Source organism: Hydra vulgaris, chromosome 04 (assembly GCF_038396675.1).
Source record: "Hydra vulgaris chromosome 04, alternate assembly HydraT2T_AEP".
In the NCBI taxonomy this organism is placed as follows: Eukaryota; Metazoa; Cnidaria; class Hydrozoa; order Anthoathecata; family Hydridae; genus Hydra; species Hydra vulgaris.
Genome location: NC_088923.1, coordinates 7,432,982 through 7,505,070, shown reverse-complemented (window position 1 = coordinate 7,505,070; position 72,089 = coordinate 7,432,982). Strand labels below are relative to the sequence as shown.

General features: G+C 29.7%; 1 protein-coding gene and 1 pseudogene across 1 annotated transcript; both read right to left on the bottom strand.

Moving 5' to 3' along the window:
• Positions 1-26,029: 26,029 nt before the first annotated feature.
• Positions 26,030-26,140, bottom strand: LOC136079901 (U2 spliceosomal RNA; annotated as a pseudogene).
• Positions 26,141-35,898: 9,758 nt separating this feature from the next.
• LOC136079539 (uncharacterized) lies at positions 35,899-56,963 on the bottom strand. The gene is made up of 2 exons (XM_065795347.1): positions 56,816-56,963; positions 35,899-37,798 (listed from the first exon to the last, which is right to left on the bottom strand). Exons 1-2 carry the CDS (start codon positions 56,834-56,836, stop codon positions 36,407-36,409), a joined length of 1,413 nt encoding a protein of 470 aa, XP_065651419.1. The 5' UTR covers positions 56,837-56,963; the 3' UTR covers positions 35,899-36,406.
• Between the last annotated feature and the right edge of the window lie 15,126 nt (positions 56,964-72,089).

Genomic DNA, 72,089 nt, shown 5'->3' with positions numbered 1-72,089 from the left:
ACTTTTTCTTATTCCATTGTTTAAAAATCAAAAAGTATAGGGATTAAATACTCACAAAAATCTTCGTATGTAATGAGGGTCTTATTAATTTTGCTCATAAATCTGTTTCTTTAATCATTCTTTGCAAATTTTTTGGTTACTTTTTAGCTTTTGCTATTTTCTTAATTGCATGCAGTTGGCCCAAAAAACTATGTGTATATATATAAATATATATAAATATATATATATATATATATATATATATATATATATATATATATATATATATATATATATATATATATATATATATATATATATATATATATATATGTATATATATATATAAATATATATTGTAGTAGCCTCCATGGTCTCGAAAGGTTAATTAAGTAAAAAAAATTAATAAAAAGTATAAAATAAATGTGTGGGTTTTTTACAAAAGGGTGGGTGCTCAAAAAGAAATAAATACAGCAAGGTGGATTTCAAAATACTTAACTGTTTAATCAGCGGCGTAACTAGAAGGAGCACAACCCTGCACAGCGAGAGGCCCCTGAGCTCAAGGGGCCACGTGGAGATATACGAATCTTAATATATTTTATTTCTTTTTTAGCTATAAAGATATAGATTTTTAGATACAGCTAAAATTTTAACTAAAATTTCTTTTAAAATTTCTAAAAGAAAACAATAAACTAAAGATCTAAAGAACTTATTGATAATGAGTGAAGGTGAACTTATTGAATCAGCTAAATTATAACAATAGAATTGTTTTTAAATTGTTTTGGTTTAAGTTTTTAAAGGGGTTTAAAGTTACCCAAGCGATATAAAAAAAAAATTCAAATTAATAAATGCCATTATCAAAAATGATATCACAGAAACAACTTAAATAAATGATTTAGCCAACATTAAATACAGTTTTATGAATTGGATTTTTCAGATATAAACACATCAATATTGCTATTGATGACAATATATGTGACAGTTACTAATGCAACTACCACATGTAGTGAAAGAAATATCCTTCATCAATTAAAGTTAATTAAATTATATTTTTAATAATAGAAAAAGAAAAAACAAAACATTTGAGTTAGATATAGTAATTGCGGAATTTGAGAATAAGAAGGCTAGAAAAATTCTTAAGGTAGTTGAATAAATAAAAATTATTTAAGAATTTTATTCATTTTCTTTTCTATTTTTGATAACATTCAAAAAATTACTACGTCTGAAGATAATGTAGCAGTTATGAATTTAAAAATTCTTTCATGGTCATATGTATGTCTAGTGTAAAATTGATTATAAATTCGCATAATAAATGCATTTTATGCAACAATACAAACCCTAATCAAGAAAATTGTAACTGCTTTAATAAAAATCTCTGCCCGTTGTTCAACAAACAACATTGTATATCAAGCAACTGTAACCACTGCTAATCGTGATTCATCTCCTAATCAAAAATTATACCTACATTGGTATAAGTGAGACTCCTTTTAAATTAAGATACGCTAATCACGTTAATTCTTTTAACATATCTAAATACAAAAATTACTCTGAGCTCTAAAAGCAGGTATGGAATTAAAAGAAGTTTAGTTCCAGTAGTTAAGTGGAAAATTCTCAGGCGATGTAAAGCATCCAATCATCCAAATCTTGTAAATTATGTTTCACCGAAAAATATGAAATTCTTAATTATAAAAATACTAATCTACTGAATAAAAAAAGTGAGATTGATTCTAAGTGCAGACATAGAAACAGATTCTCAATTTGACACTGGCAATTAAAAAAGATGTTTTTTCCATATTATTGTTATTATTATAATTAATAATAATAATAGATGTCAGAACTCATTTCATTGTTTTTTTGAATTTTGTAACGGTTTTTTAATTGTATTTTTAAACGGTTTTTTCTTGATTTAAATATACTGCTGATGAGTGCCAAAAGTGGTATGAAATTTTAAGTACCGTAAAAAAGTTATTTTTTCTCACTAACCTTATATATATATATATATATATATATATATATATATATATATATATATATATATATATATATATATATATATATATATATATATATATTTGCCCTGCAAATCAGCATTTTTGGCTTCGAATTAAAACTCGAATCGCACCAGATCTTGATTCGCAAATCAAATTGAATCACAAATCGAATTTAAGGAAATCTAAATTTAAGCATTTTCTTTTTATAGTATATATTTCAAAAATAAAAGATCCTATTCTCCCATTCAATTTCCTTGCAACGGCTTGAAGTTATTCAAAGAAACTCAACATTTACATCGCACCCCACTCCAATTTAAGTATAAAAAAGAAATAAAACATCATTTCTTGATAAAATGAAAATTAAATAAAGCATTGTTACTTGATAAAAGAAAAAAGAAAAGGTTTAATATAAATTTTCTTGATTTTTTTGCGCGCAAATTAAAGTTTCTGCATTATTATTAGAAAAAGGATGACGTGAATTACTTGCAAAATGACAACCAATTGAGTTGACTCGTTCAGAAGAACAACTTGTTGCTTCTACAGCCTGCAAAAGAACAGGGAATATATATATATATATATATATATATATATATATATATATATATATATATATATATATATATATATATATATATATATATATATATATATATATATATATATATATATATATATATATATATATATATATATTTATATATATATATATATATATATATATTTAGAGGGCAATTATCACTGTTTATGGTTTGCGAACAAATGTAGATACCCATTTTTGAAACTATGCAATCCTCAATTAATTTTTTTTTGTGTAGAATTTTGCTGTTTTGGAGATTTTTTTTTCATTAACTTGATTAAACTCGAGCAGTCAAGTGCGCTACCACTGTGCTACGGCTCGAGCAGCCGTAGCGCAATGGTACAAACCGCAGTGATAACAAAGCACCGTGGTTCAAATCTCACTTCTGGTTTGCAACATCGGTAAGGAAGGAGGCGTGAACTTCCGATTAAATACTCATCCGCGGTGCGCTGTGATAAGACCGTAAGGACTTCTTGGGGCACCTAAAAAAAATTAAAAAAAAAAAAACACAGCATCAAGTAAGTTTTCAATATTGTTGATATTTATAGAATTAAAGCAAGGAGAAATTTCGCAAAGCTTAAAATCAACGGACATTTAAAAATAGACGGTTTTTCACAATTGAATACTCGTTTTTAGTGTTTATTACGGTTTTAAACCTAGGATCAAAATATGTTGAGATAAGTAGCGTAACATTTGCTAAATTAAAACATGCATGTAGTTGCGAAAGTAACTCCTCGCACTACTGTGATGGATTGATGACAGTGACAAAGTAGTGTTGTTGCATCCGATAATGATTTTAAAAATAGAATGCACTTTTTATTGAATATCTTTTATCGCCATCAATAAAGTTTGAGGAGGAGCTCTTGCGCATATACTACTTAAAATGCATTCCGTAAGAGTCGTTGTTATTGCCATACAACTTTCAAATGATCAATTCAGAAGTTTAAATGTACTGTTAAAACTGGATACAATATCAAATGGTGGACAGGATTCTCAAAGTCCTTGTTAAAGTTAATATTTCTTTAAACATTTTAGACCTAGAGAAGAACTGTTGAAAAAACATGCAATTTTGTGCACGAAACTAATAAGGTTTTTAATTTGCTGCTGAAAATTCAAAGCACTCTTGATGCGTTGTTGAAGAACATGTGCAGCACATGGCTGCCATGTAATTCATAAAGGACTAGCAGTGGCAGACATTGCGTTTGTTTTGTCTGTGGTTAAAAATTGAACGTTTTTTATTTCAATATTTGAACTTTCCAGTTGATTAATAATAACCTCTTTTACTTTTTGAGAAGTATGATCTACATTGATATCTTCAAGATTTACCACAGATAAGCAATGTGGTTTTAGCTTCCATTTAGTTAAAGTTATATAGTGTACCGTTAAAACTAAATAGTTGCTACTATTTGTAACTTTCCAATGATCAAAGGTGATATAACATTTACAACCTGATTTTCGCAAGTATTACTCTTTTAAATTCACTTTCCAACACTGTTTTTAACTCGTTTCGTTTTTAACTGTTTTTTACGTGAAAGCGTAGATGGATGGGGAAGTTTATAATTTTTATTAAAAAGAGTTGAAAACAATTTTATAAAATCTTTATCAGCCGAAGTCTTAAAAGAACGTCTATCAGCAACAACAAATTTCAATACAGTTTGATCAAATATTTTCCTTTTGCTCTATTGAGATAATCTTGTTAAGAAAATCTGACATAACGCTTTCCTAAGATTTAAAAAAAAAAATTGTTTCCGAAACATCTGGTTACAACAATTTACCTTTTTTTATTCAATCTGCTTCAGCTTGAGTATGAAGCGTCTTGTGCTTTCTTTCAAAGTGACTCCAGAGTTGTGATGATGTGCCAGACTTTTGTACACGTATTGTGGCTTTGCATGTTTTACATTAATAAAACTGATCTTTTACTTCAAAGTACAACTTAATGACTTCCGCCATTGCATAAATAAATAATATAGTAATTTTAAAAAGTTTGCGAAATCAATAATGAATTTAAAAACAAACGTTTTCTAAAATAATTGTCTTCCAAGTAATAAACGAACAAAAGATTCGTTTCTCTTTACACACAGTGCTATATATATAATCTTAATAAGTGGCCAAAATTACATATAACCAAGTGTAAATTTTTAGTTTAAAAATTTTTAAATCTATTTCCTGAAGTATTAGGGTTTCGATATAAAAATATTTTAAAAAATTACGTGCTTAAAAATGGTAAAAAACATATTACTGTTATTTTATCTCCTTAAATACGAAAATCATTTTTAAAACAAAAAAAATTAAAAAAAAATTGTTTTAAAACTTGAAAACAACTTTTATCGTAAATTTAAAAATATTTAAAATTTATCTTTACAAAAAGTTGTCTACAAAACATGTTCCACCTAGTTCTATCCTAATTTTTTGTACCAGCATCTCACTAATAGCATATAAAATTAATATGCAAAATTTTGGCTGCACATATTTACACTTTATTGAGTAATGTCTAAAAGTGTAACATGGATCTTAAAGTTTTTATAGCTAATTTGCATTTATTTTAAACCAACACCAAATACGTTCTCATTAAAGACATCTAGATTTTGTAATAGCGTATGTTGGGGAGTTGGTATTTTTTTTGAGCTAACTAGCGAATTAAAACTATTTGTTTCATATATAAGTTATACATTCTTTATCATATTAAATAAAAATCTTAAGCTAGAAATATAAAGTAAACAGAAGTAAAGCAAAAAAAAAAAATTGTAGGTGGTGTATAAACTTTAATGTGCCGGATTTAACTTCGGTTATGTACGTAATCCGATGGCGATCATTTTTTTCAGAGTATTCGGATTCTTTGGATTTTAGAATTTTTCAGAATTTTCAGAAATTTGGGATTTTATTCATAAGAGTTACAAGAAGCCTAAAATAAAGAAATTCGCAAAGCTTGATTAAATTTTAGTTCAAAAATTTCATGAGATAATGTGATAAGAAATCAGTTCAACCATCATCTAAATAGGTCTGACCCTATAGTATCTTTTATGAGCTTCAAAAATTACATGACAGAAACAAGTGAACATCTAACAGCTGATATTCTTGCTTTGCTTGTTACAAATTAATTGGTAGATATTTAGTTTTTGCCAGTTAAGTAATGTTTACTTTGATAATAAGTTTACATTCACAAAATATTTGATGAAGTAAGTATAGTTTTTCTTATAATATTGGAATGGAGGGTAAGAGTTAGAACTTTACCAAACAATTTGTGTTATTATTATTAATACTGAATTTTTCTTAAATCCTCTCAACTTGAGTTTATCTCATTTGGTTAAAAAGAACTTTTTAACCACTAGCCCGTTGAATTGGTATTTGGTTGGATTATTTTTTAAATAAAAATTTAGTTAAATTCAAAGCTTTAGTTAAAGTCATACTATATAGAACTCTCTTTATTTTAAAACAGGTGAAGCCATTGAACTCCTACGGTTAAATTCCCTGTCTAAATATAATAAAAAACTGCCTAATTTTTCTAGAAACATTATTCACAAAAACTTTGTTTATGTGGTCGCTTTAAGTTGTCATATTTTAGTCATTTTCCTGTTTATAACAAGTTTCCCGCCCGAGTGAGACATCTTTTATTTTTTTAATATTAAAAAAAATTTTTTTTTTCAGATTTGGAACTTCCTGAAATACTGAATAATTTTGAATTACCAATAATATCAAAATTAGCACTCCTTGATTTTAAAGTTTTTAAAGTAAAGATTTTAAAGAAAAAAAAAATTTATACCATATAAATTAATACCATATAAATACCATATATAGGTAGGGTACCTTTATATTTATAAGTTTATAGGTATAAATTAATTTTAATTAATTACCTTTATAGGTATAAATTAATACCAAATTAATTTTAATTAATTACCTTTATAGGTATAAATTAATACCAAATTAATACCATATAAAGGTAGGGTACCTTTATATGCTTCATCTAACTATTAAAATGCCGATTAAAGTGGTCAGATTTACTTTTTAACTTCAAAAATTCCTCGACCCAGAAAAATCCTAAAAACATGTTAAGTATAATTTTTTTTCATAAAAAAAATAATATTAGCCACATTTTAAGGTTTCTGAGGCACTGTGTGTCGTCAAACTTTTAAAAGAAAGTTTCTTAAATTTTTTTTTTTGGGTATTTAGGTGCTCCAAGAAGTCCTTACGGTCTTATCACATAGCACCGCGGAAGAGCATTTAATAGGAAGTTCACGCCTCCTTCCCAACTGATGTCGCAAAACTTGCCCAGTGGTGAAGTTTAAACCATGGAGCTTACGTTTCTGATGTAGATGCGCTACCACTGCGCCTCGGTTGCTCAATTATTATTTTAATTTAATATAATCTTTAATCTAATTTAATTTAATCAATAATTTTAATTTTAATTAATTTTAACGCTACATATTTATAGGACGAACCACTAAAAAACAAACAACCTTTAAGAGAAGCTGTTTACTTATAGCAACCTATTCTAGAAAAATTTCATAAAAAATAAAATTTTCGAAAGTTTATTAAAAAAATCTTGAATCGAATGTATATATATATATATATATATATATATATATATATATATATATATATATATATATATATATATATATATATATATATATATATATATATTTATATATATATATATATATATATATATATATATATATATATATATATATATATATATATATATACATATATACATATATATATACAAAAAACTAAAAATAAAATGGCTGACAGACCGTATTCCTTAAGGCACCAGAGATCTACAGTTATGATTCCATTGCGATGAAGCATTTGACTGACTATATTTTTAATTTAAGTTAATTGTCAAATTGGAAAAGTAAAAAGAAAAATAAAACACTCATTTGAAAATATTATTTCATCAAAGTACTTGAAAGAACAAGAAAGTCATTTAAAAAGAGATGTATTGCATCTTTTCAGCTCCTTGTGCTAACTTTAAACAGTTAACATTTGAAGATCTGGTGGTGGTAAAACAAATTGCTTTAATAGCCATTGCACTAAAAAAGCATCTCCTAGAGGCAAAAAAATGATTTGGTCAAGCTTATTGCAAACCTATTCCGATGATACAAAGTAGTTGTTTCATTTTTTGTTATGCAAATCATTTTGAGCCATAAAATCAAGTTGTGAAGTAGTTTTTTTTTTTTGGAACAATAAAAAATGGTTGATGTTCAGTATTTTATTTGAGAATTTTGTTCATTCACCAATCTTTCAATACCCAAATAGAAAAACAATCTTGAAAGCTTTTCTTTTAATGGAGCTTCCGTTGATTCTTGGTTCGCTAACCATCTTATTTGGCATAGTTTTAACAAAACCCAATAAAAAAATGACTTCAATACACATGTGATTACAGCTATTACCATGGTGGTTACTTAGAACAGGTAGCCAATCTTAAATTTGATCTCATTTCTGTAATAGATTGGGTCTTGCAGTGGTTTGGGAATTTTAACTCAAAAAAAGCTCAGTTATTTACTGCATACAACTATCGCAATACTGTTGACATTCCTATACTAATGACTGGCAACTCTTTTACTGAGTCTACTTTTTTTCGTCTTGGACTATCGTTCACCTCTGACCTCTTATTGAAACCATATATACGAACGATTGCATAAATAAGCATTCGCTAGGTTACTTCTCTTAATTTTGCTTGCCATTATTTTATTCCCGATTCCATTCTCTATCTCTAAAAATCTCTTATTCACCCCTGTGTTGAATATTATTATCTTATTTGGGCTGGTTTTTCGAATGATACTCTTTCTCTTTTAGACGAGGTCCGAAAAGCGCATTGTAAACGTAGTTTGATCCTCTCTGTCTGCCAAGCACTTCTCATCTATCTCTTATTCTATCTCTTTTCTACAAACACTATCGCGGTCAACAAAAACTCCTTCTCGCTATTTAGTTTAAAAATAGCTATTTTAATCTAATCTCATATTTAGGGAAAATGATACATGGAAATCGATGGGTAATTAATTAATTTTTTTTTCCTTACCGCTGTGCGACTGTGAATTGATGTGAAAGATAAAAAACGTCGGAAACTCGTAGAATATCATTTTAGCCTTATCATCAAGAATCGCCTCGCAATATGTGCGACTTTGTTTTTTATAACATACAATTTCAATAATATTAAAAAAAAGTTATTATTAATACAACATAAATTAAAGATTTAAAAAAATTCTAAAAGTTGTAATTATTTAAATAAAAAAAAAATATTGTTTAAAAGTTGTTTTGCAGTTCTATTGTTTATTCTATAAGTTTAATAAAAAAACTACAAATTAGCATTAATTTGTAGTTTTTTTATTTTTAATTGTGTCAACGAGTTGGACGCGTAACTTTTGTTCCGAAGCTGCCGCAGGCAATTAGGCTATTGGTTTTTCAACTTCTTTTTTACTTTAATTGCTTTTTAAGGTCTTATTAATTTTATTTTTATTTTTATTCGTAACTCGAATTTTGGATATTGCTTTGTTAAATTTGGCTACAGGTGATTTAGTTTTGGATTTAAGTTTAGTGCTGATGTTATACTTAGATTCATTGTTCATTTTAAACTGTTGTTTAACAAAATGTTAAAAAAAATCTAAATTACAATTATCAGACAGGTATATATATAACGTAATACTTTTTGGAACACAAACAAATACATCGTATTCGTTTGTGTTCCAAAGTATAAATGGCTGTCACTTTGAGGGAGTTTTAATATTTGATATTGTTGTAACTTAAAAATGACGAAAATTTTTTTGATGAATTCTGTTAAGTTTGATGAAATGAGGATGATAAAGTTATGTTATTCTTAAATTTGAAAACTGCCTGCCTGTAAAAGCTCTGCTACATTCTCCTTTGTTTTCTACAGCATTTTCCCTCGTCTCTACCGCATTCTCCCTTGTATAAAAATAACTAATAGTAAGGTTGTCACTTAATTTAGAGTTACTTTTGTTTTTAAATTATTACTTATTTTCATTCGGGTTATACTGTTTACTTTTTTTTATTTGTATGATGAAATATTTTGAAAAGTACGAATGTATCAGGAATAATTAGTTCTCTATGAATGAAGAGTCTTTCTTTAGATAAAGTAACGCAATATTACAAGGGTGGGTTTGATAGTTCAACTAGCCCAAAGATTTATAAACAAAAATTATCAGAAAGCAGTTCTCGTAATTTATCAAATGTAAATTCTTTATTTTTTACTTATGTTGATCTTTTAGAGTTATGAACAAGTATAGATGAAAAATGTTAAGAAGAAACTTAAAGCCATCGTCAACTATTTATTGCAGACCTCTGAGTTTTGAGCTTAAATTAAAAATGAAATGGCAAACTTGATTCCATTTATTGTTGTTTTTGAAGGGCGAAATAATCTATTACAAACCTTATCAAAATTACTGATTGATAAAAAGGTGCACACAGCCTTAACCAACCAATCTTGCATCTAAACAAAAATATACATAAACTTTTATGTCCCTGCACGACAAAAAATAATAGAATAAAGCTTTTTTTATCATCGTAGTTATCATCATCATCGTCATCATTTTCATTGTTCAAAATCATGGAATTTAATTCTATAAAAGCAAATTTAATCATTTTAAGTCGCCGAAAATAATCTTTTAAATTCGCCGCGTGGTTTTAAAAAATATTAATCTTTAATCTTTTTTCATATAAAAGTTTTTCTTTTTTCAATTTAATACACCCTGTTCAACAGCAATAATTTTGATCTATAAACTGCAATGATGGTTGATTCACCTTTCCAATTAAGTTAGTTGAAGAAAAAACCATGATAAGCATACCAAAACATTTAGTAACCATTGACGACAACCAAAACATTCAATTGATAATACTAGTGCTTTCATTTAGAATATCATTTACAAAAAGCAAAAAAAGTTGACATTGCTGATACAGTAGGTAGTGAATTAGATTCAGACGGATTGTGCAATTTGATTTTAGGATTTCAACTTCTGAAGCAATTTCAAAAAAGAAACTAATGAGAATGGATATATGCAGCATTTTTTCAACAAATTGGTACAATTAAGAATGTCTTGTAAAAATTTGAACGCTAACGGAGGGAGAAAAAAAAAATCATTTAGCAAAAAAATTTAATTATAAATATAGATTAATTTTTAAATTTTACACAAACAACTCGCAGTTTTTCAAAAGTTCTTCCAATCGCTTTCTTGCTTTTCAGCCCTCTTTTGCGCTTTCAGTTGACAAATTTAGTGATTCTATATAGCCTTTTTGTAAGGGTTTTTTTTTTATTTGTTCAAAGAAAAAAATTCCTATTTTCATTGTTGTTGTTGCATTTGATGATTTTAATTGCCGATTATCACTTTAATGATTATTTATCTATTTTTTGTATTTTTATTTTATAAATTCTTTATAATTTATTAAATGAATAAGAACTATTTGAGTTAGATTGAGACTTAAAAAAAAAACACTGTTAAATCGAATAAATGCTCAATAGGTGGCATATAATGGCAAATAAGTGGTGCATGCTACTTCTAATAATGATAAGTAAGATTTTTTTTAAATTTATTATAAAAGATTATGTACGCACCTCCTTCACTCGTTAAAAGCAGTTGCCTATTCAGCACAAATAGAAACAGAGGCGGATTAGGTTTAGCGCAAGGAGATTAAAAAAATATTGACCGACGCTTTTTAATAGACTACCCTGAATTAATAATAAATTTTGAAGCAGTCTTGGTTCTATAAAAACCAAATTTATTCTTTTAAAAATCACAACAAAGTGAAAGCAATCTTAACTTAAATATATAATATATATATTTTTTAATCAATTTTAGGTGCCCTAAAGTCTTCGTTTTTTCTCCCCACTGTATAAAATATACGCCTCTAATTCTTTATTGTCAATTTACAAACAAAATAAATTTTTAATTATTTTTAGCATAGTAAAGCTTTGTTAACAGTACATCTAATTAAAGGTCAAAGTAAGAATGTATTCGCACGCTAAATATAAATTGGTAATCGAATGAGTGATAAATCAATATAAAAGCTTAAAGCAACAAAATAAGCAACAAGAGCATTAAGTAGTTTTTTCAGGGTTTTTTCTTATGCATATTATGCATATAACCAAATTTTGAGCCATTATCAACATCTGTTAAATAATGTAAGGAAATTTTGAATTAACATAGATAAGATTAGTATATACCGGGATTCCGGCCGAATTTGTGACTTTTATGTTGTTCCGGTTCCGGCCGGAATTCCGGAACGACATAAAAGTCATGTCTTTTTAAGACATGTGACACAGCCTGTGTAAGTTAAATCAAAAAATCATTGTCATACAGAGCAATAAAGAGCTATAGATAAACCTTGGTAAAAAATACAAAATTCTTTACAAACATAATGTAATTTTATTTGCAGTAATCAATTATGTAAGGATTTTGAAAAGTTCAGGGACATTGTGGTGCAAAAAGAGATGCTATTCAGTTTTGGGTCACAAACTAGGTCTTTTTTCATCAAAAATGTTACCTGCCTCTGAGAATAGTCTCATTTTAAATGTTACTTAAATTTTGAATGAATAAAAAAGTTAATATGTCTAATATAGTAATGGAATAATAAATGGTAAAATAGAAAACAAAGAAAAAATTTTAAATATAAATATTACTTTGAATAAATGAAATTATATGAAATAAATAAAATCAACATATTACATTTAAATAATACAAGTATCAAATTAATGAAATGGGCTATGTATATATTATAGGTTATAAATATATATTACGTAGCCATGATGCTGAGGTGCAGGTCTTCACTTTCAATCTTGAAGGTAAAAAATGACATAATAATAACAATAAATCTCGTTTTTTTAACAATTCCGGCAAATCCGATTCCGGCCGGAATACAAAATTTTCAATTCCGTACATAATAAAATTTTGCTGAATTAGTGTAACCGTGGTTCAGTGGCTATAGCGATTGCTTTAGAAGCAAGAGATCCAAAAATTTTTATAAATTTTTTTTAAATTATTTTATTTTGAAGTTGAAACATAAATAAAAATTTATGAAAGATGTTTAGTTCGTTTACGTTTAGAGCATTTATTTCCTTGAGTAACGGCTTGGCACTTTCAAAATGTCTGAAATTAAGCGTGCAAAAGAATCAGCCCACTCATTTAAAATGTATTAGCACACTCGTTTAATACCTTTGACAAAAACTTTTTTGGTTAATTTTTGTTGAAAACTCTCTGCTGATTAATAATAGTCAATAAAAAATATAAGAAGAATAAATTGAAGTGGCGGAAATATCATTTGAAATACAGTTAGTTAAAACTTTAAAATTGCAACAAAAAAATATGAGTTTAAGGAGCATATCAGTTGGAAAAAAGTGACAAATTGCTGGCCTGTACAAAAGTGGCCTCAGCAATTGAGAAATTGGACGTCAACTTGAAATCAGTGAATACAGCGTTAGAACAACGCTCAAAAACTAAAATGAGTTTGGAACAGCCAAAGGCAAAAGCCGCTCTGGCCGTCCCAAAAAAATGTCAGAAAGGGACGAAAATAAAGCAATTATGCTCACTAGACGCAACATAAACATGAGCATAGCTGAAATCGTCTCAGACCTGAATACAGCGTTGGGTGCACATCAAGTTAACCGATCAACAATTAGCAAGCTTATGGAAAAACATCTTAATTCATACCTTGTAACTCTTAATTCATACCTTGCATTAAGTATCAAAGACCGTCTTAAGCGAAGAAAATGGTGCAAAGAGAGAGCTGCATGGACTGTAAACCAATGGAGAAAAGTAGTTTTCTCAGACGAGTCAAATTTTGAACTTATTAATCGCAAGAAAAGGGTTGTCATGAGGAGATACAAAACGAAAAATATAATCCTCGTTTTATCATGTCAAGAGTTCAACGAGGAGGAGGTTCAATTGGCATTTGGGGCTGCATTGTTGGATCTAGCAATGGACTGGCGCATCTTTACACTGATTGCCTTAATCAACATCTATATAGAGAGATATTAGAAGATTATTTAAAGCCATCAATGGATGTTTTCAAGGCTGAATCCACCTGGCAATTTCAACAAGAATACAAGATTTGTGGAATACCGTGCCACAAAAATTAATCAGAAAACTTATAGATTCTATACCGCGTAGAGTCTTGGCATGCCTTAAAAACAAAGTTGATCACACAAAATATTAAACTTTCTTAGAATCTTTGAAAAACTGTAAGTGCGCTAATATTTTTGCACACTTTTTTAATATTGTTTTTATCACTCTTTAAATTAAATTCAAGATAATAATAAAGAAATATCTTTTATATATTAGACAATTAGAATTTCTGCTTTATCTTATGAATAAGTTAAAAATGTTTTTCCAATCAAGCCACTCTTTAACCGAGATTGCAGTGTGAGCCATAGCGCCTTCGTGCTGAAAAATCCAAAATTGGATTCACCGCTGTTCCAGTTTCCTACAGACCAGTGAAGTCTTTCTCTACACCACTTTAATCTTTTTAGGCAATCTGAGGTACGCAAAAGTGGTTTTCGAGCAGCGACATAACAATCTAAGCCTTTCTTATTTAGGCATCTTTGTACAGTTGATCTACTAACACTAACGTTAACAGGCGTATTTGAGAACCCTTCAACAAGTTCGCGGTAAGAAATTTTAGGGTCTTGTCTAACCTTTTGATAGAGATAACTTTGATCTCTTGAAGTTAGCTTTAAAGGCCTACTAAGTCTTGTTAAATCTTTGACATCGTTATGTAGCTTGTGGTTTTTCAACGTTGTTTGCACACATTTAAGCGAAACATTGCACCTTTGCGCTATTTCTCGTTGGTTTTTTGTTTTATCTTTTAGCAGACTTACAATTTGTCATCGTAACTTGTCTAAAACAGCTCTTCTGCCCATTTTTGCGTTTTTACTTTACCAAATAATTACCAATGCGAATAACTCAAGATATAAAAATGATAAATTTATATTATTTTTGCAAGATCGTTTATATAGTTCAAAAGTAATCAACCACCAAACTTTAGATCGCTCGGATAACATTTCCTTGAGAAATTTCAACTTGAGTTGTTAATTTTAGTTGACTCTATCATTTTGCTACATTAGAAATACAGGTATGTCCTAATTAAATAAATAATTACTCAAGACTGGTTAACCTAACGAGTTCAAATTATATACCATTCGATAGAGAATCAATTAATTAAGACATTTAATACGCTTTTAATCGTATTAATCAGTTGGTTTCTAAGATAATTGTGAAAAAAACAAAAATTTCACACAAACAAAGTAGTGACTCTATATTTATGTAACCCACTGTGTATATATATATATATATATATATATATATATATATATATATATATATATATATAATATATATATATATATATATATATATATATATATATATATATATATATATATGTATAAATATATATATACAGTATCGGACAAAGCGAGTGCAACCAAATAATGCTAATTTAGTTTCTTTAAGTAAAAGTGCTGCATTTTTTAAATTTAGAGAATTAACCATGTAACTGTATAGAGACAAAGTTCTTCAAGTTTTATTCATCACAAAGTTCATTATTTGTACACGAAAATTAATAAATTAATCAAAAGTATTTAAAAAAGTTGATTTCCTTCTGGACAAAACAAGTGCAACTCGACTAAATGTTGACCAAGCTGTATTTCGCTATCAATATTTCGTGGCGAATCCTTTGCATCTTCGATCCATAGATTCAATCAGGAGATCAATGAAACTTTGGAATTACTGCCCAGGTCTTTTGGATTTGTTCAAACAGTTGATCCTTATTACGAACACCTTCACAATTAATTCTGCGGTTGACGATCTCCCACAGGTTCTCGATAGGGTTGAGATCCAGAGATTGAGGCGGCCAATCCATCACCGATAGGTGGTTGTCTTGAAATCACTGCTTGACTACTTTTGCAGTGTGTTTCGGATCGTTGTCTTGCTGAAAAACCCATTTTATTGGCATATTCCATTCAGTATGAGGTAACATAACATCTTTCAGGATATTTTTATACATAAAACGGTCCATTATATCATTGTTTTGATGTATTGGATCTAGACCGTTAGCAGAAAAACACCCTCAGACCATTACATTGCCTCCACCATGCTTCACGGTCTTATGGCAGTAATGTAAATCGAGGCGTTTTCCGGCCGGTCGACGTACACAGCAAATGCCATCGCTCCCAATGATGTTGAACTTCGATTCATCACTAAACAGGACAGTTTGCCATTTCTGCACATTCCAGTCAATATGAGATGTAGCAAACAGGAGTCTTTTCTTCTAGTTTTTTTAGTGAAATCAGCGGTTTCTTTGCAGGGCGACGAGAAAACAATCCGGCTTCAACAGCACGTCGTCTGATTGTTCGGTCCGATACAGGCAGCTCTAATTGCTTTTGTATCTTGACTGATGATATCCAGGAATCCTTCTTGACGGATCTGACGATTAAAGAATCCACTCTAGAAGTGGTGGAACGCAGTCTTCCACCTTTGTTATCTGCTGCAAACTTCCCCGTAGAACAATATTTGGAATATAGTCTTGATACGGCCCATTTTTTCACGCGATATTTATCACAAATACTTTTTGTGACATTCCACTTACGTAATCACCAATAATTTTCTTTCTTAGTTCCAATCCAAGACTGTCGGGAGCCATTTTTGCACTTGAAGTCATAAGAATAATAAAAATAAATAATCACGCTTCTCCAGACTTACCGTGTAACATTTACCTTGTAATGATACAATAATGCTCTGTGGAACACAACGTCTTGGTTGGATGTGGATTGTATTGATGTAATGAAACCAGACTTAAAAAACTGAAACAAACCAAAAAAGTTGCATTTGTTTTGTCCGCTGCAAAATGGCACTTATTAACGAAATTCTGCTTGTGTGCTGTCACCTGTTAGCTGATTGCTTATGTCATGGTATGCTATGACTCCAGACTCCTAAACTGTTTGCTGTGGTAGTATAGCTCGTTTCGTTTTTAAGACATGTAAAATTAGGAACACTTTTTAGAATTGTCCGATGTTGGTTGCAAATTTTTTGTCCAATACTGTATATATATATACATATATATATATATATATATATATATATATATATATATATATATATATATATATATATATATATATATATATATATATATATATATATATATATATATATATATATATATGTATATATATATATATATATATATATATATATATATATATATATATATATATATATATATATATATATATATATATATATATATATATATATATGTATATATATATATATATGTACACACAAAACGACTAAATAGTTGCAAATTCCTCAAACATAATCTATTTGTCTGCTTTTTAAAACCTTATTAACTAAACCTTTTCTTTTGTAATTTCAAAACAATTGTCACCTTCATTAGCTGAAACAAAACATTCTAAACCTTGATAATTTTAAATTGTAAACAGTGTCTCAATGCAATGGTTACTGACCCATCAAAATTAGGAATACTAAACTTCTGTTTATAACCTTGTACGTGTTTATTTGAGCAACCCTTTGTTCTTTGAACAAGCTTTTTTAATTGATCAGAAAAAGTTTTGTATTTGAATGAGGGACATCTATCAAGTACTTAAAATTTAACTGTATCATTTCCTATATGTATTAAAGAATGGACTCTATTTTAACTTTGTTGTCTTTTATAGGTAAGTCTTCCATATTTGTTAGAAAGACGACATCTTTTATACTGAAGGGTTTTAATGGTAGTAGTTTTGTGAATATGTTTTTTATGTTTCCCCAATCTGTTCGTGCATTTTTGCAGGTTATGAAGGGGTGAAAAGTTGTTTCTTTTATTCCGCATATTTTGTCATTTTCTCTTCCAAGGTTTTTTCTCCATTTTTATAATTTTTTCCAATGTAGGTAGGCTTTTATGCAGCATTCTCCATTGGGTGTTTTGTGATGGTCTTTGAGCGTATGAATTGTAGCATCTTGACCATATTTTTTTCCAGTTTAATTGTTTATGGAGTTTAGTATACCATAGTTGCTGCACCTTTTCAATTTGTATTTGGTTTTCATCACTTGTTATTTTCTTATATATATTTCGAGAGGATTTGTTTTTTGTCAGAACAAGGTTGTAGTTACTTTTTAGGGTGTCGATAACATCTTGGTAGTAAAAAGGGGGAGTGTTAAAGGTTTTTGGGTAGTTGTTTAGAGTTAAAAATTTCCATTGACCAGTTTCTCTAGTTGAAAAGGTTTTCATTTGCAAGTTCAGTGAATTCCTTTCCAAATATATTCCAGAATTTTTTGTATAACTCTACCGGCAATCCATCTATTTCTGGTGTTTTACCATTACTTAGTGAGTTTGCTGCTTCGAAAAGTTCTTCACTAGTAAACATTGCATTCAGGGTTTCGTTTTCAATATCTGTTAGAGAGTTGTTGATATTTCTTATTAAGTTATTTTGCTTGTGTTCTTCACATGCCTCGTTGGTGTAAAGATTTTTGTAGAATTTTCTAATGATCTCAAGGATATTTGTGTTGCCATGGTAAACAAACTCTTTTTCTTTTATTTCTGTTATATGTGCTTCATTTTTTTATTTTTTTTAAACTCTTTTCTAGTCCAAGGCCCTGGAAGGCAGTTTATATTTTATATTTTTTGTTTATTTTTATAGTTTTATGGTTTTATATTTTGTTTTATAGTTTTTTTTTTTTTTTTTTGTTTTAGTAACTTATATTTTTATTTTGTTTTGGTTTTTTCTTCTTTTGTTTTGTGTTTTGTTTCTCAAGTATTATTGGGGTAACTCATGGATGTGACTCAATAATACTGAGGACTTTTGTTTTTAAATAATATTAGATACCTTATTAGGACTCTTACATTTTTTTTATTAAATAATAGATATACTTCTTTTCTTGCTTTTACATTTTTGTAGGCTATTTACAAATGTGTTGGCTATTTAAAGAATTTTAACTTTCGGTTTGTGGTGTTAATTTTGCTCTTTTTGATTGATAGATTTGTTTTTTAAGAGCACGTTCTTCTTGTTTTTTTTTTCATGGTCAGGTTGAAACTATGAATATTCCTTTCTACGTTGATCCCACTCCGCTTTCCTACAGGCTATATATCTATTTCATCTGCAGTGTTTCTATCAACGTTTTTGAATTCTTTAATATTGTATGAACACATTTCTCCAGAATCCAATGGTTGAAATGTAGTTGGTATAAGTTGATCAACTTTTTTTTCAAATGATTTTTACATGCCTACAGCTCTTTTGTATTGTAACTATTCATATTTCTTATACGCTTTAAATTTTTTTAGTTCTTTTTCACTGCAGTTCAGCCTATCAAATTTTTTTAAACAGTTTCCAGTTATCCACTTTGTCTAAGTGGTACAATTTTTTAAGTTTAGTAGCTACTTCACATTCGTCTTCACTACTTTCGTCATTGCTAAAGTCATCACTACTATCATGGTCGTCTTGTTTACATACTTGGTTTAATTAAAGATTCTGCGTGGGAAAACTTTTAACCTTTGTCTTTTGTCTTTGAATTAATTTTGCGCTACGTAATTTATGGACGTTCCTTTGGAGTTGATGGGTAAAATTGATGGTTTATACCATTGATATTTAGACATTTTTCAAGAATTTATGTTTGGTTAAATTATTTTTCACTACAATCTCAATAAATGAGCCATTACGGATTTGTTGGTACCTAAATAGGTGTTTGTCATATTCGGCCTCTTCAATAGCTAATAAAAACTCGTTGTCGCTGATTTTAGTTTTGACACAGAATAGTATTTTTAAGGGAATTATGGTCGTTTATATAGTTGTTGTTTGTTGTAACTTGTGCATAGATTTTACTAGCAGCCTATGCATAACATTTGGTTTGGGCTGTAGCAGCTCCAATATCAGTAACTACCTCCATGGACGTTTTTGGGTCTATTGGTAACATGGTAAATAGTACTAACTGTATATAATACACTCTTAGCCACTCGGTCACTCTGAGGCCAGTAGACCTCTAAAGAAGTCTAACCAACCTCTTAATAAAACTCACTCACTCTAGTAAACTCACTGAGATCTACGATCTCTATAAACTCTCAGCCCCTCAGTATACACTAAAAGCCAGTAGACTTTTAAAACACTCGCCTTTGCAACCCGAGGTAAAACCAAGGTAAAACTCGCCTAATTAAACTAAGATAAGAAAAGATACTTTTTTTTTTTTTTTTTTTTTTTCTAACCTTTTAGGGGGTTATTAGCTTTTTTATTTGTTTATTTTAAATTTTATATTTTTATTATGTTTTAATTTTATTATTATGCGACAATTAAAGTCTGTTTATATTTTTGTTTACACTTTTTTTGGAGGATATTATTATTATTTTTTTGTTAATTTTTAGTTCTGTAAGCTATCACAGCTTTTAACTCTCTCCTTGCGGAATAAGTTTTAGTTTTTTTGATTGATAGATTTGTTTTTTAAAATTGCGCTCCCTTTGTTTTTTTTTCGTGGTCTCGGTGAAACTCGGTGAGTACTTGGTGAGTACTCTTTTTTTCATTGTTCCCACTCTGCTTTCCTACAGGCTGTATATCTATTCCTTTCAGTTTCCTCTGCAGTTTTTCTATCAAAGTTTTTGAATTCTTTCATGTTGTAAGAATACATTTCTCCAGAATCCATTTGTTGAAATGCGGCTGGCAAGAGTTGTGCATTAAGTTTTATTTTTTCATCTATTGATTTATATTTGCCTATAGCTCTTTCGTATTGTAACCATTCATATTTTTTGTGTGTTTTAAATGCTTTTAGTTCTTTATTAGTACAGTTTAGTCTATGGAAGTTTCTGAATCGTTTCCAGTTGTAATCCACTTTTTCTATAAGATGCATTTTATGAAATTCTTTAGAAACTTCACATTCTTCTTCACTACTTTCTTCATCACTATCGTCATCCGTACTATCATCGCTATCGTAACTATCATTGTCATCTTTACTATTATCGTCATCTTTACTATCACCGCCATCGCTATTTTCAACTTTACTATCCTTTTTTTTACTTTCTTCTACTGCGCTTTTGTCTTTATTAATACTACTATTTCCACTATTGTTCATTCTTATTGTTGGTTGCTGGATTTTCATTTGGGGCTCTATAGTTTTTTCTGTTATCTGTTTTTCTAGTTTCTCTTCATGTTCCTTTGATTCCATTTCTTTTCTCTTATTTTTGGTCGTTGTAATATTTGAATTTTGTAATATTTGGATTTTGTATTTCTACAAGTGGTATAACTATATGAGTGTTACTAGTTGGTTCACTATCATTTTTATCATCTATTTTATGATTTGTTAATATTTTGTTTTGTGGCCTTCCCACATCTTATTGGCCGTTATATATAGCCCTAACACCATACCCATTTAGATTGATAAATCTTGGAATTGGTTTTTCAAGTTCGTCCATGATCGCAACTATAATACTGCAGTAATAGAGCGTTTTGTTGTTTGGTGTGCTTTTTAATATAGGTTTAGTTCTTAAGTGCTTTCCGCATCCAAGCTCCTCAAGAAACTTTACAGCAGAAAAGTTACTTTTTTCGATAGGTAAACCAAGAATTGAAACAGTTACCCTTTTACTAATGTTTCTCCCTGGTATAGATTGATAGAATTGGTGGTTTACACCTTTGATATTTAGTCTTTTTTCAAGAATAGTGTTTTTAATTTTGTCATTTTCATAACAATCTTAATAATTGAGCCATTACGGATTTGTTGATATCCGAATAGGTTCTTATCATATCCCGCCTTTTCAATAACTACTAAGAAATCGTTGTCACTATTTTTTGTTATCACTTTACTTAAAAGGGTATTTTTAAGGGCGCTCTATTCGTTTGCGATGTTGTTGTTCGTTGCAGCTTGTGCATATGTTTTATTTTCATCTTGCGCATATAATTTGGTCTGCGCTGTAACAGCCATTATATCAGTATCTATTTCCAAGGATCTTCTTGGGTCTAATAGTAACATAGTAAAATAATACTAACCGTATAATATAACTCTCAGTAACTCGGTCACTCTGAGGCCAGTAGACCTCTAAAGAGGTCTATTTAACCTCTTTATACTCACACACACTTTATTTAGCTCACTGAGATCTACGATTCCTATAACCTCTCAGTGACTCAATACACACAAAAAGACAGTAGACTTTTATAAAACTCGCCTTTGCAACCCGTGGACTGGGCAAGGTAAAACTCACAAAACACTCAGAAGGCCAGTAGACCTTCATTATAATAGTTCCATCTTGTTAGAAAAATTAAAGTATTATGGGGTAATTAATAAGGACTTCAATTGGATTAAAAGTTTCCTTACTGATAGAACACAATATGTTCATAAAAAAGAATACGGAATTCTTAAAGTCCCCTGTGGAGTACCCCAAGGATCAATACTAGGCCCTCTCTTATTCTTAGTTTATATAAACGACTTAAGTAATGCATCAGTGAAATTAAACCCAATTATGTTTGCTGATGATACAAATCTCTTTCTTTCCAACTATAGTATCAAGCAACTTTATGCTGACATGAACTTTGAATTAAATAAGATAAATGATTGGTTTCAAGCAATAAACTCTCATTAAACGTTAAAAAAACAAAGTATACATTATTTTATAAAAAGTCGCAAGAAGTAAACCTTCCCCTTAAACTACCAGATCTTTTTTTAAATAATAAAGAAATAAAACAGGAAGACTCTTTAAAGTTCTTAGGGATACTTGTGGACAAGCATTTATCTTGGCTTCCCCATATTAAATATTTACAATAAAAAGTTAGTAAAGCCATCGGCATGATGTACCGAGTTCGTCCTTATGTTAATATTATATGTCTTAAATTAATTTACTTCTCTTTAATTCATTGTTTTATCAGTTATGCCAATATTACATGGGGCAGCACGCAAACTACTAAACTTAAAAAAATACTTAGTGTTCAAAAACATGCGTGTAGAATTATATACGGAAAAAAAAGAAGGGAGCACACGAAACCCTTAATGCTTGACATGAAAATGATGAATATTTATGAAATAAATATTTATCAACACCTAATTTTTATGTATAAGTTTACAAATAACCTAACTCCAGTTAATTTTAATTGTAAGTTTAAAAAAATATAAATGAAAAGTATTTCCTTAGAACAAACCAATCAAATTTCTTTAAATTGCCTAAGAAACTAAACAAGTTTACAGAGTGTTCAATAGCATTTCGCGGACCAAAAATATGGAACTATTTTAAAAAAAAAGAAGCTAAAAAAGATAATATGGTAAAATCATTAAACTCATTTAAGTTGCTAGCAAAAAAACACATTCGGAGGAATTACAAGAATTCCATTAAGTTTTATCAAAATAGTTTTACTTTTTTATTCTTTGAAAATTTAATTGTACATATCTTTTGTAGTTATGTCTGCAATGGTGTATATATTTTAAATCCTTGAGTATTTAAGTTTGAAGTTTTTACATCTTACTTTTATCTGCAGTCTATTTGAACATTTTGACGACATTTTATTTTTTCAAGGGGCTCTATGAAAAGATTGTGGTGGTATTGTATCACCCATATCTTCTTTGAGTCCCGGTCTGTTTTTTTAAATTGTCTTATTTGTTTATATATTTTATTACGTGATAATCTTATGTAACTTATTTTATTAAACAGCAAAATATATTCTAAACTAAAAAAAAAAAAAATAAAAAAAAAAAAAAGGATCACTAGCTCGACCAATTATACTAAGAATCAAGAAGAGATTTTTTTTTTTATTTAAATCATAATTACATATTCATAATTTCATTAATAAATATTTACAACAGGGGTCTATTTACAATGAGGGGAGAAAAATTTACTATGATATCATCAATTTTTTCCTTGCATTTGTTAGACAGTTATTTGTTTGTTTATTTTTTATTTAAAAAAATATATAATTTTTTTATTTTATTTCCATTTAAAACTGTGGTGGTTATTAAAAAAAACGAAAATCGAAAAGTCGAAAAACGAAAAAATAAATCGAAATGAAACCACAACAGGTTTTTAATAAAAGTAAATAGAACAAAGTATTTCCGAGTTTAAAATAAATATGCCTGGCTATTACCCCAAAATATAGGCATGTCTGTCGCACCCACAGATGCTGCTAAGGACATGCTTTTTCGTGTAAAAAAAAAATAGTTTTTTTCAAAGTATGGTTGAAAACCCTTTTTTTATAACAAGAAATTTATGTTTCCGTTATTGTTTTCACTGATGGCGCTGTTAATTGAAAACATTTCGTGGAATTTTTCCACATTATTTTTTCTTACGTATTTGTTATACATTGTTTTCCATATAGCTTTAATTTCGCTTTTTATACCATTACAATTCTTGCAGAGGGTATAATTTTGTTTTCTTCAACTTTCATGTTTCTTTCCCACCATAACCGTGAAGTTATTACGTGGGCAAGAGTCGTTGCAATTTTTGCGGTGTTGTCTTTCTTTGGCAAATGTTCCATATTTGTTTGAAAGACAGCTCGAACAATGTTAAAATTTTCTTGCGGAATTAGTTTTTCATCGGTGTTTTTAAAAGCCTTCCACACAGATCTAAATATGGATAAAAGGGTGGAGTGTGTTTTCAGTTAATTCGCATGTTTTACAATTTGCGTTTCCGCGCCCTCTGTTTTTTCTCCAACTCTGTATTTTTTCCAGAGTTGGGAGTGAGTTTGTTAGTACTCTCCAGAGGGTGTTTTTATTGGGGCCGCGAGCATAGGACACGAAACTTCTTTCCTATATTTTTTTCCATGGAAGAGATTTTTGAAGTTTTGTATCCCATGCACGTTAGTATTTTTAACAAGTTTGGGTTTTCATTTGCTCTAATGAGATGCGCGCAAAGATTTTTGGCGCTTTTAGATTTTATTTCAAAGATTTGCTCGTTCGCCTTAATTGTTTCAATCAAGTCTTTATAATAGAAAGGAATTTCGCCTATTGATTTTGGAAAGTTGTTACTCGTGAGAAACAACCATTGTGGGCATTTGATTCGCGCGTGTTTCGCAAGATGATACGCCAGATAGTATTTTTGGATAAAACAAGATTCGTGAGAGTTTTCTTGTTCTTTAATTTTAAATAAGTGTTTTATTCGGAGGGCTAGGCATTGCATTTTAATGTCAAGAATGCCTAGTTCTCCTTTATTAATTGGTAAATTTAAAATGTCGCTTTTAATGGGTTGCGCGTATTCGCTTTGCCAAAGGTACGCTGATATTTCTTTTTTAATTCTTTTGGCGGTGGTTTCATTAATTTGGAAGCCGTTGGCCACGAACCATACCTTGGAGAGTGCAAGAGTGTTTACAAAAACACCCTTGCATCTTAACAATATGTTCCGGTATCTAAAGTTTTTGATTTTGTTTTTGAAGCTCTCAATGGCTTTCTGCCAATTAATGCTTGCGGTGAAAGCAAGGTCAGTGTAGAAGGTTATTCCTAATACTTTGATACCTGAGGCGTTGCACCAGGTTATGTTAAATAGCTTTTGATTTAACACTCTGGCCATGTTTTCATAGTGAATGTAATTGAACCCACCTAACGCCAGAGCCTTGGTTTTGTTTTTAATAATATTTGATCCCGAGGCTTCCTCGAAGTCATCTGGCGTTTTGAAAAAGCATTCGATGGACTTCGGGTTCCTCAGGAAAATGGTGGTGTCATCAGCGTATTGCATGACTTTTAGTTTAGTTTTCGTTTCCGGCAGAGGAATGCCGTCCACATCAGGATTGTTTCTGATGTCTAGGGCCAGCGATTCCAATGCCAGGCAGTAGAGCATGAGAGAGATGGGATCGCCTTGGCGAACTCCTCTGCTAATACTAAAGGGCTTACTCGAATAGCCGTTGTTTATTATAATTAAATGGAAGTTTTTCATGGTTTGCATTATTGCTGTTATAAAGATTTTACCGAGGTTAAATTTTTCGAGTTTTAAAAAGAAAATTTCTGGCAATTTTGTCAAATGCTTTTTCCTGGTCGATTGTAATCAGTGCACTATCTATATTTTTTTTTTTTATTAGTGTACTGTATTAGGTCTTTGACCAGGAAAAGATTAGAGAAAATATTTCTTTCCGGTACCGAGCACATTTGCGACGGTCCGAGAATTTTATCGAGTACCTTTGACAACCTCAAGGCGAGGGCTTTAATGATTATTTTGTAATCCGCGCACAGCAGGGATATTGGTCTCCAGTTTGCAGCGCCGTCAGATCACCCTCTTTTGGAAGGAGACTAATCAGCGCCGTCCTCTGCAACCACGAAAGCTTGTTATTTACATCGAAGACATTACCGTTCATAAGATCAGTAAGTTCTTGTCCGTAAATATCCCAGCATTGTTGATAAAACTCTGCCGGTAGGCCGTCTATCCCTGGTGTTTTGCCTTTGTTAAGGGACATACATTGCAGCGTTGTAAAGCTCCTCGCAGCTAAAGGGAATGTTTAAAAATGCGTTTTGATTGTCCGTAAGGGATGTTTTAATGTTTGCCAAAAATTTATTTTGTTTTTCTTTATTGAGAGTTTTTGTTTTGTTAAGGTTTTTATATAATTTTCTAATTGTTTTTATTATTTTGACGGTGTCCGTGTGAACGGTGTCAAGAACAGATACTACACTTGATCTCAGCCATTAGGCCGAGAAGCGATGTGCGTGATACACTTCATTTTTTTTTTTTTTTTATATTTATGTTTTACTAATGGTATATTAACTTTAAAGGAAAGTTATTAGAGCAATTTCACGACCGTCTCACAAAAAATGAAAAAATTAAACGAAGCCAATATACATAATACTATATATCAGTAGAAAGCTCTACTTTTCCTCTTTCATAAAATATACAGTTTGTTATAGTATGCCGCTATCATAAAAAATTATATAGGCTGAAACAGAAGGTAAAAATAGGCGTTTTTGCGATAATTTAAATCGTTTTTAATCGCCGAAGTTCAATTGAACCAATAAAAAGTTTAAAAACTGTCTTGCTCATTGCAATCAGGTTTTTAGCTTCACTAATCATTGCTAACTATGATAAAAACACACTTATTGCCAGAAGAATTTAGGAAACCATTTATTTTAATCAAATGTTATTACCACTATTGTCACGCTGTGACATGTCACGCTGTGACAATTAGGGTACTTAAAGTTTTATTTCTAAGACAACCAATAAAATTTAGGATTTCAAAATTCCAGCGCAATGAGAACTCTATCTAGTAGATCTAAATAAATACTAACATGTTTAAAAAAATAATTAGCTTAAGTTATTTTTAGAATACGTCCATCTCCATAACTATTGTGTTGCTTTTTTTTAATCTTTCACGGGTTTAATATGTCTCTTACTCATGCTTAACTTCAAAGGAAATATCGTGAAAGGCAGTTAGAAAAATTTGGCGATAAGTATTTAAAAAAAAAGATTCAAAAAAGAGAAAAGAAAGACAACTTGCTAAATTGGAGCCTCAACGAGAAAAATAAAGGCATTGAAAGAGAAAGAGCAGACAAAAAATAGCAGAATTAAAATCTGTAGCTGTTACATCACCCTCTTACAAATCTTGAAGCACTCTTGGAAAAGCTGTTAAGAGAGCCGAATCAGCACTACCAAAATCACCCAGAAAGACGGCAAAAGTTGTACAAAAACTTTTAACAAAAATGAATGAAACCCCTAATCCAGAAAAAATACTTAGTGAAAATGCATTAGATGCTTTAACTGTAAAATTGGTTCTTGATTTTTACCAGCGGGATGATATATCCCGTCAATCACCCGGTAAAAGAGACACCATTATGGTGAGATTAAAGAACAAGAAAAAACTGCAAAAACATCATTTGTATGCGAATGTTATTGAAGCTTATGCTGTTTTTAAATGTGATTATCGTGAAGAATCAGTTGGAAAGTCAAAGTTTGCAAGTTTACGCCCATCACATGTGCTTTTGTCTAGTTCAATGTCAAGAAACGTTTGTTGTTGTCAACGACATCAAAATATAATTCTTATCCTTGAAGCCCTGCACAAGTTTGATTCAAATTTTCTATTGTATTCACATGAATTTCCTCTTAGCATTGTATATGATAGTGAAAAAGACATTTGTTATAATAATATGTGTACTATATGCAAAGATGCCGCAAAGTTTCATAATCTATATGTTTTGAATGAAATTAACAAGAATAAATGCATTACATGGTACCAATGGGAAAAAGTTGCAGATGGTAATGGAAAAGAATATATTAAAAAAATAAAAAAAAAGGGAATAGTTGATGATCTTTACAGCACCTTTTCAAAATCTTTCGCTTCATTTCTTTGGCATTATTTTATTAAACAGAAACAATCAAAGACATCGTGATCATAAGATCCAACCTCAAAGTAAACCAGACACAGCCGTCCTTCAAGTGAATTTTGCTGAAAATTTTTCAACTTTGTGACAAAATGAAGTGCAGTCAGCACATTGGTACAAGAAGTAAGTTACTGTGTTTACTACTGTATTTTAGTACCAAAATTTATTCTTGTCATCTATCATAGCTTCAGATGATTTAACCCATTCAAAAAAATTTATTCTTGTATTTGTTCATAATTTATTGCCTAACCATATTGAATCAAGTGTTAAAATACTACAGAGTGACAAAGTAAGCAGTCCCAGAAACTTGAGCTTTTTCTCTATTTTGCTAAGAGCTACTTGCCAGTTGAAATTGGTAGTATCGCTCAGTCTGGTGTAAAAAGTGACACCTACAATTTTGAAACCGGTGTCATTGTTCCACTCTATGTTGTCCAATTGTGTGTAAATTTTGGGATCAAAACCCCCAAGAGCAAGACCCTTGGTTTTTGAGGTGTTGATCACTGAATCACTTGCTTTTTCGTATAGTTTTAGGTTTTCAAAGAAATAGCGGGCAAAAGAGAGAGAGGGTCTCCCTGTCTAACTCCCTTTTTTGTAAGAAGGGAGGTAGACAGGAAGCCGCAGTTCAGAACAGTTGCCGAAACTTCTGAATACAAGGTGTTAATGAAAGATACAAAATTTTCTCCGAGATTGAATTTTCGGAGAATCTGCAGCAGAAACGCGCAATCGACTTTGTCAAACGCCTTTTCTTGATCTATTGTCAAAATGAAACTAGGTAGTTTTTTAAATTCGTATTAGATGTAAATTTGAAAAAATGTTTCTACCTGGAATTCCGCAAGTTTGATTTGGTTCTATAATTTTCCCCATTACTTTTGCAAGTCTTAGGGCCAGCACTTTTGTGATTATTTTGTAATCAGCGCCGATTAAAGATATAAGCCTCCAATTTTTACATTTAGTAAGATCTCCTTGTTTGGAAATAAGTAAAATTATTGATTTTTTCATAGAGCGGCTGGTGTTTTTTTCTACTGAAAGAATTTCGTAAGCAAGTTTTTCAAAATCTTTTTCGAAGACGTGCCAAAAAGTTTTGTAAAATTCAGCTGGAAATCCGTCATAGCCCAGAGATTTTCCGTTTTCAAATTTAAAAAGGGCCTCTTTTAGTTCCGCGCCGGTTAGGCGGGTGTTTAAAAATTCGTTTTCATCATCACTCAAACGTTTAGTGATGTGTGACAAGACACGGTTTTGGCTGTCTTTGGATAAATTTGTTTTGGTGTAAATGTTTTTATAATAAGTTGATAGGGAGTTGAGTATTTCGCCAGGTTCACTCGTCAATGTGCCGTCATTCTTGCGAATTTCGGTAATTGACTTGTTTCGCTGTCGAGTTTTTTCCAAATTATACAAAAATTTTGAAGGTTTTTTTCCTTCTTCGATTAGTTATTGTTTCATGCGAATAAACGCTCCGGGAAACTGGAGCAAGAAAAGAGCATCGCGTTTTTCTTTGATGCTGTCTAAATTCGGGTTAGCGTTTTGTTGCTCCCGTTAAATTCCGTTTTCAATCCTTTTCATTTGTTTTTTGTTTTTCGCACTTTCCTGTATCAATATGTGTTGTAATTCAGCCCTTTCAAAAAGTTTGCAGTCATCCCGCCATTAAAATTGACGTGTAGGACCGTTTTTTTGTTTGCCAATCTTGAATTAAGAGTTCAATTTTTTGCCTATGCACCTCAATTTCCAAAAGAGAACAATTTAATTTCCAGTAACCTGGTCCTCTCCTAAATTGACTAAAATTGACAGTTGTTGACACGAACTCGTGGTCGGAAAAGGGGTTGGTGAGAATTTTGGAGCGTGTTGTTTTTTTGGCGACTTTATCAGGGCAGTAGATTCTGTCGAGTCTACATTTGACCGTCTGATTGCGCCATGTGAATTCTTTTTATAACGAAATGGGAAATTGTAACGAAAAACTTCTACTAGGTTACATAAAAGTCCTTATCTTAATGCCCGAGTTTTCCATTTAACTGACGTAATACAAACAGATGGACGCACTGGACCATACAATTTTACACAAAAGCGCGAACTACAACAATACAAACATGCACAGCTTAAGCGCTTGTTAAGAATCGTGTCATGCATAACTAATGAGAAATTAAAAAAAGAACAGAAAAAACTCGAAAAAAAAGATTTTTTTGCAGAAAGATAAAGATAAAGGTTAAGAGTGAAAAAGGTTCGAAATAAAAGTCTGATTCGAGATCAATTCTAAAAGAATAGAAATGAAACGAAATTAATAAGAAGAAATAAAATTCTAACGATTTTTTTCCCGCACATAGCTGGCTTTCTTAGTCTTCATCGATTGCAAGAGAATCCGCGTGCTTCATACACTACGTATTTAGCTTAAGTAATTTAAAATGCTTGAAAGTGAATGTTATAGTTATTACAATGAATTAAGCATTACATAAAGAAAGGTTGACATTTTATATACATTTTTGCTTGTGGCTTTATAAAAACTCGTAAAGTGTTACGCTTGTATTATTGACCAAAAAAAACGTGATGTAACGTAACAGGCTTGTTAAAATACGTCTCAAATAAAAATTTTTTTTAAAGTTATATTTCAGTTTACACTTTTCAAAAGTTGCACTTTTATAAGTTTAAATAAAATAATTGAGACGTAGTTTTGCGAATTGTAACTTCTTGTTTTTTTAGTGACAAATTAGTTACAAAAAGTAACTAATTAAGACGAATCTATTTTACTATTAAAATAAACAATGATAACTAGCAATTTTAAAAAAAAACTCTTTTTTAGTTACAAATGTCTCGACAAACGCATTGTTAAATACCGCAACTCATGAGTTACGGTATTTAACAAAAGTTTTTTATAAAGAACATTATTTATATATTTTATTGCTTAAATATTTGAAAACGCAATAACACGTTAAATTTAAAAAAAAATTAACCCACGCTTGTGGGTTAGTCACAAATAAATATTTTTACGTTTTATTACGTTTTTTTTTTTTTTAAAGGGAAAGCAATTTAGACGTAACGTAACGTTAAAAAAAATCAAAGTTTGAGACGTATTTTAAGGCGAGTTTCCACTCATTCGTTTTTCAACGGGAAAGGGAAAGGAAAGGAAAAAATAATCACGTGAGCATGCGTAATAAAAGTTTTTATTTGTCCAAAGGAAAGCTGCGCATGCTCACGTGATTATTTTTCCGTTCTCTTTTCCGTTCCTGTAGAAAAACAACTGAGACGTAACGTTGCGAATTGAGACCTAATTTTTTTTCGTGACAAAGTAACCAATTGAAACGAAGCTATTTTACAATAAAAATAAAATAAAAGATAGTACTTAGCAATACGGTAATGATGAACAAACATTTACTGCATTTTTAAGTTTATTTACTTAATATTTAAATAATAATTAGAGAATGTAACCTTGTTACCTATTATAACCGATTGAGACGTAATTTAACTTTAAAATGTTATAGGGGTTTGTTAGCATCAGTCATTTTGCTTGCATAAAATATAGAAAAATCAATGGAAAAGAGTGAATCTATAAAAAACATTTTAAAAGCTTTAAATTCACTAAATATAACCTATCCATCGCAACATTCGCCTGTTTGCTCTTTTTAAATGTTTCTGACTAAACCAAAGTTTAGATTTAACTCAAAGCAGTTATTACCATCACTAGCAGAAACAAAACTTTATATTTTATTCATTTTAAAAATGCAAACTGTGTCTCAATGGAATAGTTACTTCACGTTTAATAGTTACTGGAACATCCCAGTGAAAAAAAAAACCGCGTCCCACATGGGTTCCACGTGGGTTCCGTGTGGGATTGATGGGATTTACGTGGGACGGATTTTCCCATGTGGTATCCGTATGGAGATTTGTCACTTAAAACCCATGTAGGTAATCCCACATGGGTTACATGTGGGAACCATATGGTATTTGCTCACATGGGAAATCCCACGTGGGTTTCTTGTGGGATTTACATGAGAATTTATTTGAAGGCTGGAAATTAAAAAACCTTAAATTTTAAAATCGACATTGCATTGCGACGAGGCTTTATTTTTACTGTGTAAATATATTTTATATTATTTTAGAGAATGGCAAGTATGTAAGTACCACGAATAATGTTTTATTTCTTTATGGAAATAAGATTAAGATTTGTGCAAATAGACATATTAGGATAATATAATAAAAATGCAGGTTTGAAAGTCAAAGAATTCCCAATTTTCTTTATTAAAAAAGAAAAAAATAAGGGGGAGATGGGTTTCTGTAACTTTTTTTAAGCTCCAAAACTTTTAACTTTAGACAATAAGTTTCTTAAGACTTAAGAGACTTACAAACTACATTGAGGAACAAAAACAGGATATTTAAAGAAACTTTTTAATTTTAATCTAGAGTACCACAGTGTTATTGAGAATAAAGCCTCTGGGTCCAGTTTTCAAAGTAATATTGTTTAAAGTAATATATAAATAAAATAATATGCTTTAAAATGCATTTAGTTATACATATAATTCCTGATAGTTAACTATATTTATATCTAGTTATACATAAAATTTATTATATAAACTTATTTTTTAGGGTTATGCTTGAACAAACTAGTACCAATTAGTTCAAATTCAAGACTTAGTTAAAATTCAAGTTAAAGTTTTATTTATTCATTGTTTTTGTTAATTTTGTATTTATTTGTTCAAATTTATCAATTAGTTCTATTTCTTACTACAGTAAGAATGTTTATTTTCAATAAACATTCTTACTGTAGTAAGAAATAGAACTAATTGATTTTCAACATATTTTGACAACACCCTTTACATTTAAAATGATGACAGCTTTACTTTTCTATTGATGTTAAATTTATTACGTTTCAATAACTCAGATTGAATCTTAACTGAATTATTGTAAGCTTTGTAGGGGTTTGTTGTATGTCAAATGGTGTTGTAAATAAAGTAAAAATAGTATTTATGTATTATTATTATGCTATAAATAAATAGTTTTTTAATTTGTATTATAAAATAGAGTCTTACAACTGATAATTAATGGAAATAAATACAAGTTATAAAAAATCATGCAAGCTTCATTTATTATTTCTAAATACTATATTAATGTTAGTCTACAAAGTTAAAATCAATTTAGAGCATCGTTTTTTTGCAATTGGCACATCCACCTCTGTCTCTCGAATTTATAAATATGTGGTCAAAGTTTTCTCAATAGATAGGTTCTCAGCATTAAAATGCTTTTTTTTTTACACTTTCTAAAGAGAAATATGGCAAATTGATTTCTTATTTTACCTAAATCATAGGATCATCTATGCATAATGATGTCGGATGATGACCCGGTTTATTGAACGCCATCCCCCTATATCAAACCCTGTCAATTTTTTGCCATCGCCTATTGATAATGATGTCAGTTTTTGTTATCATATTATTGCGTTATATCAGAATTGTTAATATAATATAAAAAATGCATATAACATCAATTTTTTTCTGGTTTAATTATACATTTATTCTCAACAGTACTACATTAAAGTAAAAAAAAAACATAAATTGTTCTTTCAGATAAGCAAGCTTATTTCTAAATTTAAATTGTTTTTCCGATGATCCTGTACATTTTTAAGCAACAAAAGCAAAAAATATTATTTTATTTATATATTACTTGAGATCATATTACTTTGAAAATTGGACCCAGAGGCTTTTTTCCGAATAACACTGTGGTACTTCAGATAAAAAATTGAAAAGTTTCTGTAAATATCCTGCTTTTGTTCCTCAATGTAGTTCATAAGTGCCTTAAGTCTTAAGAAACTTATTATGTCTGAAGTTAAAAGTTTTGGATCCTAAAAAGAGTTACAGAAACCCATCTCCCCCTTATTTTTTCTTTTTTAATAAAGAAAATTGGGAATTTTTTGACTTTCAAACCTGCATTTCTTTGTGGGACACTGCAGTGTCCCATGCATGCATGCTTGGTTTTTGACAACATTTGAACTTGCATCAGTTAATTGTATGCAGATAATATACTCAAGAACTATACTCAAATATGTTCATATGATATTGGAACATCACAAATTTAATAATAGTGTTGTGATATGTTATATAAATAATACCATAATAGATTATGATATGAAAATAAGATTAGAAATTTACCAATAAAAATTTAGATATCTGTTTATTAGTTTCAGAATCTTATATTATGTGTGACGAAAAAATAAATATACTTTTGCACCCAGTGTCTATTGCACCCAATTTCATAATTGTAAAGTAGGTTTTTAAATATTTGTTTATGTTTTTTTGTTTAACGACTTATTCTAATTCATCCATTTCTTTCAGGATTCTCTTCATGGGTTCAAGCTCATTACCCATAATACGTGTTCAATTACCCATAATACGTTGGTCATTGTAAGTAATAAATTAGGAAATTATTATTTGTGAAATAATTGAGTCATTAATGACTTCAACCTGGCTAATAAATAAAATTGCTCGAATAATAAGGTTCCTTATTAATATATCTCTCTCTCTCTCTCTCTCTCTCTCTCTCTCTCTCTCTCTCTCTCTCTCTCTCTCTCTCTCTATTTATATATATATATATATATATATATATATATATATATATCTATATCTATATATATATATATATATATCTATATCTATAAATATATATATATATTGTATTTATTTATAAATATATATATATTTTTTTCTTAGAAAATGTTTGAGGAAAGTTAGAAAATACTAAAAACTTTGGTACTATGCAAGCCGAAGCGATTTACTTAATTTAATCGACAAAAGACGGCGTGAAAATCGCAAAAGAAAAAATAATATTTTCAATATATATTTTGAATGTATTCATTAATAGCATTTAATTAAAAATAAATTCATTTTGTGACACGTTTTTTAATTTTATAAAATTTCGTTATAATAGTTTATGGTAAATTCCACATAGGTTAAAGGTGGAAAACATCACATGTAAAAGATGAAAAATGCTACACATTTTGAATCCCAAATGGGATGAAGTAGCAAATACCAGATTAAGTTGAGGCTCTCTGAAAGCTTCAATGATTAATTTTAAATTACTAATTAAGTAACTTTTAAATTAAAGGATTTTTAAAAATTATCATAGAAGCATTCGGACTTTCATTTGTCTGGTATTGACTACTTTTATGCCATTTGGATTAAAATATGTGGCATTTAAGATCTATAACATTTTCCACCTATATCCCATGTAGGATTTACCACATAAAACCCATGTGGGATTTACCATATGAAACCCACATGGGACGAAATAATAATCCCCATATGGTAAAAACCCACGCGTATCCCATATGAGATTTACCATATGGAATCCATGTGGGATTTACCATATGAAACCACACGTGGGACAAAATAATAATCCCCACATGGGTTACATATGGAAAAAATCCACCCGTATCCCATGTGCGCTTTTTCACTGTGTAACCGTTCACTGGAAAGAGAAGTTTTAATTTTGAAAAAATAAATAAAGATTGTCATAACTTTTTTATTCTATACTCTATTCCATTCTATCCGCTTTTACTCTACTCTCTAAAGATAACTTCATAAAAACACAAGTTTACATTTTTTCGTGTTATTGAAATTGAATGTGACGTCTTTTTCTGACAATCCTTACTCCCCGTGTCCCTTTTATCTCAACCCACTTCTTCCTCTTTTTTGTATAATATCCTTTATGGATGACACCTTCTGTAATTTTATACACAGCTTTTATAGCAGCAAATACTATAATGTAAAAAAACAGAGTTACAATAATAATTATTAAAATAACTCGTAATATTAATGACGTCATGTATCCTTTTGATTTATAGCGATGAAATTATAATGAAATAGCAAGGAAATGGCGTGTTTTTTTTTGATGTTAATTAATTTAAAAAATAACATTTTTACAGAAAAAAATTTTCCTGATAATTTTTAACTGTTTATAGAATTGGTCCTATTCTAATTAAAAAACAAAATTCTTTAGATGCTACGCACCGCTCAAGATGTCTGTTAGATTTAGTAAGTTGCTTAACTAGCCCCGCCCTCTTCCGCCCTATTCTTTGAGAAATATAATATAAAAACGTAAAAACAAAACGATGTAATTTGTTTTTTAAAGTTTATTCAAAATGCTACTAGTTTAATTGTTAAAAGAATTTGTTAAATGTGAATTTGTGTAAAATGTTAAGAATTTGTTACTTCCGTATTACGTTTAATAAATTTCAAACTAAATTGAAAATATCCAAATTTTCGAACAAAAACAATATTTTTTTCAACTAAATGTTTTCAATTTAGTTAAAAAACATTTAGTTGCCATTCTGTTTGGTTTTGCATACTAATTGTTTAATGCTTTAATATATATATAGACACACACACACACACACACACACACACACACACACACACACACACACACACACACACACACACACACACACAAACACACACACACACACACATGTATAAAAAATATAAGTTACTTTACACTAATTAAATAGGTTTAAAAAACACGTTCATGCAGTGATTCAAGTTCCAACTTTTAAATCTATTTAAGTAATTTAAGTTATTTTCATGTTATATCCAATAACAACACAACAAAAGCAACAGCAACACTTATATTAGTAGTTTTGGATTGATAAAATGTTTTTTTCTGCAATTAAACAGAATTGTAATAACTACCATAATTACCATGAACAATATTCCAAATACGGCGACATAATGAAAAATGAACGCGGAAAAAGAAAAAGCCATCAATGCTCCAGCAGTAAAGCATGAAGATCGAACACTGTCTACAAATGTCAGAACATTTGAATTTACCATTTTAGCAAACGTGCCTACAAAATACACATCTGTAATTATAGGTAAACCTACATAATTTGTCATAGAAACAATAATCATTAAAATGATTAAACCTTTGGTATTGGGAATATATGAAACAATAATGTAAACTGCGCTTAAGATGCAAAAACCTACTAAGCTTAAAATTGTTATTATCGCCATCTTTTCATCAGAAAACGGTCTATATATAATTCTTATCAACATGATTGCGCAGATTCCACTTACTCCAAAATACCAGATAATTATTTCCGTCAATGAACGGCTTATTCTCTCAATAATTATAAACGATAGCCAATCGTATGTGATTATGAAATAAAATGCTATAAAAAAGTTTGAAAACAAAACCAGTGCTGAATCAAAGCTAAAAAATAATACTTTTAAAATATTTATTACGCTATGTTGATTTGAATTTATTGGTTGAAGTAATGCTGGTTTAAGTACGGTTGTTGCTTCGTTTTCTCTGTCGTCTTCTAATAATGGTAGTACATCATCGATGTGTAATTCATTTATTTTATCAATTGAAGAAGTGTTTTTTTCTAGGGTTTTGTAATCAAGCTCTTTAGAAATATCATACACCATTTTCATTGAAAGAATCTCCATAATAAAACATAAAATACTCAAAAAAAGCGCATGAAAATTTGCGGATTGTAAATGCCAGTAACCTATAAAAAAATTTATACGGTAAAAAAAGAAGCTTATGACCGGGCCTAGCATGAACCCAAAATATAGCATCATTGATAAGATTGATAGCTTTGAATATATTTCATTTGGTTGGTAACAGCGAATTGTTTCGCTGTAAATAATAGATTTTAATGCTCCACCAAAGCCAGATAAAACTCTTCCTCCAATTAAAAATAACGGTGAAAAAGGAAGACTGTAAATCATATTCCCAGTAAGCATAAAGATGTTGCATATTAAAAACCAAGTATTGATGTTTCGACGTCTATCAACATATCTTCCAACAAACGGTGTTGTTACAGTTGATGCAAACATGTATGACACGGAAACCAGACCATAAATTAGTTGTTGATTATTTGCGATATTCATTTCATTTATATACGACCATAATGTTGCAAGAGTAAGACTCCATTCCATTCCGATAATAATCATTTGAATAGAAAACGCAACAAAAGTATATTTTCTTTTCTGCAACCATTTTTTGTGCTTCTGAAGTAAAGTTAAAGTTAATAACATAACAGTTTAGCAATAAGTATCATTTATTACTTATTTTTATACTGTATAAGTAATATTTATGAATTAATGAGTCAATTTTTTTTAAGTAATCCTTATAAAATACAACTTAAACATAAGAAATATTTATTTAAAAACATTTCATAATGGCATCAAATTGTAAATACTACCAAAACGAGGTAAAATAATATGCTTTGAATTATTAAACAAACCAAAAACCTTAAACTTTTTTGACTTTAAAGTATGTTTATTTATGCTATTTTAGAATAACGATAATGTTAAGATTTTTGAATTTGGATGTAATATTAGTTTTTTAAGCAGAATTATTTGATATTTAGGAAAAAATATTTTTCAGACATATAACAAATTTCAAACTTAGGTGTATATATGCTTTTACTAAATGAACATGATTTTTAAAAAGTTTTTGTGGTTGGAGCTTTGGAACAACATAATCCAAAATAATGTGCATCCCTTCTCCCCAATTTCTAGTTGTAAAGTTTTTCTTTATTATTATTTTAGGCAAAGATTATATGCACTCATAGATTTCGAATTTTATCATAAAAGATTTTAGTATAGTATATTGTATATATATATATATATATATATATATATATATATATATATATATATATATATATATATATATATATATATATATATATATATATATATATATATATATATGTATGTATGTATGTATGTATGTATGTATGTATATATTATTTATTTATGTACATAGTATTTGAAAATTATGACAATGTAAAGTTTAATACTTTTTAAAAAAAAAAAATTTTGAGAAGTTATAGTGATTTGCTGAATTAAGGTAACTCAGGAAAATAGAAACATTATCTTTGGCAAAATTTTAAAAAAGTAAATTTCTGGTTTATTTAATTACAAAATTTTTTTAGTTTTCTATAATGTATATAACAAATAAGTTTTTTCAACCAATATTGCCAAAACAATGATACAATTTTGAACTGGAAACTTTTTATTTCTGCTAGAAAGCTAGCAATATGCAATTTCCCTTGAAAACTGGCAATATGCACACGCCATATTAAAGGTAGCTGAATGCAGTTTTTGAATTATTTTTTGAGGTTAGACTTTAAATTCACTTAAAGTGACAACTAGTTTTTGAAACTTAAAAGGATTTTTAACTTTCAAAAGTGTTTAAGCTTTTAAAGTTTAGATAAAAATCATTTTAATGTATGTATATATATATATATATATATATATATATATATATATATATATATATATATATATATATATATATATATATATATATATATATATATATATATATATATATATATATATATATATATATATATATATATATATATATATATACATATATATATATATATATATATATATACATATATATATATACAGGGCCGGATTTATATATGTGGAGGCCCTGGGGATATATTTTGTGGAGGCCCACTCTACCTTAAAACCACAAAAAAGATAACTCTATATATTTTTAATAATAGTGATGTGCATTTCTTAAGCATCTTTAATTAACATAGTTGAACCATATAGTTAAATAAAACACTCTACCTTAAAAACAAAAAAAGGTAGCGTTCTTATTCATAATAATGTGATTATATGGAACTGTACATGCACAACAGATTGATCAAATATTTATATTTCACCAATAAACAAGCAAATAGTTAAACACAATTAACACGAAAAGTTGAAGATATCTGGAGAAGGGAAAAAGATGAATTGAAATTCTAATTACAGGCTCGGCACTTTACGAGACTTCATCTTTGCGAAGTCTTGAATCAATTGGTTAAAGTAAATCTCTCTGAGAATATCATGTTCAGTATTCATCAAAGTTAGAAAACTAAGCCGATCATGAGTCATTGTAGAACGGAGTCGATTCTTTATGAACTTCATTTTACTGAACGAACGTTCCCCAGAACAGTTTGTAATCATTAGGACCAAGTACATTCGTAACATTATCTCAACATTTGGAAATGTATCCACAACTTGCTTTTTCAGCAATAGTTTGTAAAGAAAATGTTCCCTCCCAATTTCATCATCTTCTTCAAGAAGAAATTCAGTGAAGAAAGCTGTAAACTGCACAAGCTCACTTCTAAGTGCTGGATCTAAATCATCCTTATATTTATTAACCAATTTTCTTGCAGCTGCTTCTATCTCATTGCACTCCAGTGAATCCAGTTTTCTCAAAAAATCGAAAAGAGAACAGGAATTCTCATATGCTTTTAAGCGTTGGTTCAAAGAGGTTTGATATTGATCTATTACAGGGAGAAAGTTCTGATTCCGAAATTTTTCAGTCTAGCTTCTCCTGATCCTCCATAATCTAATGGAGTGAGCCGCACGCTTTGATAGCGCTCGCGTGCTTTTACATATTTATCAGTTCCAGACATCTCCTTCCCTTTTTCCTCATAATCACAAAAATGCTCTCGTTTTTCACTCACAAAACACTGCAGAGACTTCAGTGTTGCTATGGCTGTGTTTAGATTGAGCTTGGGATCTTGTAGCATATGACTTGTAGCATTACTTCGAGCAAGAATGTTGTTCCAAAATGCAGCATTGATACCAGTTTCCAGTTTGCACATCTTGCCATGAAAACCGTTTGCCTCGGAACGTGCTTTAGGTGTTTCATTTTCATTCTCCGATATATTTTGAAGTGTATTGCAGATAGGATAATATCCAACGATGAGAGCTTTTACTGCATCGGATTGGCAGGACCATCGTGTTGTAGACACCCAAGTGCATAACGATTTGTGGAAGCTGCACTGTTAAAAATTTCCGTTAAAAAACGGAAAAATATTCAGATATTTCCACGGAAAGTATCCGTATGCCCATGTATGGATGTATGGATGTATTGTGTGCGGAAATTTTCAGTATTTGCAGCTCACTTTTCAAACACAGAGTTTTCCGTTGTATTAATAACTGCAGCTAAATGTAACATGTTCAACCGCCATTAGTGATGATTTTTAAAAGTTATTTTAGAGTATACATTTAGCTCCAACAGAAATTTACCGAAAACGTTATAATGCTTTTATCAAAAGTTAGATTTAACTATGTATATGATATTTGAAATATTCTTATTTTATATAATATAATATAGTAAAAATAGCATTTTTTTACTATATTTAGTATAGTCTTTTTACATTTTATATTTATATAGACTATACTTAATATATTCTTTTTATGACTTTTTATATAATATAATATAGTAAAGATGGTAATGTTGCAGAATAGTGGCGTAAAATAATTTTATTTTTTCGCTTGTTGTGAGACTTACTCAAAGTGGTGACTTTTTAATATAAATATACGGAATATTTTAATATCTTTTTTAGATTTTTTTTTAAAGTTTTTTTTTTCTATTATTTGATAGACTGCCTGCCCCAACCAAACCCTCCGTCGATGTAGTGGCACTTCTTTGTAACAGCAGGCTATAAGATAGTCGATGTAGCAGCACTTCCTTGTAGCAGCAGGCTATAAGATAGTCGATGTATGTAATGAAGCCAATTAATATTAGTCTATATTAAAAAGTCACCACTTTAAGCAAGTCTCACAACAAGCGAAAAAATGAAATTATTTTACGCCACTATTCTGCAACATTACCGTAAAAATAGCATTTTGTTACAATATTATGCTATACAAAAATTGTAAAATGTAATCTTTGTATAATATAATATAGTAACGAAATATTATTTTTACTATATTATATTATATAAACAGGAAAATCTAGGCCCCTTGTTAGCTAAAAAGAGGTTTGTGGAAGTAGAGAACAAAATCAATAGTAAAGTAATGTTAAAAACAATAAAGAGAAGCAACGTTAGCAGATGCTAATTTTGCAATTGGTTGTATTTATGGTTTTCATGAGAGGTCAGTAGTAATGGATAATCCAAGAAGAATTAAAAATAAGGACTCAGCTCAGTGTGAGGGTTGCCATTCTTTAATATATAAGAAAATGGTTATTAAATTCAAGAGCCAATTATTATTCTTATGGGCATACTTATCCTGCGAAAAAAGTCCCATAAGTAAGAGATGGTTAATGACATTGTTAAAAATTTTCCAAAAGCCTCTAGAGACTATCTACTGAGATAAGATATAAGATTTAAGAAACCAGCTATAATGGAGCTTAACTTCACACAGCAACTTTTTGAATTGACTATTTGCAATAATAAATAAACACTGTAAATAGCTATAACAGGTATAAAAAAGGTATGAGCCATGTAATAAAATGAGGCTTGACTCGGAACTAACTAAAAAGAGTAAAGTCTTTCTTACCTGCTTCAATCCTGGAGGATACACATGAGAAGCAATTATCAGCGGAGAGGTGTTATACTTTAGCCCAAAGACTTTGACATAAAAATCACATAGTAAGTAGTGTTATTATAAGGTGAGTCCAAAGAAGAGGTACGAGATGAAAGGTTTATAGAGGTAATTGTATGGTTGGAACCATCTAAAAGAAAACTAGGAGAAACCGAACATAAGTTTGAGTTACAAACAAAACGCAAATCAAGGAGTGAAGTTAGGCGATTCGAAGTGTCTGTAAAACAAGTCACAAAGTCTTTTTTTGAGTAAGAGATTACGAAATACAAAGTTTATGAGCTTTAGACTCGGCAGGGTCAGTGGTGTTAGCCAAGCCACTCAGTGTGATGAGCATTATACATGGGCATCGTTTAAGTTAAAAAAGAAGTTGACTCGTTCATAAATAGAACATAGCATCCAAAGCAATAAGCTAAACAGTTATCACAGTGCTGCTAATTAACCAAAAATCATAACTTAGGGATCCTCATGTGATCTCGATAATGCACAACAGTACCACTAACAGATAAACTATCATTACGCTACATAGCACTGTTAATATTATAGTATTTTACAGCTGTTAATGGAATCAGCCTCTTCAAGAGCCACCACAGAGTTCAGGAAATAATACTACCAGATGGCTTTAGAGTCATTAAACTGAGTCTTAGAGCTGTACCCTCATTAGGGGACTACAGGAAGAGTTCATAATTACTATCAAGAAGGCACAAGTAACAATCTTTAAGTGGAGTCTAGAAAAGCATTTATCATCCTAGACAGGAACAATGTAAAATAAATTTACATCTTTGCCTGTAAAATTTAAACATATTTTACAAGGCAGAAGAGCATGGGACAGATATTATTGGGTTTCATTATATCAGTTGCATGGTAATCGTGATGATCTTGAACTGACCTTACCTGATCTGAAGTAGTTGAAAAAAATTACTTTTTGTAAGCAGTACTTAAAAACTTAAAACAAGATACATTGAAAATTTATAAATTAAAACGTTACATTTAACAAAATAATAGAAATTAAGGTGAGCATCAGTTTTATGGTAGGAGACATTATTTGGTAACTCAGCTCACACTATACCAGAGAGTATAGTATAGTAACTTATAGGTGAGCAAACACCGTGCTAGAACTGACGTTATACCAGAGATTATAGTATAGTAACTTATGGGTGAGCAAACACCGTTCTAGAGGTTAACACAGAACACAAACATACACATATTGTAAACTACAGGTAATCTTACACAGTAACTTAGACACCTTCAAATATATAGAAAAGACAATCGCTACAAACATAACACGTACTGATGACAGGAAGTCACTTTTTCTCGCCTTTGCTTAGAAAGCAAATAAATTTAAGGCAGCAGGAGATAGAACAGGTTTCACTGGATTACATGTTTCTAGTAGTAGAGTGATCACGATGACTATACGCGTGACCTGAAACATAAAAGTATTTCCAAATTTTTGCAAGTTTTGAGTCTGTTCTAATTTGCGCCATATTTGAACCATTTTAAACAACAAACAGACTGATTTTTTAAGTGTAACATGAGTTTTTTATGTGCAACATGAGTTTTTCTAGCATTATAAAAATATACTTTGACATCTGATTAAAAAAAAAAACTCTTGATTGTAAATGGAGAAAACTATTATAACAGTTTTTAAAAATTCTTTAAAACAAACTCTTGATTGTAAATGGAGAAAACTATTTTAATGGTATTTTAAAATTTTTTTGTATGCTTTTATGTACTTGTGAATAGAATTATTAAAAAAAGATTTTTAACTGATATGTAGCTATGCATAGTTATAGCCACACATGGACTTCATCAATGTTATACCTTATAAAGGAGTGTTAATATATAGTTAATATATGCTTTCTACAAGTGTGCTAGGTAACACTTTCACGCACAAATATAGTGTGGCATTTGTTCTTTTTTATTTTAGTTTTCAGTGGTATAAGCATTTAAGCCACACAAGTACCATACCAATGTCATCACACAAACAAGAGTGGTAAGCACATGACTTGCATATACTTCCCACTTATGTTCCATATGAGTTATTATAGCCACGTATCTGATAAAGAAGAGTGGTACATATATAATCAATGTGCAGTTTTTATATATGTTCAACATTAAAATTTCTATCCTTCGTTTTCAGGTAATAGTCTGTTACTTTTTGCTTCAAAAATGATTCCAGTCAGAGGCGGACTGACAAGCTAAATTTAAGAGATTTAACTCCCTGGGTTGGTGAAAAATATTTTCTAATTTAGGAAGACCGTGTCAAGATAAAGAGCGGAACAAGATGAAGAATGTTAACAATAAATTTGTGGCAGCATTAATTGGACACTGCTGACTCTCCTATAGGCTGTTCATTAAAAAATTATATAGAGATGCTGAATTCGCCATTTTTGTATTAGTAGTGAAGCTTTTTTTAATTACAGTGCCACGATATAAATTTTTATACATGTGTAAATAATCTCTGCTACAGATAGAGCTATTTCATTTCTCTTTAACAACTGCTACAGATATGGCTCTTTAATATTTCTCTTTAACATTTATAAGTAACTTGGTTTAAGTACTAACTAAAAGAAATAGTAATTAATAGCCTTCTTTTATGGCAAGGAAAACGAATATTTAAAGATGCAGGCCGGGGCAAGATGATGGGGGCAAGTTAGCAAGCTTGTCATCTTGCCCCGGGTTTTGGAATTCATTAAACTAACCATGATTATGTTTCAGATGTTCCTGTAAAAAAAATGAAAATGTGAAGATAAATTCTGAACAGATTTTAAGAAAATTGTTACATTGAGTCTTGTAATTAATTGACCTAACCTAAGTTTGACTTTGGAACATGTTTACTAGTTTCTTATAAACAAGTAAAACCTTTAATTAAATTCATTTTGAAAAAGTTTAACTGGCTTGCCCGTCAGATTTGATTAATTTAAACTATAGTAAAAAAAGTATAACAACAAAAATTAGTTTATCATTATTATTTGTCTAAAAATTAATTTACCTCTATTATATTTTTAAAGTTTTATCGTTTACTCACATTTACATTGATATCTTATATATAGGGTTCTCATACCACCATATTCCCCCAGAGATATTCGGATTTTAAGGCCAAAAATAAGGTTCTGGAGAATTTCAGAGAAAATTAAGAAACCTCTCTTATCGTAGGTTTCTACAAAAATGTTCTATTAATCACTTAAATTATTTCATAAATGAAAAAATATTGTTACATTGCAATCATTGTTATCCATAACTTGATTTTTTGAAAAAGTGATTTATGCCACTTTCAAAATATACAGCTTTTATATAGAATTGAGAACAAAAAAAAATTATTAAATGTAAAATCATCTTAGACACCAATTTATTGCTAAAACAACACGCATTCTTCTCTCTCAATTGCATAAAATTTAAAAATGCGCGCGCATCCAAACTCGCGAACACGAGGACCATGAACGTTAAGCTTTGAGGTTAAAAAGTATTTGAGTTGCTACTACAAATGAAGTTATTCCTTGAAATAATGTTTTAACGTTTAGCTAAAAAGGTCAAAGGTTTTGCATGTTAGTAAATGTTAAACCATTGGTATCACAATTCTAAGATTGTTATTATTAAAAGATATTTTAATCAAAGTGCATTACATTTAGATCATTTTTTTTGTTGTTGTTGTAAATACCATTTAACACCTTTAAAAAATGATATTGTATATGGTATTGTAGGCCTAATTAGGGGTCATCTATAAATGATATCAGTGTTTTACTAAATTTTTTGACTCCCCCTCCCCCCTTTGTCAAACTCAATTTTTCATATAACGGGGGGTTGGCAAAAATTTGTCAATTTTTGGCCAACCCCCCATTATATATGATTTCAGTTTTTGTGTACTCTCCCCCTAAAAAATAATAAAAATGCTTAAAAACCATTGATTTTTTTTCTGACTAAATTATACATCAATAGAATAGAAGATCTCATCAAATTATATTATATAATAGTCGATATCTCATTAAATAATCAACTAAGCAAATAGTATTATATATCTTTAATATAATCTTCCAATGGATTGTTGAAGTGATCATCGATTGAAACAATAGGTAGTAAATGCTCTGCGCGCTCTAAAAGGATATCGTATTCTTGAGGTACAATCAAATACGTTGCATCAACTTTATTTTCATCTAACTATTTAGCAGTTTTCGAACTCTTCGGCAAGGCGATGACTGCTAAAAAATTCTGTCTGACGCTTTGCAGCAATACAAACCGGTTGGACCCTTTTGATTAAAGAGATTATTATAGCAGAAGAACGGATAGAAGCGTGCTTTTTCAAAATAGCTTGAGAGGCAAAGTAGATATTGCACTTTTTACAGCTAGACTGAATTGATGGACAAAATGCATCATACGGCAAAATTGCAAATCCTTTGGCAGTACGAGGAAGAATACTTTCAATGTTTGATGCGATGAGCATAAAGACGGATGATGGAAACAATTCTTTTGCTCCTTCTGAGACATCTCCTGCTTTGAGCCCGTTTCTCATTTGGTTGACAGGGACAGGTGGCGGGAGAAATCTTGCTCTAATTAGAGTAAAGTAAGAGCTTCGAATAGCCCGACAACAAGAACGATTTTCACATTTCACAATTTGAGTAAAATATTGACTTGTATAAAGACGATCGGCAATCCAAAGTTGATCTTGTAATAAAAGGCTCCTTGACTCTAGCTATGATTTGTCTGGATCAATATACTCTGCAATAGTTGGATAACCTTCAAATTGTAGATCAGACCAAATATCCGCCAAAGCCTGTCCAGCAAAACCAAAGTTCTGTTTTTCTAAATTTTCATCTATTGTCCTACCTGATTTAAAAAGATATGTTGGTTATTATAGGTTAAAAATTATATTAATATTTTTACAAATTAACTTTTCTCAATTTAATTACCTTGAGAATCAAGATGAGTTCCGTAATGCTAGTGCGGAAAAATCACCCCAGATAATTCTTTACTTAGAGGTGCTATTCGTCGCTCAGCTCTGTTGAATGGATTGCGGCCTGGAGCATTCGTCATGATGAAAAGAGCGTCAAGGTTATTCTTCAACAAATGGTGAATCCTGATTTCAATTACTTTCTGGTATTTTGGATTTTCGTCGGGTTCTCCATCGACACTAAACACAACGATAGGCTTAACCATATTAGTTTGAGGATCTCTGGTAATAGAGTCGAATTCTTTGATATCCAAGAACCGCTGAAAGGCAAATCCATGAGTGAAGGTTGAGGATGCGTGTTTTCCTTATCGAACAGCAATGTTGGTAGGTCCAGAATAAGTAACAGCATCTGTTTTTCCGAGACCATCTTTTTTGATTGTAATTCCAGCGTATACAGATGGTATAAGCTTGTGTTTAGCAGCCACGACCAAGTCGTGGTCTAAGAGAGTTACCCGGTACTCCAAATGCATCAACAACGGCGCCTGTTTTTTGGCTGCTGTGGTTCCAATTGGCACTCTAGCCTTGTCGTCTTGGCTAATGAAACACACTTCATCTGGCCCTAAAATAGGACAAACTTCTTTCACATATTTTATATTTGAACTGCAAAAGAGTCCGTCAACATGTTTTAAATGAGATTCATTCTGAGGACTGATCAATCTAACAGGGACTGTTTTGACGTGCCTTTTGCCTTCTAATGTTTCGTAACTTTTCGGAAGTAGACGAGTATAGAGGGCGCTCTTGCTGATTGCAAATCCAATTTTGTTCATCTCGGATGTCAATTCGAAGAACCTCTGACCGACTTCTTTCATCAGCGGACAAACCATGGAGTGCAATATCCATAATTGCTTTCAAAAGAAGAGGTTGATCTACTTCTAATGACGGTCGACCAGGTTTTTTTCTGATTTTTAGTTTTTCTTTGACTTCTGGATGCTCCAAGCAGATTTCCTCCATTCTAGCTTTTTTCACTTCTCTAGTTTTCTTTTGTTGAGCTTGATCATACTCTTTTTTTGGCCAGTTTTTTACATAGATGAGCTAGTTTCTTCTTTTTCTTTTTCAAATTATCCTCTTCAGCTTCAGCAATAAATCCACTTCTTTTTTTTTAGTTTTCAGTCTAGCAAATTCACAATTTAAAGCTGCAATCTCAGAATTGAGTCTATCTTGAGCCACTGTTCTTGCATTTTTTTGATTTTTCGTGGTCAACAAACTCAAAGGTAATGCACTTTGTTGATCATCAATAACATATCGCTCATTGGTGGGCACAACAAACTGTGAGGAATTCTTGTCAAATTCAAGTGGAGTATACGTGGGGGCAGACAGTTTTGGAGTATTGGCCCAAAATGATTTTGCCCTTGAACTTCATTGCCTTTTCATTAAATAAATTGATTAAATACATTACTCTTGATTCAAGATCCTTATGCACCGGTTTCTCTTCTTTTAATGAGTTCTTTATACTATGGACTTCTTTCTGAATATTAGCCTTTTTTTTATCGGGATGAGCATTACCATACGAGACCATCAATAAGTTAACTAACGCGGTTTTATCCATACTTTAATATTGATTTATTAGAATTGTTTACATCATAATCAGAATAATGATTTTGCTCATCGTTAGCGCAAGCTTTTTAAAAAAGTTTCTTCAACCCGCTAGGGAGAAATTAGCGTTTCAAATTTTCAATAGAATTTATGTGTTTGCATCGCATCACGTTTTACAATCAACTAGAGAGCAATTAGAGTTTCGTATTTAAAATAACGACAACTTAATTTCAAAAAGTGACAAATTTATGAGTTTATTTTTATGAGTTTACTTTGAATCACATTTTATAATCCGCTAGGGAGCGAATAACAATTGTTAATTTTATATACAAAGAGTTAATGTTTCTAACATAATTTGATTTGCAGTCAAATGGTAATATATTAATGAAATGATAGTAATTTTTATTTTACGTTAGTAGTTGTTATTTATTTAATGTCTCTGGTAAACTTATTATATTAATTTATAATATTATATTATAAATAACTTAATAAAATATCATATCAAATTCCCGCATTTAATATTAATTTCCCCACAAACAAAACATCATTTCTATACCATTTAGTAGATGTAAATACTGTTAAAATCTGCTCATTAGAACTAAAAAAATAATTTAAATTGACATCATTTTGGCCTCAACACCCCCCTCCCCATTGCCAATTAGTGTCAAACTTTCCAGCACTCCATCTCCCCCTCCCTCCCTTATATTTACTGACGTCGTTTATGGATGACCCATTAGTTGTTAATAAATCTTTTCCCGGATGTTTCCAATTTAAAATATCCCCCAGTGATTAAGCAATACACGGATTTATAGTTTCAGTTACGTTTTGCAAATTTCTCAAAATTGTTCAGAAAAGTAAAAATTTCAAAAACTTGAGAAGATTTGAGAAAAAATTTGAGAATCAGAATATGACATATTGATACTACCTTGATATAAAATCTTTAATATTAAATTTTTTTAACGCTAAATATCTTTTCTAACCAAATTTATCATTAACTTAACATCGAAATATTTATCTTACTAAAAAATTTTGTGTTTTTGTAAAGCAAAAATAAAACAAGCAATTAAAAATTAGATGAGGCTATTAAAAATAGAAACAAAAGAAAGCTAATAATAATAATGACGACAGACCTTGATGTTTAACATTCAGACCTTTTTTTTTTCTTGTTTTTTTTTGTTTGTTTTTTATTAAATGTTGTTTTGTTTTAGGGACTAAAAATATCACTTTAACGCAACAAAACACAAAAAATGTTTCAAATCTGTTGCGTCTACAAAAACGATCCAGTTATTTTTACAGTCTAAAAAAGACAGCCTACTTTAGGAAAAACTTCATGCTGATGAAGGTACATTGGCATTTCATACAGTCAGTCATTACCAGTCTTTCAACTCAATATATTAGGTCAATATATTGCACAAAACTGTGCAATTTACTGTCATAAACCAACGAATGACAATATCCTGACTTAAAAAATGTCAAAGAACTCACATGTGCATGAACAAAATCAGAAGCTGTAACTCAGCAAATTTCAAATATGGATCAAAAATGAATTGCTTTGCTGGGGATAACATTAACACTAACATTGTAGGTAACAACAGGCGCCAGAGCACTTATGTGTATATCTTTCTGAAAAGAGTCCTCAACCCTAAGATGTTGAAATCTAGATGCCCTGTTCATGTTTTGCACAACTGTATCCAAAATTTTTTGTTAATTTCTTTAATCCTTCTATATAGTTCTTGCTCAATTCTTACAAATGAATGGTCCGATGAAAGTGGTATTGCATTCAAAATAATTTAGCAAAATTTTATTAAACAGATAGTTATATCTTATCTATGTCTATACAACATAACCTTACATTACTTTAAAAATCTTGATAATGGCTAGGGGCGTACCGGATTGGAAATTTTGAATTCAGGTCGGAACCGGATTTGCCGGAGTTGTTAATAAAATTCCGGCCGGAAAAAGAATTATATTAAAGTAATATTTTACCTTCAAATTTTAAAGTGACAGCCTGTAATTCAGCATCGTCGCTACATAATCTATATTTATAATCTATAATATATATATATATATATATATATATATATATATATATATATATATATATATATATATATATATATATATATATATATATATATATATATATATATATATATATATAACCTATTTCATTAATTTGATTCTTGTTTTATTTAAATCTAATATGCTGGTTTTATTTGTTTCTTATAACTTTATTTATTGAAAGTTTTAACTTGCATAATAATTGTTTTTGAAATTATTTCTTTGTTTTCTATTTTTCCACTTAGGTTAAATTTGTAATATTTACAGTATTAGGCATGATATATTTTTTAGCTATTAAAAATCTAAGTAACATTTAGAATGAGACTATTCTCAGAGGCAGGTAACATTTTTGATGAAAAAAGAGCTAGTTTGCAGCCAAAAAACTGGATAACAACTTTTTTTGCACTACAATATCCCTGAACTTTTAGAAATCCCAACATTATTGATTACTGCGAATGAAATTACTTTGTGCTTGTTTGAAATTTTGTATTTTTTATCTAGGTTTAAGAAGAGCTATCGCTTCATTGCCCTTTTTGTATACATCTTTTGACAGCTTGAATGTGACAATGCCAGTTTGGTTTGATCATTTGATCAATCAATAAGATCTTTGAGAAAAATTGCTTTAGTATTGATATCTGGTGTCGTTCCTGGTCTAACATATAGGTCTCCTTTTTGTATATTTTCATCAACAATTTTTTTTCAAATACAATTACAATTAATTGCAATTAATTCAGATGTCATTGAAGTATAGTGCTGATGCAAATTTATATTAAATTCTTAATTATTGCCCTCTAACCAAAATTTTATTTTTATATAAAAAGTTCTATTGGCTGCATTCCACTTTTCCGCAAATTTAGCGGATATGGTTGTAATTTTTAATTGTATTTTTTTTTTTTTAAATCACAGGAGGACAATGATCTTTTAATTTAATTTACACAGTCTGCGTTGCATGTTTTTAAAAAAAGGTAAATGGGGCATTCCACATCAAGTGGAACCACCCATCTGACATCACCGACTCGGATTTTGATGAAAATTGGCTCACATGTTGGGCATATGGACAGAAGAAAATCATGTAAATTTTTTTGACTTAAGTCAATTATTTTCTGAGATATGACCTTTCAAAGTTTTGACCTTTTCACTTGACCTTGGTTATTTAAAACGTCATAACTTTTTTGTTATTATACTTAGGAAGTTGATTTTGGTGGCAAAAAGAAGCTCTTGCATAGACGAACAACTTTGTGTCTATACAAAAAAGTGATAAATTCAATAAAAAAAAAGTTATTGATCATTTGGTCATTTGACCTTTGACCCGATGGTCGATGGCCAAGGTCAAAAGTCATAATTTTTTTTATACAGATTGCTTTTTTTATTGTGGATGTCTCATGAAAAAATCTTTTTGGGATTCCCATAAACAGCTTTGGGAATAATATTAAAGTACAAGTAGGTTCTTAAAATTTAATATTTAAATACCTTAAAATTATACAGTATTTTAAGGTAACTTATTGAATGTAGGCCCTAGGTTATATAATAGCTACCATATACCAATAAACTATGATTTGGTGATACTTGGCCCATATATATATGTATATATGTATATATATATATATATATATATATATATATATATATATATATATATATATATATATATATATATATATATATATATATATATATATATATATATATATATATATATAGTTGAAAAGTAACAAAAATGCTTTATTTAGCAGTTTTAACTACATAGCAGTACAGTACTGAATGCAGTATAATATTTACACCATTACTATTGCAATACATATTTGCTAATAATAAATTTAAAAAGCTATAATAGTTAACGATGATGCAAGTTAAGTGCTTTGGTTGCTACTTCAGACTCTTTAGAAGTAATGAAGTATGACCAACCAGTTGTAGTTTTGGGTTCGACTGCTAGCAAAAGATCATTCAAATCAACGGTAAAAATATCTGGAAGGAGAGATCATTCAAATCAACTGGTAAAAATATCTCTAAAGGAGAAAAGTTGACTTGGACCAAGAGGGTGAAGAAAGTTCATGGTTACTTCTCTTTTTTCTGGATTGCTTTCTAACACACAACCTATCCACCAATGTTCATCATATTCTACAACCATATAACCAGTAATTGAACTGAAGTTGAGCTGGCAAACATTCTGTGATGTAATTTTTTCAATTCTAGACACAGAACTGGAACTATAATCTTGTACTTGAAGTTCATTCGTGGATAATGGTTTAAAGCAATGAAGTTTTTGGGTACCAGGAATCGTTTTAGCATTCGAAAATCTTTCCTTTAATATTGTGGATTCGATTTGCCAATCATTTGCAGTGAGGTATTCGAAGGAAGTTCCATGGATATTTTTTTTAGCAAAAGTATATAATTGATAAGTGGTCATTATTTGTTCATTGTACGGACGTTGTAAGCTTGCTTTTGCTGCTTCACGTTTAACAGTTCCTCCAACTCCATCACAAGGACCCTTATCATGACTTGTGGCAAAGAAATACCATTTGGCTGGAATACCAAAATCCTCTTTGTGATAGCACAGATTTATGAAATTCTTGCAGTTTTTGTATCGTGCTGCACAGCCATCACTAAAATATGTTATTTTTAATACCTCAAATTTCAATTTTAAAAAATTAATTAGTTTACGCTGAAAAAGATGAACTGCAATTGTGTCATGAGTATTACATTCCAAAAACAGCACATAAGTTCCATGACATAAATTTCCTTCATATTTATAATAAAAAACAAAAGAATGTAAAGTTGCTTGATTATTTGTCCAATGATATCCCTGTGCTGCATCTTGTATAATAAATGCATAATTTTATGAAAAATCACCGATAACCAGAAGTTCTCCATCTGATAAATTGTTTTTCTTCCAGTCTAAACATTTTGCCTGCTTTTGAGCAATAAAATCATGCCTAGTAAGTGTTTTCAAACTCCCTAAAAATCTTTCAATAAATTCATCAGTGGACTGTATAAAGGTTTGAAGCTGGGACCTATTTATTGTGGTCCACTGTTTATACTCAATTTCTTCAACTCCTTTAATTTCAATCAATTCAATGGAAATGAATTGATAACTTTAATCTAAATATAAATAGCTTTAAGCCTAATATAATTTAATACTGACTTAATACGTATTTATAGTACTAGTAATTAAATTACAACCTAGAAAATAAAAGAAAAAAAAAGGAAATAGTTAATAATATATATTTACAATAGACTATTTACAGATAATGACCTCAAAATATCGCATTTGTGCGGCCGATAAATATTAAATTTTTAGAACCTACTTATACTTTAATATTATTCCCAAAGCTGTTTATAGGAATCCCAAAAAGACTTTTTAATGGGATATCCACAATAAAAAAAGAATGGAATGCCCCAAATAGTAAATTTCGGCATTCCGGCCTTAAAATTAGTAAGTCCGGCCGAAACCGGAATGACCTAAAAGTTACAAATTCCGGTCGGAATTCCCTAATGATGGCTCAAGCTCTGGTTATTTGCATAACATGCATAAGGAAAAACTAAACCCTAAAAAAACTACTAAACTTTTCAGTTGCTTATTTTGTTGTTTTAAGCTTTTAAATAAATTTAATATTCATTCGATCGCATTGATCAACTTATACTTGGCGTACGAATACATTCTAACTTTGTCTTTTAATTAGGTTAATGAGCTAAAAAAGAATTAAAATAGAATGCGTTAATAAATTAGCAAATACAATTAGAGGCGTTTATGTTGATGAAGGTGGAATTAAAAGCTGTTGGAAGAAGTTAACTCTAACGATATATTGGAACATATGAAGCAAAGTTCTTCTTTCAATGTTAAAATTATAAAAATATAAAAAATGTTAAATTTTTTTTTAATACAAACTAACCCAGTTATTCTTGTTATACAAACCTGCTGTAAATATAAAGGTATAGTTTTTTGTTGGTTTTTTTTTGACTCAATACGTTTTAAAGCACGTTTAGAAAACGTTGCTTACTAAATTCCCTCCTGATATTAACCAGTTATCAAATATATAGATGAGTTAAAATTGCTGTTAGTTTTTTATAACTTTTAAAAGAACATAAAAGATTTTCAGAGAGCCAATATATTTATTGATACAATTTAGTCTATTAAAAAACGTATATCTTTATATTTGAATCTCCTTGGGCCAAACCCACCCTAGTCTGCCTTTGTTTCCAGTTGTACTGAATAGGCAAATGCCTTTAGCGAGTGAAGGAGGTGCGCACAAACTTTCTATAATATATTTAAAAAATCTTACTCGTAAAAAACCCTAATATTTAAAAAAATTACAGGGTAGAGATTTGATTTTTTAAACAGAAAATTTTTTTATATTTTCAATTGATAGTTGATGGCAAGCTATGTGCAGTCCAATATCAAAACAAAATCATCGCCTTTATTAGAAGAAATGTGGTAGCATGTGACTTGCCATTTATAATGTGACAAACGGCAATTAAAATCATCAAATGCAACAACAACAATAAAAAAAAGGAATTTTTTTCTTTTAACAAATTTACCCCCAACAAAAAGGCTGCAAGGAATCAAAAACTTTTTTGGAAGTCAACTGAAAGCGAAAAAGAGAGCAGAAAAGCAAAATAGCGGTTGAAAAATTTTTTAAAAAACTGCTAATTGTAAACGTCAAGTTTAAAAATTAATCAATATTTATAAATGAAATTAAAAATTTTAGTTATATGAATTTTTTGTTCATGCCAATTTTTTTTTTATTTTTGACAGTTTGGGTTTTTTTCTTGGATTTAGATTATTTTTTTTCCCTCTGTTATGTTTTCAAAGTTTTATAAGGCATTCTCATTTGTACCAATTTGTTAAAAAAATGCTGCATATATCCACTCTCGTTAATTTCTTCTTTGAAATGGCTTTTTTTGAAGTTAAAAACCTAGAAACAAATTGCGTAATCTGTCTAAATGTAATTAACTGCCTCATGCATCAGCGTTGTCAACTTCTTTTGCTTGTTGTAAATGAGACTCTAAATGAAAGCACTAGGACTATCAATTGAAAGTTTTGGTTGTTGTCAATGGTTACTGAAACTTTTGGTATACATATTATGATTCTTTCTTCAACTAACTTAATTGTAAAGGTGAATCAACCACCGTTGCAATTTACAGATCAAAATTTTTCTTGGATTTCTGAAAACGGCTGAGAAAGTTATTTTTAAGTTTAAATCTCTCAAGCATATAGTATGTTGAGATCCATCTGGTTGAGACAATTTAAGTTTTACTCTGGTTTTTTAACTGTTTTGAAATTTCCTTTAGCTTTTTTAGAGCACTGGATGAGTGGTGAAAAATGTTCGAAAAACAACAACTGATCTACTTGACTTGTTCTCTGAAGATAATATTTTGAGAACGAATCTGAGAATATAGCATACTAGATGTAAAGTATGTATAAAGCATATTAGATGTTTATTTTCCGAATGTGACTCTTTATTGACAGATATAAAAATAGTTGCATTATTAGTTAACAATACATGATCCTTTTTATGGAGATTTTCCTAATTTCTAAGCTTCATTAAAAAAATCTTGCTCATATTATTTGTCTTCTTTGAGATTCAAAGAAATGTGTAACATATCTAGTTTCATACTTCGGTTATTATTAAGTTTAATGTTAAAGATATTTTTTTGTTGAACTTTTTTTGTTGGTATACCTTATAATTATACTTTAATAAACAATGAATTGAGCATGGATATTCAAAGATTAACATCAAAGAAAGTGCGATCAGTGCTTGATCAATTAATTGTTTGCTTGATTTTTTTAAAACTTGCTTTATAGTTTTAATATTTTTTTAGTTGTATTTGCTATTTTTATATATTTAAATCTTTTATTATATTAATATGAATTTTTATATTAATATAAATTTTTTCAGGATATAATTGAAGTGGTATCAAACATTTTATTTAAAATTGGTTTTATATTATTAGAAAATTGCTAGTTGATTTATTTAAGATTAACTTTAGATGGTTCGAAAAACATTTTTATTTTAAAAGTTTTTTAGGAGGTATAAGGAACCTAAATATTTGTAGGATTCAAACTACAAAGCAACTGGATGCAAATGTTTTTAACGGTGTCTTTTATGAGACTAAAATGAATAACGAAAAGTTCTTACATCCTCATTGTTAGCTTCCATTCTAAAGCAGTTGCAGTGTTACAATTTTCTTGAAACGACTTTTTAACTGCAAATACCTGTTCCAAAATAATTTATGAAAATAGTTCAAGCATTTCTTTTATAATCTTTATTAGCTATTGCATTGTTAATTCTATCCAATAGGACCACACAATTATGGCATTGTTAATTTTATCCATTAGGACGAGACAATAAAGTATTAAAGATTTTAATGATAGGATTTCTAAAAAATGTATAAACTCTTGAATCGAACAGTTTACGATCATTTAATTTAATACAATTTTGAAAATTTAATTCAACTCCTATATTTCTTTTAACAAAAGATGTAATTAAATAAAAATCCGAATAAAGTACTATAATTAAATACGTCAAATTATTACGTTATTGCGGTATTTAAAAAGCTTTATTTGAAAAACAACTTTTTATATACTAAATAAAAGTTAATCTAATATTTTCGTATTATTAAAAGCCTAATAAAACATTTGAATATGAAAATCTAAAAAACTAGTAAACAAATTTAAGTATAATAAATAAAATTTGTTATTAAAACAAAAACAAAAAACGATTTCTTTATTTAATTCTCTACATTTTTAATTTAAGATTGACATTTAGAAATGGATATTTGTTCTACACAAAAATCTTATAACTTCAAAATATACTACATAATTAAAGATTTAAAGGGTAAAGTAAAAAAAGCATTTTTTATATTGCACACTTCATCACAAATCAGTGTAAGTTTCAAGGAAAAATACTGTTTTATATAGTTAAAAATGCTCAATTAAAAATAAATGAAATAAATGGAAAAAACTATAAAAAAGAAAACAACATTTTTCTTTTTGTCGATTCAACACTGATATATTATATTGAAATAAATAAAACTCACTTGATTTAGTTTCAACTAAATTTTTAACCTGGGTTTTAATCTCTTTGACGGCTATGTCGCTATGTGAAAAGGGGACATTGAGATCCTGCATGGGTGTCAAACTTTGCCATTGTACCATCAAGAAAAAATTCCAAATGACAGCTGCGTGGTTGTAGAAAATCTGTATGGTTTTTTAAGGCGTCTGATAAGATCTTGAACGCGTTCTTGCATTGGAAGTGTGAATATAGATTTTTTGGGCTCGTTGTCAATGCTCTTGTAAGTGTGTTCGCGTAAGTCAACATTGCTAAATTCACTAATTTAGCCATATTTTTTTGATGTAGGCTCATGTGCTTTGGATTGTGTCTGATTGGATGTTTGTGATTTTTTTTTGGTTTTTGGTTTTTGTTATCTCCTAACGTTCTTGTCACAGAGCATAGAGGAATAGTATTAAACCAAAACGTTCACGTCTTCTTGGTTGTCAATAATGCACATATGGCCAGAGCCGCCTTCGAACCACAGAACTCCAGTTCTGACACGAGGACTCCGCTACACCACAGCTGCTTATTTACTTATACAACGACAAATTTATTGACATACAAAGTTAATCTGCTTTACTACAAATTAGACACTAGTTGCTTGATACCGCTTGATTTTCTGGCTTGTCATTTTTAATGAGCCCGAGTAAGGCAATATGACTGTCTTATCGTTGAGTCTCTGAAGCAATTGGACTTCAAAAGATTAAGTGCTCTTTCCGGTGTGCCGCTGATTATTAGGTTGAGGGTTGTTTTAGGTAATACGAATCACTATTGCGATAAGTCGGGAAGGTTACCAACTGATTCAAATATAATTTTGCAAGGCATGTTTGAAATTTAAAGTCTTAAGAACATTCATAGATCATGAGGCCAACAGTTGCCACACCTAAACTTGTGGCTAAAATATAAATTGTTATAAAAAAGCATTACCAGAGCCACAACCACCGGGGAGCCAGGGGGCCTTGGCTAATTGCTACCTTAGGGTAAGATGTGGTGAACCTGTTACGGGGCCAATCCGTTAATTAAACAACTCAGCTTGAATATAATAATACATAAAAATTAAAAAAATTATTCACTAGGTTATCCGTAATTTTTCAATTGATATTAGTTGAATATTATTAAACAAATATTTTATATATTTTCATTCCATATTTTCTAAATATCGCGAGTAAATGTTGAAGTTGAAATATATTTTTCTGCTTAATGCTTATCGTCACAAAATATTCCAAATATGCAATGTTTTGACCATAAAGTATATTTTTTTCCATTGATCGATGTCAGTATTTTTAAAACAACAATTTAAGTTATTAAGTTGTTTTCTGTTTGTTTTTTTTGAAATCGTCACGTAAAAATAAAGAATCATTACAAAAATATAGAGGTCTTTTGCAGCTGATTCTGATTACCCAATTTCATCTAGTGGTTTAATTCTAAAAATTAACACTGGAGAAGACCTTTTTTTTTTTTTTTTTTTTTTTATTTTTATTTTAGGTGCCCCAAGAAGTCCTAACGGTCTTGTCACAGAGCACCGCGGAAGTGCATATAACCAGGAAGTTCACGCCTCCTTCCTTACCGTGACGCGAAAATTTGTCCAGAGGTCGTTTCGAACCTGGATCTCCTGCTTATAAAGCAAGCGCTCTAACCACTGCGTCACGGCCGCAGTAACCACTGCGTCACGGCCGCAAAAAGACCTTTGTTGTGTTTGTGCAGTTGTTTGGGGAGAGGAAATGAAGATTGGCTCAAATGTTTAAGTTGCAATCAGTGGCCATGTGAAGGATGTTTTAGAGTTGATAGATGTGCAAATTGCGTGCAAAGGACATAAAAATGTCTTGTAAAATCTTTAAATATTAATTTCCCTGTTATGTAATCATAATTTTTATTATTGCTTTAACGAGCTATTTTGTGCGCTAGCGCTGTTAGACGGTTTTGATTTATGCTACAATCATTGTTTGATAATTTCACAAATAATAGTTTAACAATCGATGTCCTTTTAGACGTTCTAGAGATAAGAATATTAACTTTTAGTAATTCTATCTTAACGTTGTCTGTAGACTACCAGTAGCTGCTTCACTAATTCTATATAACAATTGATTCCTTTTAGACGTTTTATACGCAATGTTATATTTCATAATAAGGTCATTTAATGGTTCTAAAATTTGATCAGTACAAAAATTCTAGATTGATGTTGAGGTTGTACTAGAATCACGTGAATACATATAGTTTTAGGAGTAAATGTAAGTTTACCATATTTAACCAGCTGCAGGTGTCATGTGGTGACAATATTTGATGAACTACATTTGAACTTAGTTTTAATACAACTCCTACATGAAGGAGTTGTACTAAAAATTAAGTTATCAAGTAGTGGTGGATATATACATATATATATATATGACAATACAATATATTGTCATATATATATCCACCACTTGACACCTGCAGCGGGTTGAATATAGTAAACTTACCTTTACAAAAAAGAATATGGTAAACTTACTTTTATGAATATGGTAATTACCATATTCATAAAAGTAAGTTTACCATATTCATATTAGTAAAGGTAAGTTTACTATATTCAACCCGCTGCAGGTGTCAAGTGGTGGATATATATATGACAATACATTGTATTGTCATATATATATATATATCCACCACTACTTGATAACTTAATTTTTAGTACAACTCCTTCATGTAGGAGTTGTATTAAAATTAAAATATGTATACATATGTAAAGATGAGTTTATGTAAACTTATCTTTACATATGTATGCATATTTTTAAAATGAATTTATATCCTGAAAATTTCTTTTGTTAATAAAACTTTGTTAATTTATTAATTGATTACCAGCCACCATTAGAATAAACTGGTTCTTTTTCTGATCTGATGTTATTCTGAAACTTATTTGCAAAGGTTCAATTGGACTATCTGTTTGAAAAAAATTGTTAGTCAAAAAAATTGCAACAAAACCAAATTTTGTTTGGCGTTGCTGAGGCGTTACTAATAGCGATTGCAATCACTATTTTCAATACCGCCCATTTTTATTGTCCTGAAATCCTGGGATTGTCTAAATTCAATCCCAAAATAAAATGTAATAAATAAAGTATATAAGAATAACAACAACTTATGCATATCAATAAAATAATTTTGATTCAGCATAAAATTGCAGAAAGTAATTGTATTTTCAGTTGTACAATAAAAAAAATTTATCAAAAAGGTTTGGTTTAGAGTTAAAAAAAAGTAAAAGTCTTTGCAATATTTGAATGTTTAAAATGTGTATATACTATTTTTATTAGTATATACACATTTTAAACATTCTATTCACTATCATCAAAAGAGATTCGGGATATCCATAAACTCCATAAAGTTTTACTAATAAACAAAAGAAAAAAGAAAATAGTCTTCCTTCACACAGCCTTATGTTAAGTAAAAAATCAAATAGCTCATTAAGTTTAATGAAAATCGCCGCGTAGAAAAATATAAGATATTCTACATCTGGACTTGCTAGCCGCCACTATTCTTTCGCCGCCAATTCTGTTAACAGCCAATAACTGCCAGTTGTTTACTTATAGCCAAGATTAGCCGCTATTTCAATTAAAATTTAACTCCCGCCGAAATTAAAATTTAAGTGCCGCTAAAATGATTTATTTAAAATCAAGGAGGTATAATAGACTGGAGGGAGAACGAAGTTAAAATACGTCATTTCTCAGTAGTCGGTAAAATGCGAACTGCAAACCCGTAAAATACGAACTTTTTTTGCGACCCATAATTCTATTGGTTGTTAATGATTTAATGTTTTTCATTTTCCGTTTGCCGTTAAATTATTTATTTTACTATATATTTTATGGACTTCAAGCAGAAACATAAACTATATTTTGTTTAAAAGAAATACAATCTAATTTAAGTAAAATGTATCAAATTACACTGTATTTAATTTGATTTAAAAAATTGACGAGCAAAGGTCTTTTTAAATATCATAACTGTTGTGGTCATTAAAATACAATGTCTTGGTTCGCAAAAATGTTTGCATTTTACGGTTTGCAGTTCACGGATCGCAGTTCGCATTTTACCGACTTTCTCATTTTTCAAGGAACAGTTTTAGTAGTTAACATAATTTTCTATTAAACACCGCGTAACTATCATAATTTAAAGTTACCAATCATATTCCACTTTTAACAAAAATTATCCAATGATGTTGTTTCAAAACGTAAAAAGCAACTAAAGCATTGCAAATAAAAAATGGAAGTTTAAAAAATTCGCAAACAATGCTTAGAGTTACAATATTTAGAGTTGAAGTTTATTGTTATTTTTTGTTTGTTGCTCTTTTTGAACAACAAATAATAAATTTCTAGATTAGGATTAAATTAATAAATGTTTATATAAGAACTGATTGTGTTTTTGCCGGATTTATAAAAAGGTATTTTATATTTCTATATTTAGAAAATAGCAATTTGTTTTTAAATTCAGCAAAAATACTACAACACAAAATAAAGTTCTAGGGAAATATAATAAATTCCTTGGCATAAAAACATTCTTTAAGAACGTAATAAAGTTGAGATTCAAAACTTTGATATTTATACCTAGAAGGACAGAGTGACCTAAAACGAGCACCTTTTCAAGAAATGATAAAATCAACTCGCTGTAACTAATCGAAAATTATAAACAATTTGTTTTCAAAAAATTCTATATATGTTCTATAATTAAACATCAGATAATAAATGGTGTAATTATGCTTTACGTTAAAAAGCAACCGTTGAACAAAAAAATGCTAGGACCCCATTTTACCGTGGAGTTAGCCTAAAATTGGCCCCTTAATTTCTGAATTAAACCTGATTATTAATCAATAATTGACTATAACTTATTTGTAGATGATACATAATCTTCTGCTCACTATTCACATTAAAAATTGACACTCTGAGTAAAGAAAAATTGACAATAACTACAATTATAGTCAAACTAAAAAATATTTAGCTCAATAAAATTTCAAAAGTGCTACTTTCAAATATTCCTTTTGCTAAAAAATACCAATCAAAAAAACTATTTTTTGGATGGTTTTCTTAAATGTTTATGGTCGGCTGCCCAATATTCTACAGTTAAATTTATAATAATTATTGTCCTAGCATAAGATTTGATACGGGCTAATCTCACTTTTAGGGCCCGTTTTAGACAACTCTCCTCTATCAAGGTATTCAAAAAACGATTACTTTACGTAGATCATGATTATTGTTGTGATTATAAAACCACTCGATAGTTGGATCATTTGTTAAAAATTCAAGTCAACTTTTAAGAGAGTAATTCATCATCATTACAGCTTACAAAGGTTACAAACAAGATTTCAAAATTTTTTCTTTTTTTTATTATACCTCCTTGGTAAAATCTATAGTTTTGTTTATTTTAATACTACACTGAAATATATTCAATTAAAACCTAATTCAGAAATGATTTCCTTCATACTTTTGCTCGCTCTTGTTTGGTAATTTAATAATTTTAATCTTTTATACTTTTATAGTATTTGCCTTTGCATACAAGACCACCTTCTTTCCAGAAAAATCTTATTTTTTGCTTTTCAGTGTACATTTATTTCTGTTTAAACAGAGTTTTTATATGAAAAGATCAATACATAATAAAATCTTATATCATCATGAAGCAAATGAAAGTTTATCTTAAAATATTTCAAGATTTAACGATAAACTTTTAAAGTTTGACCTTTTAAAAAATGCTTTAGAAATATTATTGAGAATTAATAAGAAGATGGTCGAAATTTAGATTAAAAAAATTATTATTGCAAACTATGTTAGGAAATTAAAAAAGCCAAGTTAGATAATAACGGACCTTCCACTTGTCTAAAATTCTTTCAGTAAAAAGTTTATCATCTAGTGGAAATATGAAAAATCATTTGTTTTTAGTACTGTTATTACCAACTTCAACTAAATCGACTAAAAATTGACTGATCGAAAGTCGAAATTACTCTACTGAAAAATTTAATAGTCAATTTAATTGACTATAGACTTCCTACTAATCGACTAAAATTAGTTGATTAGTAGGAAGTCGATTTAGTCGAGTAAAAATCTATAAAATCCTTTTATCTTTTCGTTCTATTTAACTTTTTAATCTTTAATTTTTGTTTGTTCATATAATAACAAGGCATGTACTATTACAACTATTACCTAGGTTTTTGTTTACTCTCTAAAATTTTTATCTAATTCATAGCATGTTAGCATTATTTATGCTATTTCGAAATGCTCTGTGGGAAGACCGTAAACACTTCTTGGAACACCTTAATAACTACACACAAAAAAAAAAGTTATGCCTAACTAAACTTTTGGTTATGTGTTTCATTAAATTTTTTTTAATTTTATTTACTCAATGCTTTTAATTTATATAAATACTTTCATACAGAGCCGCTGCAAGATGGCTTGGGGCCCTGGGGCAAAATTAGGCTGTGAAGCTCTAAAATCTACACAATCGCATTGTAAAATGATTGTAAAAACTATGCCAGGGCGTATGCTATCTTAAACACAAAAAAATGCTGCATCCACTCCTTCTTTGATATATAGCAAGTATTTCATGCATTTCCTAAATCATTGGGGTCTGGGAACAAGTTATCCCGTTGTCGGAGTGGCCCTTCTTTTATATTGTTTTGCTCCATTAATATTAAATATTATAATGTTAAAAAAATAGAAGGCGAATATAAATTACTTTACTATTTTTTTTTAATTTTTTTCAAAAGAATGAAACATTCCTATATTTTGACAAAATTGGCTTTTAGTTGATTTCAAAAATGTATTAGTCGATTTTAGTTGACTCAAGTCGAATTATTTAATAGTCGTAACAACACTAGTTTTTGTCACTGATAAAATCTTTACCAAAGAAAAAAAAATAACAATATGTTATGAAATTCATGCAGCGCAAGTAGGTATGCGTCAACAGTAAAGTTTGATATTACTTGTGACGTTGTACTTGGTTTTGTACCGATGTGTTGTTGCTGAACCTTGTAGAAAGAACCGGTTTCTTAAAATTTTTGAATAAAACTTTGATATAGTAACTCTATCACGTTCATCATTGACATGTGGAGCTTTAATTAATATGTTCAAAGCATTCAAGACCAGTGTAAAGAATTTTTTGAAATTCTCAAATGCAGCCTCTTTACCATTTGATTGCTGGACAGTTAAATACAAAAAAACTATCGTTTATTGGTGTAAAGTGTTCAGTAATAAAAAGTGAATTGAATGGAAAATTTTTCATTTTAGCTTGTGCATCACTAGAAAACCACGCTGCAAAAAATATTGCAGGGTTTAAAGCACATTTCATGAAGGATGTTATTAAAGATAACAGTACGGGGAGTTACATTAGTATAATGTTCATGATGGCGCTGCAAAAATGATAACTTCTAAACTGCTGGGTTGTGAAGAACCTCAAAGTTGCTTAGTGTGTAAAGAACCTCAACGTTGCTTACATGTGCTGAATTTACTTTTCTTATGATCTCAACAAATGTTCTGAAACTATAGTATTGCTTAAGAAATGTCGTAATATTGTAATATGCTTGAACTTCTAATCAATTTCGTATTAATATATATATATATGTATATATATATATATTGTAAGGTCAGGTGTATGGTCTCCATGATCACCATGCTAGTGGTAATATGTAACCCAGTGCAACCTGTTCCATGCTCTTTTGCCCTTTAGGATTCGCTTTTTAAGCAAAAGCTAGAAGGAGTATAATTCTTGTAATCAGTACTATTTAATATCAGTCATGCTTATGGTAATTTTTTTTTTTTACTTTTCTTATTTTTTTAGTTTATTTATTTTTTGTGTGTGTCTTTTATATAGTTGGAGATGTCTTAGTAACTGTGTTAGCTAATATGTAATTTGCTTTATATCTATGTTTGTGTTCTGTCTAAACATCTGGCGTTGTGTTGAACTGTAAGTTGCAATCTGACTACATGTGTTCTGTCTGAACCTCTGGCGCGGTGTTCATTCACCCGTAAGTTACTTTATGTATGTCTGTCTTGTGTCTTAATCTCTGGCGCGGTGTTGGTTCACCCGTAAGTTACTTTAAATGTGTATGTTTGTGTTCTGTTTTAATTTCTGGCGCAGTGTTTACTCACTCGTTAAAGTGACTAAACTTTATTCACTCGTTAAAGTGACTAAACTTTATTCACTCGTTAAAGTAACTAAGTAAATTTATGAATGTTTGTGTTCCGTTTAAATCTTTGATGCAGTGTGAGCTCAGTAACTAACTACTTACTTAAACTATAAAACCTATGTTCACCTTAGTCTCTAATATTTTGTTAGATGCAGTGTTTTTCCTTATGTATTTTCAAAATGCCTTGTCTGAAGTTTAAGAGTTCTGTTTTCAGGAAGAAACTCCTTTTAACTACTCCAGATTAGGTCAAGTTCAGGATCACAATGATCAACCTGCTAATGGTATCATGTAACCCAGTATTACCTTTCTAATGCCTTACTGCTTTTTAGGGTGTGCATTTTTAGGCAAAAGCTAGGAGAAACAAACTCCGACTTAAAATTCCCTGCGCTTGGGCTCTTGGTTGAATTAAGACTGGGGACAGTGTCTCGATAAAAATATTCATTTTGGACAGATGTTAGCTGCATCCAGCTAAAAATCCCCTGCCTTCGGGTTCTTGGCTGAGTAAAGGCTAGAGATGGTGTCTCGATAAAAGTACTCATAACTATTGGCCTGGGTTATTGGGCTGATGTTAAGTGCATCTAGCTACTGTCTTGTAAAAGACCTCCTAGGCAAAGATTTTAGAGGTAAGCAGAATAATTCTGCTAACCAGCCTCAAACCCCTTGTTCATCTATTAGGCTGGCGTAGACGTAAACCTGTATTAGATTGTTTCCTGCCTAGAATGATGAATGTTAGATCTTCTTAATTCTATTCATAGGTTTTTTCCTGTGCCTGCTCGATAGAAGTAACTCTCCCTGTCATCTCCTAATGAGGTCACAGCTCTAAAGCTCAGTTGAATGATTCTAAGACCATCTGGTAGTAAGGTTTCCCGAACTCTGTGGTAGCTTTTAGAGAGACTAATTCCATCAACAGCTGCAAAGTATCAGAGTATTAACAATGCCATGTTGCGCATGGATGGTGCCCCTTTTATTACTTTTGGTCCGCATTTTCAAGGTCGCATAAGGAATCTTATGTTACAACGTAGAATTAATCATTAGGAAATAGACAAATGCATAAATCGTTGCTTAGAAGGCCGTGCTCTGTTTATGAATGAGTCAAATTCTCATTTTAATTTTAACTTAAATTATGAAAAATTTAACCCAAAATTTTAAACATAAATAACCATCTCCATAACCTAACTGTTTTAATATAGTTTTAACAAGTATTTGCGGTCTGCAAAGCAACTTTTCATCAATTAAGCCTTACCTCTTGTAATATTTTTTCAGACTTGATTGCTCTTAGTGAGACTAGTTTAAATTCCGCTTTTCTTTTTTCAGATCTCAGTGTTGACGGGTACTATCCTTTGATTCGCAAAGACTCCAATAGTCAAATGCTTAGCGTAAAATAGGTAAATTAATGGTAAATTAATGGGTGTAAATACGCATTAATTTACCTATTTGCCATGAAATCAGGTTTGAATCCTCAGGCAATTTTTTTAAGTTTTTCCACTTAGCACCTCTTCACTCTATCATTTATGATGTTGTTGTTGCCAATATTGTTGTTATTGGTGACTTTAATGCTCATCACACTGAATTGCTTGGCTCTAAAGTCACTAGCCACTAAAGTCTGTAACCTTAATTATTTACCTTCAATCCTTGATTTATGACTTGTCTCTGACCGTAGTTTGTATTTAGTTTCCATTTTCTCCCTTAGGTGGTTTTGACCATGCAATAATATCTATAACAATATTTTAACTCGTACTTCTTTTTCAGACTCACCCTATAATTGCACTACTTGCTTCTATCCATAAGTTGACTGGGATTCTTTTCTTGATTTTTTTCGTGACATTTCTTGGGTTGAATTTTTTTTTTTCTAAGCTGATAAATGCGCTTTTTACGTAACTTCCTAGATTGAGGGAGTAATGAAAGCTTTTGTTCCTCGTTGTCGGTTTCAAGTCTAGCCTCATTCTTCTCCATGGTTTTCTTCTTGTGCAGTTACTATATCTAATTGTAATCATTTTTTTTTTAATCTTTTTTAAAAGAACAACTCTCTTAAGAACAAATGGCTTTTTATTTTTTTAATAAATCAGTGTAAAAAGGTGCTGTCTGATGCTAAGCTCCATCATTCACAGTTCACTAAATCTTGCATTTTATCTCAGAAGTTAGGCTCTAGAGATTTATGGAAAATCTTTAGCAGCGTCAATAATAAAGGTAGGTCCAACATTCCATCTCCCATTTATGGTGATCACTCATTTATGATTGATCTTATTACCTCTCCCAAGAATAAGACTGAACTATTTGCAAAGAACTTTTCTTCTAATTCGACTCTTGAATTTTATAGCCATTTTCTTCCTTCCGTTTCAATTAAACAGGTTAACCAATTGTTAGATTTTCAAATCACTGTAGCATCTGTTGCTTAAGTCATACCTTAATTAAACTTTTTTACGTCTTGTGGTTCAGACAACATTCTTGACACATTCTTACAAAATTGTTTTCCAGAATTCTCTTCAATTCTCTCTAAAATATTTAATAAGGGCTTGACTGAGTCTTGTTTTTCTGCATGCTGGAAAATGGTATCTGTTGTTCCTCTTTTCAAAAACTTCGGAGAGCATTCTGACCCCTTCAATTATCATTCAATCAGCCTTTTTTTTGTTATTAGAAAGGTCTTTGAGTCTTTTTGAAAAAAATTTTTGTTGTTATTAATCAACTGGGATTTTAATGTTATTTTTTTATTGCATATTAATAATCAAGTTGCTTTGTTTCTCTAACGTTAGGTCCATAAATTACATGCTTGACGGAGATATATTAAAAATTCATCTTGTGCGTTATTAAAAATGTATTTAAGTTACTCATCAAAATTTATTTTTCTTGTAAGAAGTTACTTTGTTAACCTTTATTTTCCGATGTAAACTTAGTTTTAAAATTTTATACTCTTGTGTAGCTGCTTATAGGGAAAGCTCCCAGATTCGACAGCCATCATATCGGCTTTTATTGTATGAGCATCGGCCTTAACCAATTTGTAACTCATTTGTACTTTTTTGACATCTGAAAAATTGTTACACATATTACTCACTCACTTTTTAAAAAATTATGCTTTTGTTAATTGCATTAAAATCCAGATTACGATTAAGATTAATGAAAATAAAATAAAACAATTTAACTTATAATGAGATTGAATTTAAAAAGGGATAACAATAGCAGTAATTTATTTTAGTCTATATATTTCTTGCATCGTAAAAGTCGTTAAACAGTAAAAAACAAAAATCTATTAAAATAACGTCTAAAGAATTATAGACTATAACTTCACAATAATAAAGAAAAGACCCAAAAATAAATTTAAACTTAATTTGAAATGTGCTAAAAAGTATTTGTCAATAAAACAATTCTCGCTGTCTTTAATTATCCAGCGTAAAATTTCATAACAAAAAAAACAACAACACAGTAACAAAAATTAAACATTGAAATCTTATCATAAACATAAACAGAATTTTTTTGTTCACTTTTTTATCAAAAAAATTTTTGCTTTATAAAAAATTTTTTTTACAAAAAAATTAGTCATAAAAGTTAAAATATAGTAAATTTAAAAAGTAAAGAAGTTGAACAGTGTTCCATTTTACCCCAAGTCTCCTGTACCTAGTCACCCCATCACTAGAAGGCATGAGAAAATCTTTGTTTTATATAGTTCTTTTATATAACCACATGCTAATCATATTTTTCACGAATTAAATTAGACATTAATGATTAATTAAAATCTATAAACATAAAAATATATACAAACAACGCATAAATATCTAATATTAATGATGTCTTTAAAATCCAGGAAACTTGTTAGGTTTGTACATATTCACAAATAACTTGAAAAAAAATACTGTTACTTATTTAGTTTACTTTTTACTATTATTTTTTTTGTGTAACATTTTGTTACAAAAAAAACAATATTAACAAGTAAACGAAATATTTACTCTTAACTTAATTTTTTATTATATTGCAATTATAAAAACTTAATTTTAACTTTATATAGATTTTATAAAATTGCTAAAAAACCCCCTAAAACATACTTTATTGTTCTTATCCAAGATCAGAGAAAAACCGCAGGAACATATTTCATACGGTAGATGGTAAAATGTATTAGCGAAATTACAAAAGTTTTTGACATTTGCTTATGACTAACATTTTTTGCAGATGTGGGATCAGACGTTGGGAACATTACTACAAATAAAATTTTATTTGTAGTAATGTTCCCAACGTCTGTACCAATTTTCAGCTTTATGCGAATAATTGCAATTTTATTACTAATATTAATATTATAAAATTTTATATATTTTGTGCGGCCGTGGCGCAGTGGTAAGAGCGCTGGCTTTTTAAGCAGGATATCCAGGTTGGAAACAAGCTCTGGACATATTTTGTAAGGAAGGAGGCGTGAACTTCCTGGTTATATTCACTTCCGCGGTGCTCTGTGACAAGACCGTTAGGACTTCTTGGGGCACCTAAAAAAAAATTACTATTACTTCCCAGCAAGCACACAACGTTGAAACAACGTTGAAATAACGTTGATCAACGTCGATCAACGTTATTTCAACGTTGTTTCAACGTTGTGTGCTTGCTGGGTTACCACTAATTTTTTCGTATATTTTGACCGGATCATAGTTTTTGTTATTTTTTTAATGCTGTTTCTAATGAAAGTTTTTATTTTGAACAATTAGTTTATAAACTTGATATTTTAAAGCCAGAAACTCAGAAATTTTTTTCTAGACTCAGAAAGCTTTTACTTTCATTAGTAAATAATTTCTTTGACAATAAGTGAAATTTAACAAACGAATCAATTTAATGAATGAATAAATCCTTAGAGTGGGTATATCTTTCTAATGTTAATAAACTATCCCTTCTTTTATAAAGCACCTGAGAGTAAACGCTTAAACAAAAAAAATTTGACAACAAAATTTTTTCAAAATAGTAAATTAAAATCTTTTTAAATTTACTTTTTGTTATAATAGTTTTTTTTTATGTTCTTTATTACAATATTTATAATACAGATACGAAAATATATATATAAAAAAAGTTAACAAGTCAAGATATCATTAAGAAATAAAGAATAAAAATAATTATAAAGAATGCGGATACTCAAAGAAGACCATCAGATCTTGTCACAGAGCAACCGCTATTGAAAAAATTATTTACTACCCAGCGGGCACACGACGTTGGAATAACGTTGAAATAACGATGATCAACGTCGATTAACGTTATTTCAACGTTATTCCAACGTCGTGTGCCCGCTGGGTATAAATCACTGAATATAATCAATATAATTTCATTTCCAGACTGAATATAATGCATTTCCAGATTGTTGAAAAAGTCGTGCAAAAGGACCTAGAAAAGCCATACGATGGTTATAGATGTGTGTTAAGCCAAATTACCGAAATTCGGTTTACGTTTCTGACAACAAAAAACGCCAAGCCACTGCCAATTAAGGTTTACGTATTCCCCAGATAACACAACATTTTGGCCCGACGTCGGAATTTAGTAATCGGGCTACCAAACTCAATAGGACGTCCTGCCTACGTCGATATCTTTATGTCGGGCTAACCAATTAATTAATTACGTCTTACCTACTTCGGTAGGATAACGATGGGCCAGCCAAAATATTTTAACCGCCTGCCTACCTCTATACGATCAGCATTAATGCTTTGCACTTCGTATTTCGCTTCTATATAAAGAATTTCTTTTTAAACTTTCCATTTATATATAGAACTTATATTTATATTATATTTCTATATTATATTTATATTATATATAGTTATATGTTATATTTATTAATAATATATTATATTTATATTATATTTCTATTTCAATATCGAATTTCTCGAAAGATAGAAAAAGAACTGATCTTTTAAAGTAAGAGTTCTTCAAAGAAATGATGACTAGCAAGTATGTTGTTTAATAATTTCTTTGAAATATATTTTGTATTATTATTTTTGATTAAATCAATAAAATTTTAAACGTTTTCTTGCTCAATATTTATAAACTTTTAAGTATAAAAACCAATATTTAATATTGGTATTATATTATACAGTAATTATATAATATTGGTTATTACACCATATAACTTAATATAACAAAAAATATTGGTTCTATATGTCATTTGTTATGAAAACCAATGTAATTATATTGATTTTCGTATATAATATTTAACATATTTATATATAATATATGAATTTCGTATATAATATACTATATAATATTGGTTTTCAT

Coding starts and splice junctions, on each gene's coding strand:
- LOC136079539 (XM_065795347.1), bottom strand. CDS start 56,836: ATGGAAGCTAACAATGAGGAT. Junction 37,799..56,815: donor TGGAAGCTAACAATGAGGAT/GTAAGAACTTTT, acceptor ACTTTACTTCAG/AAGCACAAAAAATGGTTGCA.